The 60,948-nt window shown below is 44.2% G+C and overlaps 1 protein-coding gene and 1 pseudogene across 2 annotated transcripts; both read right to left on the reverse strand.

Annotated features, from left to right (window-relative positions):
• Positions 1–27,917: 27,917 nt before the first annotated feature.
• On the reverse strand, positions 27,918–49,244 carry LOC308160784 (annotated as a pseudogene). The gene is made up of 22 exons: positions 49,240–49,244; positions 48,201–48,314; positions 47,095–47,185; positions 46,690–46,912; positions 44,530–46,312; positions 43,841–44,014; positions 42,971–43,144; positions 42,605–42,778; positions 42,451–42,497; positions 41,730–42,241; positions 41,528–41,537; positions 41,005–41,142; positions 36,389–36,502; positions 35,404–35,517; positions 34,685–34,790; positions 34,284–34,512; positions 32,118–33,906; positions 31,207–31,380; positions 30,033–30,206; positions 29,553–29,726; positions 29,394–29,440; positions 27,918–28,444 (listed from the first exon to the last, which is right to left on the reverse strand). The product of its transcript is annotated as an uncharacterized misc_RNA (transcript).
• Positions 49,245–59,273: 10,029 nt separating this feature from the next.
• On the reverse strand, positions 59,274–60,682 carry LOC308160785 (stonustoxin subunit beta-like; the record flags this gene model as incomplete). The annotated part of the gene is made up of 2 exons (XM_080534723.1): positions 59,274–59,818; positions 60,652–60,682. 2 exons carry the CDS (start codon positions 60,680–60,682, stop codon positions 59,274–59,276), a joined length of 576 nt encoding a protein of 191 aa, XP_080390849.1.
• Between the last annotated feature and the right edge of the window lie 266 nt (positions 60,683–60,948).

A 60,948-nucleotide genomic window follows, 5' to 3' on the forward strand; every position in this document is an offset into this window, starting at 1 on the left:
GGCTAACTGTAACGTACCTTGCTCATCAGTGATAACAGGGGCCTTTTCAGAGCCCCAGATCCTCTTCCATATAAGCTGGTTTAGATGATAATTCATATTATTAATCGTCGTCTTTTAATCGTCGTTAATCGTCGTCTCTTGTTCTCCAATTGAAGTGAAACACTCTCTGTATGCTTTGCTGTGTCTCTCTGTTTTACTATAGAATAATGTGACATCTGTTATGCACACCTTGAAACTGGAAAAGCCAAATGTGGTGGAACCCCAGAGAAACAGAGACAGAGGCCAGGAGAATATATAATGATTTATTATGGATTATATAAACAAAGAAATAGGCCCTACACTAACTAGTGGAAAAATAAACATAATGTGTGATGCAGGCGATAGTTATGGGGTGTGTAATTATACTATGTGTGTGTGCGTGTATGAGGTCAAGGGTGTTGTATTATGTGCTGCGATACTACCCTAGTGAGCAAAGTCCGAGATCCTTTTCGGGCCAGGGAGAGTGATCCATGAGAGAGTAGTCCAGAGGGGAGTCCAGGGGTCGAGCTAGGGAGGGAAATCCAGATGAGAGTAGTCAGAGGGGGTCCATACAGAAAGTTATGTCCAAGCGTTGGATCTCCGTCTGTAGCAGGGTTAAGTAGGCGGCTGTCCAGGTGGTGATTGGGACAGCTGGGCTGAAACGTAATAGCCCACACCTGCTGCAAACAGAGCCAGAGATCCGGCCCACTCAATCCGGCCGGGAGGGGGCGCCAGAACGAGGCTCACGGGGGCGTGTCGGATTAGGAGGCACAACAGTACCCCCTTCCTCAGGGGAGGCACCGGACGACGGACCCAGGGCCCCGGGGTTGGCTCGGTAGAAATCCTCCAATAAGGACGGGTCGGCGAGATAGGACGCAGGCACCCAAGTCCGGTCCTCGGGCCCGTAGCCAACCCAGTCCACTAGGTATTGAAACCCGCGACCCCGGCGGCGGACCTCCAGTAGTTTGTTTACCGTCCATACCGGGTCCCCATCATCCAGGACACGGGGCGGCGGCGGAGCCGGGCTGGGGGAAGACAAAGGGCTGGCGGCCACAGGTTTAAGCTGGGAGACATGGAACACCGGGTGAATTTTGAGGGAGGGAGGAAGGGTCAAACGTACCGCCGTGGGGTTGACGATACGGTCCACGGGATAGGGACCAACGTACCGGGGGTTGAGTTTCCGGGTGGAGGTTTGGGAGGTCTGGAGGGGCAGGTCCCGGGCCAACAGCCAAACCCTCTGACCTGGCTGGTAGTCAGGGGCCGGCACCCTCCGCCGGTTCGCGCTCCGCCGGGCGCGCTCGGTGGCGCGGAGCAACGCCGCCCTGGCGGTCCTCCACACGTTGCGACACCGGCGGAGATGGGCCCTGGTGGTTGGGACCGCCACCTCCAGCTCCTGTTGGGGAAACAGAGGGGGTTGGTAACCCAGGGAACATTCGAATGGGGACATACCAGTGGCGGCGCTCTCCATAGTGTTGAGGGAGTACTCCACCCACGGCAGGTATTTCGCCCAGGAGGAGGGATTGTGGGCGGAGACACATCGGAGAGCGGCTTCCAGAGCCTGGTTGGCCCGCTCGGCCTGCCCATTGGACTGAGGGTGGTACCCGGAGGTGAGACTGGTGGTGGCCCCAATGCCTCTGCAGAAGGCCCGCCAGACCTTGGAGACGAACTGGGGGCCCCGGTCAGAAACCACATCCGAGGGGATCCCGTGGAGGCGTACGACGTGGAGAGTTAGGAGGTCCGCCGTCTCGGCCGCTGTGGGCAGTTTCGGGAGGGGAACGAAGTGGACCGCCTTGGAGAACCGGTCCACGATGGTGAGAATGGTGTCGCACCCCTGGGAGACAGGGAGCCCAGTAACAAAGTCCACGGCGATGTGCGACCACGGTCGGCTGGGCACCGGGAGAGGCTGCAGGAGACCCGCAGGAGGCCGATGGGAGGCCTTACTACGGGCGCACACCGTACAGGCGGCCACAAACTCCCTGGTGTCCCCCCTGAGATTGGGCCACCAGAACCTCCTCCCGATGAATGCCGCCGTCCGCCGCTCGCCGGGGTGGCAAGCGAAGCAGCTGGAGTGGCCCCACTCCAACACCCTGGCTCGGACAGCTGTAGGCACAAACAAACGGTTAGGGGGTCCGGTCCTAGGGTCTGGTTCGGCCCGCTGAGCCTGTCTCACCAAAGCCTCGACGGGCCAGGTTACGAACCCCACCACCCGGGACGGGGACAGGATGGTATCTCGCCCCTCAGCGACACCCGAATCCGCCTTGGGGAACTGGCGGGAGAGAGCATCAGCTTTGACGTTCTTGGAGCCGGGACGGTAGGTAAGGGTGAAGTCGAAACGACTAAAAAAAAGAGCCCAGCGGGCTTGTCGAGAGTTGAGCCTCTTGGCGGACCCAAGGTAAGTGAGGTTCCTATGGTCAGACCACACCAGGAACGGTAGTTTGGCTCCCTCCAGCCAGTGTCTCCACTCCCTCAGGGCCTCGTGAACCGCCAGCAGCTCCTTGTTGCCCACGTCGTAATTTTGGGCCGCGGGTTCGTAGCGCCGAGAGAAGTAGGCGCAAGGGTGTATCTTCTGGTCCTCCCCCGACCGTTGAGAGAGGACCCCCCCGATCCCCGTGTCCGAAGCATCTACCTCTACGATGAACTGTCTCTCGGGGTCGGGGTGGATCAGCACTGGCGCGGAGGAGAACAGGTGTTTTAGTGTGCCGAAAGCGGTCTCAGCAGCGGCGGTCCAGCAGAAGGGCCGTGAGGTGGAGGTAAGCGCAGTGAGCGGCGCTGCGACCTGGCTGAACCCTTTAATGAACCGCCTCACAAATCCCGCGAACCCCAGGAAGCGTCTAAGTTGGGTCCGGTCCGTGGGCTGAGGCCACTCCACAACGGCCTTGACCTTGGCAGGGTCCGCCCGCATCTGTCCGTCCTCCACCACATTACCCAGGTAGGTGACCGAGCTGGTGTGGAAAACGCACTTCTCCCCCTTCACGAATAAGCGGTTCTCCAGGAGCCTCTGCAGGACTAGCCGGACGTGCTGGTGGTGCTCCTCCACGGACCGAGAAAAAATAAGAATGTCGTCAAGGTACACAACAACAAAAATGTTTAACATGTCCCGAAGGACATCGTTGACCAGGGCCTGGAAAATAGCAGGGGCATTAGATAGACCAAAAGGCATGACGCGGTATTCAAAATGGCCGAGGTGGGTGTTAAACCCGGTCTTCCACTCGTCCCCCTCCCTGATGCGGACTAGATGGTAGGCGTTACGTAGGTCCAGCTTGGTGAATACCTTGGCATGGGTGAGGGGTTTGAAGGTGGAGCTAATGAGGGGAAGGGGATAACGGTTCTTTACAGAAATGTCATTCAGAGCCCGAAAATCAATGCAAGGTCTGAGCCCACCGTCCTTCTTGGATACGAAGAAGAATCCAGCCGCGAGGGGAGAGGAGGAGGGCTGGATGATACCAGAGTTGATGGACTCCGTAATGTAGTTACGCATCGCCTCCTTTTCAGGGAGTGAGAGGCTGTAAAGTCTACCTTTAGGAAGGGTGGCACCAGGCAGGAGGTCTATAGGACAGTCATACGGGCGATGGGGTGGAAGGGAGAGTGCCTCGTCCTTGCTGAACACCTGGGCTAGGTCGTGGTAGATGTGAGGAACCCCGGTGAGGTCAGGCGGAGTGATCTTAGACTTGGGGTCGCTAGAGGGAGACAGGGCGGAGCGAAGGCAGGAGGCGTAACACGTACCTCTCCAGCCTAGGATCTGGCCCGAAGCCCAGGAGATGTGAGGTTCATGTCTCTCGAGCCAGGGTCTACCCAGCACCAGGGGAGACGTGGGGATCTGAAGGACAAAGAACCGGATCTCCTCGGTATGATTCCCAGAGATCGTAAGAGATATAAGAACAAGGGTGGTTCCCCGGGTATTGGGGTTCTCCCATTAGTCGTAGATTTACGCAGAGAGGTAAATAGCCATGCTACGCAACTTACCAGTCTGCAGGCCGAGCTCCAGAAGGCCTTCCCCACGGTCCAAGGCCAGATAGCCGTACTGGAGAATACCACCCGTGCCACCGTCGGGGCTGTAAATAGTCTCGAGACGAAGATGGACGCCCTGTCCGGGTCTCTCGCCTCCATCCAGCGTTCTCTGGACCTTATCGCCGCTGGCAGCAGACCACCCCCTGACACGAGTTCCATATCTGGGCAGATGACTAATCCCCCGGTCGATCCTGTGAACCCCGTTTCGCTCTATCCTCCTGTCGCTCACTGGGAACCCAGGTTAGTCAGCCCCGCTCCATTCCATGGTGACTTTGATTGTTGTCGGGGTTTTCTGACCCAGTGCGAATTAGTATTTACGCACCAGCCTTCCAAGTACTCCTCCGACGGGGCCAAGGTAGCGTTTATCATGTCTCTACTCGCTGACAAAGCGCTCAAATGGGCCATAGCCGCTGTCGGGAGCAGTTCAAGATACTCCACGGATTACCCCCTGTTTAAAGCGGAGTTCCGGTTCGTGTTCGACCACCCCCAGGACGGGCAGGATGTAACCGGCCGCTTGTTAGCCATCTCCCAGGGTTCCCGCTCTGTAGCCGAGTACATGGTCGAGTTCCGTACTCTAGCCACGGAGACAGGCTGGAATGACGGAGCCCTCCTCAGCCTTTTCCACAAGGGGTTACATGATTCCATCAAGGACCTGTTGGTGCGCGACGATCCCGGCACCCTTAATGAGCTGATTACCCTGGCCCTTAGGATGGATGCACGCCTCCAGGTACGACGCACCGACCGCGTCCAGCTCAGCGTCACCCCCCACTCTGGATGACTGTTCCCCAGCGTCATCCCCCACTCTGGATGACTGTTCCACAGCGTCACCCCCCACTCTGGATGACTGTTCCCCAGCGTCACCCCCCACTCTGGATGACTGTTCCCCAGCGTCACCCCCCACTCTGGATGACTGTTCCCCAGCGTCATCCCCCACTCTAGAGGCCAACCTGCACGCTGCTGGCCAGGCAGCCCTTGACAGCATGGAGTGTGAGACGAAGATGACCTCCTGAGACATCTTCTGACCCTCACCACTACGTCTCCTAAAGACACCCGCTTTCCCCTCTACTGTGTCCCTAAGAACTTCTATTGCCACCCTTGTACTGTTTCTCAGTTTCTCCAGTAAAAAAAAAGAAAAAAAAAAAGGTTTTAGTAGAAGGCGATAGGGAGAAGGTTTTTCCTTCTATCAGTGGCCCCGGGCCCGAGCTAGATTACTCTTCCTGCAACGAATGGTGGATTGCTGATTCACATGCTTAGTATTCAAATGTATTGATAGGATCTCGGACTTTGCTCACTAGGGTAGTATCGCAGCACATAATACAACACCCTTGACCTCATACACGCACACACACATAGTATAATTACACACCCCATAACTATCGCCTGCATCACACATTATGTTTATTTTTCCACTAGTTAGTGTAGGGCCTATTTCTTTGTTTATATAATCCATAATAAATCATACTGTTATGCACACCTTGAAACTGGAAAAGCCAAATGTGGTGGAACCCCAGAGAAACAGAGACAGAGGCCAGGAGAATATATAATGATTTATTATGGATTATATAAACAAAGAAATAGGCCCTACACTAACTAGTGGAAAAATAAACATAATGTGTGATGCAGGCGATAGTTATGGGGTGTGTAATTATACTATGTGTGTGTGCGTGTATGAGGTCAAGGGTGTTGTATTATGTGCTGCGATACTACCCTAGTGAGCAAAGTCCGAGATCCTTTTCGGGCCAGGGAGAGTGATCCATGAGAGAGTAGTCCAGAGGGGAGTCCAGGGGTCGAGCTAGGGAGGGAAATCCAGATGAGAGTAGTCAGAGGGGGTCCATACAGAAAGTTATGTCCAAGCGTTGGATCTCGTCTGTAGCAGGGTTAAGTAGGCGGCTGTCCAGGTGGTGATTGGGACAGCTGGGCTGAAACGTAATAGCCCACACCTGCTGCAAACAGAGCCAGAGATCCGGCCCACTCAATCCGGCCGGGAGGGGGCGCCAGAACGAGGCTCACGGGGGCGTGTCGGATTAGGAGGCACAACAACATCATTTATATGCCATTATGATGTTACAATGCACAGGTCACAACATTCCTATAGGCATTTTTAATTCCATACTTAACGCTTTTTTTTTCTTTTTCTTTTTTAAAGAATAATATTAGAGTACATATTAAATGTGCCCATTGATGTGACACTCCTTCACTGTCGTTGTTATACTTTCACTGTATAACATTGTATAACTGTGCTATTCTGACAACTGTTTAAAATGTAGCCTAAAGACCTATAGCGGACTGCTTCTTGTGATTTTTTTTTAAAGTTTTTTTTTTCTTCCCTTTCCTAACACCAGGGGAGCCACCCCTACTAAATTTCGTTGTTTGGTACCTGTACTGTAGCAATGACAATAAAGTCCATTCATTCATTCATAAAGATAACAAGAAACAGCTCTCTTGATGTCCCGCTAGATGGTGCAAGTTGATAGACTATCATGACAATTCTCAGTACCGCTTTGGAGTGCGTAAATGTGTGTCTGTGAGCGCAAACGAGGGAACTGTGCCAAGTCTACCCACAATGAAAGCAGGTTGGGCAGGGGAGGGAGGTGTTGAGTAAAGCGGGATTCTGTATCATCATCATATTGTGAGATTGAGTTATCGGAGTGGCGGCGAATGGAAAATTCGACGGTCCTTGTATTGCATGCGCTCTGCCCGTCTAATGTAACCTTCTGGTAACATATTCGTGTCTAGGACACTAATTATGCACTAAACTGACATTTTTGGCGGAAAAACTGGTCCATAAAGACAGGTAAAGTGTTACCATGCTGATCAAGAGAATCTAAATTAACGTTCAATATTGTTTTGCACTAGGCTAAGTTGCGCCTCTATATAGGTTCCTTTCAGCTGCTATTCGTTTCTGTCGGACAGCCAGGATGCAGGTGTTTTTATTCGTAACGACGGTACTCTTTACGCACGAGCTTACCTGTGCCTGATGGACAGCTCCCCTTGTGCACTTGGGTTATAGCGGACCGTCCTTTCTGCAGGGCTTTCCGACTGGCTGCCTTCATGTTACACACGTTTCCATAAGTTTGCCCGTCACTTTATATCCCATTTGACACTGACAAACCCCCTTGGAGCTCCGCTTCCCCAGAGGAGTCTTACACTCCAGTCCGTCCCCGCACGGGAGGTCGTGTTTTCGGCCACAGGGCTCCCCCTCGGCCCTGGAGCAGACGAGACAGCAGTCACACCGGTCGGGCACGTACCCGCTGGGGCAGCTCGGGCTCGGGCATCTGCTCACGTCGCACCGGGAGAAGCACTTGGACCGCGGCTGATGTCTACTGTCTACTCTTTGTCTACTCAGGTCTACTCAGGTCAATGACCACACCAAGACAGGTTGTCATCACACCAAAAACAGTTCTCCTTCTGAGAACTACGATACAGAGACTTCTCCATCCATTACATTTGTAAATACAAAAATGGTCCACAAAATGTGACCTTTTTGGACAAGAGGGGCACACCAAGTCTCCACATCCACGAGCAAAAGCTTAGAAATGTACGGAATCTCATACTAAGGTGTTTGTTGTTTAATGAGGTAATGCATAATGATTCAGATGATGTCCTGTACAGTATTATGTGACTGGAAAACATATATTTTCCATTATTTCATAATAATAATAATTTCTCATAATTTCCAGCTCCCTTTAAAAAAGTGAAGAAAGGAAGATTTCCCAACCACAACTATTTGCTCATCTTCCTTTTAACACTTCCCTCTTCCTAAAAGGACACCAACAGAGACACTCCCTTCTCAGTCCTGGACACATGCTAAGGCAGCTACATACAGTAAGTACGAGGGACCAGTTGAGATATAGTCAGGAAACATAGATGTCTGAAGCCACCTATGACAAGCCAGACATGCCTGAACAGGTCAAGTATGACAGGAATGAGGTCGAGGAGAGGATTGTGGATATCTACGTCAGTGCAGACATCATCAGAGGTCATGACCCCAGCCCTAGGACAGAGGACTCCACTCCAAAGAGCCTAGCACGTGATCAGCTGTCAGGTAATACACATGTGGGCGCGTGTAAACACCCCCCCCCCCCCCCCCCCCCCCCACACACACACACACACACACACACACACACACACACACACACACACACACACACACACACACACACACACACACACACACACACACACACACACACACATTGTATCCAACTATACAGACATCCCTTCTAACATCAGGTGCTGAGAGGTCAGAGAGGAGACCCTACAGAGCTGCTGCAGTGTGTCTGGGGCTGCTCTCTGTTCTCCTGCTGGCTGGGATCATAGGCCTGTTGGTCTACTGTGAGTATCTCCTACTCATCATCTGTGATTACTGTAACATTGGTTTAGACTGTTTTAGTTGGCCATTGTTTATTATTCATATGTCATTTATCCAGTCACTGAAAAACAAAACAACCTGACTGAAGAGAGAGACAAGTTACAGACCAGCAATAACAACCTGATTAATGAGAGAGACCACCGCAAGAGGTTACTTGGTCAGTGGACCTTTCTTTCTTTCCTCATCTTATGCTTTCTAAAAAAAATAATTCCATTTTAATTTTCCATCTTAATGAACGTCTGTCGCTACAGTGTTGTATCACAACTTTCTCAGTAGTAACGCGTGATCTGCCTTGTCACTTATGTTACATAGGCTCAGAACTGTAACTACACATTTGAAATACACAACATACTAACATACTCATAATATTGTGAAATTATTGATATAATTATTATAAACACAAAATTATGATAAACACAGCATGAGACAGGATTTGTGTTTCACGTCACCTGACTGAAACACTGATATTTACTTTAAATTAGGTCTGTAAAGATGATAGCCTACAATCATTGATTAATGCTTTATTGCTAACTAGGTTTGTATCGGATTTCAGACCAAGGACAAGAAGTTAAAGATAGAGTGAGGGACATGTAACCAAGTAAAGCCACGTAAGGCTTGTTATACACAATAAGAAAGCTTTTGTCTTAATCTATAAATGGCAATCTTTGACCTGGGGGCCATCATTTTAATGTTAACATGCTCATTTCTTTAGGCACCAGTTTGATACAAAAATAATATATATAATTGCTGACCATTTAAACGGTAAAACAAGATATGCATTTCCACATGGGATTAATGTAGATTAATCAACAAAAATGTATCAACACATTACTGTAAATATACTTTGTTGTCAAACAGAGAATAGCTGTTGTGAACAATGGAAGAAGTTTAACTCCAGCTGTTACCTTCTCTCCACTGAGCGGAAAACCTGGAATGACAGCAGACAGGACTGCAGAGGCAGGAATGCAGACCTGGTGATCATAAACAGCAGAGAGGAACAGGTGAGTGAGTGAGTGAGTGAGTGAGTGAGTGAGTGAGTGAGTGAGTGAGTGAGTGAGTGAGTGAGTGAGTGAGTGAGAGAGAGAGAGAGAGAGAGAGAGAGAGAGAGAGAGAGAAATTAACCACTTTATCTTCTTTCTCATTTCTCATTTGAAGAAGCATGTCTGGATTTATTAATTATTAATTATTTATTTATTAATTGGGAGGATGGGGAATGCACACTAATGCATACAATAAATAAATGTACTCTATTCTCAATTTTCCCCCCCTAATAAAAGGACTTTCTCTTCAAATTCAAGACACGCGTCTGGATTGGTCTGACTGACAGCGATGTAGAAGGGACCTGGAAATGGGTGGATGGAACACCACTAACCACAGAGTAAGAGAACTACTCTGATAGTTTGGCTCTAATCTATATATATTTTTTAAAACATGAAACTTCCAGGTATCAGTTTTAGCATGTTGTTACCACGCATCTGACTGTATGGTTCTCTGTGTTGTTAACCCTGTAGGTACTGGTATGCACAGCCTGACAATGGTGGAGCTCAAGGACCAGAGAACTGCGCTGAGATATACATTGAGTATGACACGTTAGACCTAAATAAATCATGGAATGACTCTCCATGTAACCGTGATAACCAATGGATTTGTGAGAGAGACTATCAAAGCACCATAGTGTGACAAAGTGACACACTTAAAAATGGGATTTGTGAGAAATTGGGATTGGGAAATTGGGATTTGTGTTAATCAATAGCAACATACTTTTACAAATGCCCCCCCCCCCCCCCCCCCCCCCCTCTCACTGGGTAGTGTGTAACATTTCTTTATGATGCATTTGCCATGTAACATGTGCATACAATGTTGTAACATGTGCATACAATGTTGTAAAAGCCTAATTTGATTTATTCTCACCTGATCATTCTTGCTTTAGTCAACCGAAACTCAACAATTATTGAATATGTGTTAATAAAGTGAAATGGAGCCAATCCTTCTTAATGAAACTGCCAAGCTACAGTATGAGCTCTAGGCTACAACAAATACTCCCCGCAAAAAAAACAATATTAGGTTTGAGAACTCATGCGAGTAACTTGCACCCCTTACTAACATATTCTGCTCTAATTCTCCAGTGATATTGGATGATGTGTGTGTTCATTGATTTAGGATGGTGTATGTGGTTTTTCTGAGGGTAGAAGACTCTACAGACTGGCTGCTGTGTGTTGTAGCCTGCAGTGTGAGATTGCAGAAACTTCCTGCGATTGTAGCGTCATGTGTAGGCCTAGTCGTTATGATTCCCTCCTCTGTCAGAGAGTCTGGGAAGGATCTGGAAGCATTCATGCCTTCTTCTCTCCACATTGACTCATCATCAGTCACAGACAGACAACTACTGAAACCAAGTTGCATACATGAGGAATCAACTGTATCACAAACAAAAGAGTTTAGATCATACTTCTCAACTCCAACATCCCAGGAACAGATAAAGGGACTTAATTAATAGTAACACACTCAGCAGAGAACCCCTGGTTTAGATGGGCTAATTACACTCTGCAGAGAAACTGGAGGTCAAGGGGGAGTGCAGCAACAGGGTCTAAAAAGGTCACAAAACACCCACTGTCCAATTTGCAGTGGTTTTGCAGTGTTTTTTTTAAACATTGTTCAAAATACATAAAATGTATATTTTGGAGTATGTGACAATGCACATTTGGGGGTTTGAGATGCTAAAACACAAAGTAATCCATATTATTAGAATGTACTGACAATACATTCAAACTAACCATGTTGTATAGAATAAAATCATATATGACTTGAATTGATTAATCTATTTTTAAATGGAAATAATATACATGCCACAAAAATATGTACATCACGTCACGCCCGTTGTATATGACAAATCAACTTTGATTTGATTGGACAGTGCTGAAATCGAGCGTTCTTCTTTTTTTCTTTTTTTTTGTACATATTTAAAAAACGCTTTCTAACTGCCTCGAGACGCAAACCAAACAAGAAGACACGGAACCATACGTTGACAATGGAGGACGGAGACTTACAGTAAGTGTCTGAGCCCATAACATGGTTGAGTTACAGCCAATATAACAATATTAAAGATGAGGCGTAGGGCCTAGTCATTAAATATCTTGATGATGTGTGAGGTTTATCTATGCCCTATGGTGAAACTGAAAGGCCCTTTCCTAACCTGTGTGAACTCTCTGTCGCTAGCTCGGTGGTCAAACGTTCTGGCCACAACACCATCCCAATGTCGGCACGAGTTATCAGCTGGCAAGAAAAATGCGTTTTTAAACCATTCAGAATATCCCAAATAATTCGAAATAGTGTACATTTTACCTGTTAATTCACGTAGTGCAGAAAACTCTCGGTGTTTTCGTCTTTAAAACAATAGCGTGTTACATGTTAGCCTATGTTGACAAGCATAACGGCTTGTAGGAGCAAGCAAATCAAAACACGATATTTATAATCATAATTTTAAAAATATATTTATAACCAACAATTAGGTGATTTATTGTTTTATTTCATTACGTTTTGTAGCCTGTGCTTTGTATTGTATTTTGTATTTTGAAGAGTTTCTAAACAAGTGTGCTTTATCTGCAGTCCTATACCGTGAGACGCCCAACATCCTAAATGTGCCACTATCCTCCACTGGTCCACATGAATAGCTACATATAAGTTATTTTCTGACTTGAATCAGCATCACGTTTCCTGTGGCTTGAGTCTAAATGAAATGCCCAATACAATAGGCTACAGGAATAAATATCAGATATACAAAAGCCAGTAAAGTTGTCTTCAGCTTCTGAAAACCTCAAACTGACCCTAAACACAACCAAAACAAACCATTAACCTAACCTTAACCAAATGTTAACAAATTAAGAAATTCAAAAGCCATGTCCCATTAGTTGTTCCCATCTTTTACAAGTTAGACTAAAAAGGTTATGTTCGACAGGGGGGACGCCATCCCAGAGAGCGTAACAAGTGATCAGCTGTCAGGTAGTACATGTGTGCATGTATACACACACACACACACACACACACACACACACACACACACACAGAGAGATACAGATAAAAAAGAAAGAAAGGAAGAAATAAAGAAGATAATTATTATATTGTAATTGTAAAATTGTAATTTCACAGGGGGTGCCATCCCAGAGAGCGTAACAAGTGATCAGCTGTCAGGTAGTACATGTGTGCATGTATATACACACACACGCACGCACGCACGCACGCACACACACACACACACACACACACACACACACACACACACACACACACACACACACACACACGCACACACACGCACACACACACACAGATATACAGATAAAAAAGAAAGAAAGGAAGAAATAAAGAAGATAATTATTATATTGTAATTGTAAAATTGTAATTTCACAGGGGGTGCCATCCCAGAGAGCGTAACAAGTGATCAGCTGTCAGGTAGTACATGTGTGCATGTATATACACACACACACACACACACACACACACACACAGATAAAAAAGAAAGAAAGGAAGAAATAAAGAAGATAATTATTATATTGTAATTGTAAAATTGTAATTTCACAGGGGGTGCCATCCCAGAAAACGTACCAAGTGATCCGCTGTCAGGTAATCACACACACACACACACACACACACACACACACACACACACACACACACACACACACACACACACACACACACACACACACACACACACACACACACACACACACACACACACACACACACACACACACACACACACACACACACACACACACACACACACACACACACACACACACACACACACACACACACACACACACACACACACACACACACACACACACACACACACACACACACACACACACACACACACACACACACACACACACACACACACACACACACACACACACACACACACACACACACACACACACACACACACACACACACACACACACACACACACACACACACACACACACACACACACACACACACACACACACACACACACACACACACACACACACACACACACACACACACACACACACACACACACACACACACACACACACACACACACACACACAGACCTTTTTCCAGACCTCTGCTGGCTTTTTTGGTACATTGCAGTGTACTTTGGCTGGTGACATATTCTGCGGATGGTAGACACATTCACGTCTCCTGAAGAGCGTTTCTGATCTGTGGGACAGTTGTTGGGTTTTCTTAATTATGGTGAGCATTCTTCAGTCATACACTGTAGAAGTCATCCATGACCTTACAGGCCGTTTGTGGTTGCTGAGCTCACCAGTGCTGTCTTTCCTTGTTTAATGATCTTACAAACAGTTTTTATTTGATGAGATGCATAAGTGAAGCAGAGTTTAACATCACAAATGCCGCAGTGTTGCATTCACCATTTAATTATTTATTTATTTTTAAAGAGGGTCTCCCATAGTAGTTCTTGAGGGGGCCTAGGGAAGGAATCAAACTTTGTGTGTACAAAATGACGGACCTGAAAATAACGAACAAATTTGAGCGTGGAAGACTACATTTGGAACATAAAAAATCAAAACTAGCAAAATGATCACCATCGTAAAGGTCTTTGAAGCAATTGATACCCAATCTGCTCCACTGGGTGAAAGTTCGGTCCAGAATGGAGGGAGTAAATAAATGATTATTACTAATGGGCCCCAGAATTGATGTTGAGAAATACTTAAAGTGACGGCGGAACTGTATCCAGATCTTTAGAGTGGACAGCACCAAAGGGTTTGAGGAGTGGCGGGAGGGAGATAGGGGAAGAGAGGAGTAAACCAGTGCAGACAGTGAAGATGAATAACATGACTGTGCCTCTAAGCTACACCAAATAGTCTCTGGGGTTTTTAACCAACAGATTTTTTTTTAAATGTTTGCTGCCCAATAGTAGTGCATAAAATTAGGTAGCGCAAGGCCGCCACAGTGCCTTGGTCTCTGCAAAATAACTTTGCTGATTCTAGGGACCTTTCCCCCCAAATAAATGTAGTGATTGCCTGGTCTAAAGTGCTGAAAAAAGACTTAGGTAGAAATAGAGGAAGGCATTCAAAACTACTTTCATTTTCCTTGTGTTGACAGACACCAATAGCAGTTGACAGACATGTCTAGAATCAGTACTAGACATTGGCAGCACTCTTATGCCTGCACAATTTGACGGATCTGACTAACCAGAAACCCGTCAAGCCAATTGTCCCATTACTTTTGGTACCCTGGAATAAAAATGTCTAAATGGTGAAGCCAATAGGCACACAAATACCATAAAATAAAAACGTTGAATGTCAACTTTAATTGTTTGATTTCAAACATTTGTAGTTTTGAGCCAAAAGAAGAAAAAATGCTTCACTGTCCCATTACTTACACTGTATAAATACACATAGAGTGTGAGAGATTAAAAAATCTTGTATGCAAATTAATTTTAAGGAATCTCTTCTCTCATCAGGTGCTGAGAGGTCAGAGAGGAGACCCTACAGTGCTGCTGCAGTGTGTCTGGGGCTGCTGTCTGTTCTCCTGCTGGCTGGGATCATAGGCCTGTTGGTCTACGGTGAGTATCTCTTGTTTAATAGGGCGAGATGGCAATTAGTTCAGATCAGGGTACTTCCTAGAAAATCCTGGAACTTGAGTCAAGATTGGGGACAGCATTGTAACACTTCCATAGCAACCCTGTTAAAGGAGTTAAAAGTAACGCATTAATGTTTTAAAAAAAATAATAATATTGTAACAGGATTTCCATTCCTGTTCGAATGTCGTGCTTGATATATATTATCACTCCACTTCTTCTCTGCTCATCATCATACACCTCATGAAAAGAAAGTGTGTCTCCCAGTGGCGTAGCGCAAAATCCCGGGGCCCCCCCGCAAGGTGGCGGCGGGGGCCCTTTCGCAACGGAGTAAAAAAAAAAAAAACGTGCGTTTTTTAGAGGCCGATGCGTTATTGACGTTGCGAAATTTCGCAATATGCACTCTACATTCTAAATGCTTGACTTAGCAAAAGGTACAAACAAGTGAGAGCAATAACTAAAACCAAATGGTAGACTACATCAGTAGAATGTATTATAAGTAGAAAAGTACAAGCTTTATTTCTTTTAACAAAGTGTGGTGTGCACAGCAGCGCGATATCTGTAAACATACAAGCTGTAGACTCTCCGCTAAGGGTTGCCAGATGGGATTGAGAATTTCCAACCTAACCAATCTAAAAACTTCTAAATCCACCAAAAACCAGCCCATCTGGCAACCCTGTCTCCGCTGCATCAGAGTCTACTTGTTGCGTAAAATTGGCCAGGGTTAGTCAAATCCTTTGTTGGACATCTCGTTTCTTAAGTCCTGGTATATTGTGGCATTTCTTTAATGTTTGCCATCTGGTCTAGGAATACCCAGGGAGACGCAGACAGCAGAAGTAGAATAGAATAGTAGAATAGAAAAATAAACAGCTATATATAGCCTAACCATGCTGAATTATGTACCTGTATGATGCACTGACAGCCTGTGACTGTGAACCTGGCCGGACCCTGCCCTTCTGCCTGAGTTTGAGTATGATGCTGCCCAAATAAATGTTATTGTTTAGTGCTGTACGCTTTCGTGGTATTATATTGTGTGAATTATCATCTGTATGTTTTTCTTTCACTCGACTAACCGCCGAGATAATACTTGAGACATGTACTTCCGTAAACATTTTTTTTTTTTTTTTTTTTTTTTACAATATCGGACCGACAGTCCCACATATAGCGGCTATAATGTCCGAATAGAGAATCTACCACCACCTAAAGAATGCTTATTGTACTTTGTATTGTATTTTCGCTTGCTCATTTTCCTTGTGTCTCGCTGCCTACGTGTGACGTCAAAGTCATGTTGCTATTGGATACGGCTAACTATGTATATCTTTTTTTATATAGGCCTATATATTAAAATTAAGGTTGACACAATGAAGGTTCACTTATTTTCTTTGTTTTATATTTTTTTAAATTTTTATAAAAAATAAAAAAAATAAAAAATGATCCAATGTTAGGGGGCCCCCTAGTGGCTGGGGCCCCCCCGCGGTGCGTCGCTTGCGGGCCCGTCCGCTACGCCACTGGTGTCTCCATGATCTTTTGATGTTTACTGAAGTCGTTTTAAATCAAATAATATAAAAAATATGTTTTGATGTTGCTGCTAAATCGCTGCTGAGTACTTTCAGGGCCACGTGAAGGAATAGCGTTGTGTTGAAGTCGATTGTTGGACCAATTGACAACAGCTGTGATGGGTGGGGCTAAATGTATAACCCGGCCCACATTTAACCCCACCTCTTCCACGTTCTGCAGCGAGGACCAATTGAGATTGTTTATTATGCCATTTATACATTGAAGAATAAAAATAACTTGAGAGCAGAGGGACAGGGTGTTTTGCAGGTCCTTCAAAAGTTCTAAATTGGCCTTCTAATATATTGCATTTTCTATACAATACAGTTTTCAAAAGGTCTTAGAAAAAAATGGGTAGTAGGGAGACAACTATGGCATTTTTGCTACATTGGTTTGAGCGTGTGCATGGCAGAGGTGATGCAATGAATGGATGATTGGATGGAACAGATGGAACACAAGAGTAGCAATCTTTTACTCAGAGGTGTGTGGTGAGCACAGACCTCTGAGCAGGATCACACTCTCGTGAAAGTAACGTTACTTTTTAAAAAAAACATTTCTTTACAAAATTGCAGCAAATTGCATTCCAGGTGTCACTGAGTCTTAAAAAGTATTAGGCCTACATTTAACTTCCTGACATCTGCAGGTATCCGGGAGAGAGACTACTTTCAGAGGAAAATGTCTGGTTAGTAAGCATTTCATCTTCTGCTTCCTACAACATGTAAGCACTTTCATCTTCTGCTTCCTACAACATGAATTCTATTTCCATTTCAACCTCTTTTAGTTAAGGAGTAACAATTGTTTAACAATTACACAGTTCCGGGCCTAAAAATCACAGGGTCATGCTACAGTGCCATGCTACAGTGCCGTATTGCATTAAGCCCCAGGAAAATGAGTAATTCCCTAAAAAGAATCTGCTCTCTGGCAATTGTTTTGCTTACAGCAACTACTTTGCCAGGGCTGTAATGCAGTGTAACGTTTGTAAATGTAACCACCAGCTGGGCTCGAACCCGAGAGCTCTCCCATAGCAAGCACATCATATACCAGATGTAGCCTACACTGTTAGACCCATTGATGTATAACAGAAAGTGTTGTACATTTTGTTGTCAAACAGAGAGAACTTGTTGTGAAACATGGAGGAAGTTTGACTCCAGCTGTTACCTTGTCTCCACTGAGCGGACAACCTGGAATGAAAGCAGAGAGGACTGCAGAGGCATGGGTGCAGACCTGGTGATCATAAACAGCAGAGAGGAACAGGTGAGAGAGAGACCATTACTAGTGTGCCCTTGAGTAAGGCCCTTAGCCCTCAGTTACTCCAGGGGGAATGTCCCTGTAATTTGTAATTGTAAATCGCTTCGGATTAAAAGTGTCTGCTAAATGGCAAAATACTAATTAAAATCTAAAATTAGAACAGGTGAGAGAGAGAGATAATGAATCACCTTATCTTCTTTCTCATTTGCATTTGAAGAAGCATGTCTGGATTGGGAGGATGGGCAGTGCACACTAATGCATACAATGAATAACTGTACTCTATTCTCAAAACATTTTTCCTAATAACAGGAATTTCTCTTCACATTCAACACAAGTGCCTGGATTGGTCTGACTGACGAGGAGGAAGAAGGGAATTGGACATGGGTGGATGGAACAACACCACCCACATTGTAAGACATTGTACTCTGATAATGTGTCAAAAACATGAAACTTCCAGGTATCATTTTGAGTATGTTGTTACCACAGTGTCTGACTGTGTGGTTCTCTGTGTTGTTAACCCTGTAGGTACTGGTATTACCCACAGCCTGACAATGGTGGAGAACATAATCCACCAGAGAACTGCGCTGAGATACACATTCAGTCCCCTGACTTAAATAGATGGAATGACAAGGCATGTTGGCTATATAACCAAGGGCTTTGTGAGATCAATCAAAGCACCATACTGTAACAAAGTCAACAATTGGATATGTGATGAGTGATTAATCAATAGCAACATACTGTTACACAATACTCTCTCTCTCTCTAGGATGTAACATTTCTTTATGATATATTTGCCTTGTACAATGTTATTAAAGCATAATTTGATTTATTCTCACCTGACCATTCTTTTTCTAGTCAACCCAAACTCGACAATTATTTGCATACAATGTACACGTTAATTAAGTGAAATGCAGAAATGTATGATGCATTTGCCATGTAACAGATGCGTACAATGTTGTTAAAGCCTAATTTGATTTATTCTCACCTGATCATTCTTGCTTTAATCAACCCAAACTCAACAATTATTGTATATGTGTTAAAGTGAAATGGAGTCAGTTAGCAACACAGCTACATTTCCCAGCCAATCCTTCTTATTGAAACGGCCAAGCGACAGTATAGAGCTCTACAACAATACTGCCCAAAAACTCCCAATATCAGGTTTGAGAACTCTCAGTTACTTGTTGATTACTAACATCTTCATGTCAAGTGGTCTGCTTTATTTCAAGTCATTGGGTGAGGGACAGGCTTGTTGTTTCTATCTTTGTTACACTATCAATATGGTTTTGAAAAAAACTACCATGCTCTAATTTCTCCAGTGATATAGGATGATATGTGTTTACATTGATTTAGGATGATGTGTGTGTTCATTGATTTAGGATGATGTGTGTGGTTTTGGCCTGCAGTGTGTTCTACAAGTCACTCTCAACATCTCCCTTCTTCCCAGCATGCTCACGGACACTGGTTAGAGGCCAGTTGCAACAACCTGACTAAAGAGAGAGACCAGTTACAACACCCGGATTGAAGAGAGACCTGTTACAGACTAGTTACAACAACCTGACTAAAGAGAGAGACCAGTTACAGACCAGGTACAACAATCTGACTGAAGAGAGAGAGAGACCAGTTACAGACCAGGTACAACAATCTGACTAAAGAGAGAGACCAGTTACAACACCCGGATTGAAGAGAGACCTGTTACAGACTAGTTACAACAACCTGACTGAAGAGAGAGAGAGACCAGTTACAGACCAGGTACAACAATCTGACTGAAGAGAGAGACCAGCTACAGACCAGGTACAACAATCTGACTGAAGAGACAGAGACCAGTTACAGACCCGGCACAACAATCTGACTGAAGAGAGAGACCAGCTACAGACCAGGTACAACAATCTGACTGAAGAGAGAGACCAGCTACAGACCAGGTACAGCAATCTGACTGAAGAGAGACCAGCTACAGACCAGGTACAACAATCTGACTGAAGAGAGAGACCAGCTACAGACCAGGTACAACAATCTGACTGAAGAGACAGAGACCAGTTACAGACCCGGCACAACAATCTGACTGAAGAGAGAGACCAGCTACAGACCAGGTACAACAATCTGACTGAAGAGAGAGACCAGCTACAGACCAGGCACAACAATCTGACTGAAGAGAGAGGCCAGCTACAGACCAGGTACAACAATCTGACTGAAGAGAGAGACCAGCTACAGACCAGGTACAACAATCTGACTGAAGAGAGACCAGCTACAGACAAGGCACAACAATCTGACTGAAGAGAGAGACCAGCTACAGACCAGGCACAACAATCTGACTGGAGAGACCAGCTACAGACCAGGCACAACAATCTGACTGAAGAGAGAGACCAGCTTCAGACCAGACCCAAAAAATTGGCGAGTGACAGTGCCCAGATAAACACAACGAAAGTGTGGATTAAAGTCAGCTGTTGTCCAAAGACTCCTTTCAGCGTAAGGAACCAGAGGTTCAGTAATTGCTGAAGACTAGCAGGCTTGCAGCCCCTCTGAACTAACAATCGCTTAACGACCGGACAGGTGTACTCACTTAGTCCAAATGTCTGACACTAGTCACTAGGTACTGGCTTTAATAGCTGGAGTCCAAGACTCCTCCCAATGCAAATTAAGGGCTATTAGGCTTCAAACACAAGTGGTTTCAGTTGAAACTGGTTTGCGGGCTAACAAAAGTAGATGAAAACCCTTCTATATGCTCCTCCCCTCCAGCCTAAGCAGGGAAATCCAGGCTTATTTATTTAGTCCCACTCATATTTTTCCTTTTAATGACAGATACAGTAGAGATTATGACAGGAAGGATGCGCCCCATCCAGGCTTATTTTGATAAAGTTTTTATTTTAAAAGTCTCAACTTTATCAAAATAAGCCTGGATTTCCCATTAGCAACATTGATGGAATACCTCCCTGGTAGGCTGGAGGGGAGGAGCATATAGAAGGGTTATGCTAAGGTACCTAGGTGATGTGTATACCCTGGGGTGTCTAACCTAGTGTATATAGACAGTAGTTACCTAGGTGATGCCTGTATACCCTGGGGTGTCTAACCTAGTGTACATAGACAGTAGTAACCTAGGTGATGCCTGTATACCCTGGGGTGTCTAACCTAGTGTATATAGACAGTAGTAACCTAGGTGATGTGTATACCCTGGGGTGTCTAACCTAGTGTATATAGACAGTAGTAACCTAGGTGATGCCTGTATACCCTGGGTGTCTAACCTAGTGTACATAGACAGTAGTAACCTAGGTGATGCCTGTATACCCTGGGTGTCTAACCTAGTGTACATAGACAGTAGTAACCTAGGTGATGCCTGTATACCCTGGGGTGTCTAACCTAGTGTATATAGACAGTAGTAACCTAGGTGATGTGTATACCCTGGGGTGTCTAACCTAGTGTATATAGACAGTAGTAACCTAGGTGATGCCTGTATACCCTGGGTGTCTAACCTAGTGTACATAGACAGTAGTAACCTAGGTGATGCCTGTATACCCTGGGTGTCTAACCTAGTGTACATAGACAGTAGTAACCTAGGTGATGCCTGTATACCCTGGGGTGTCTAACCTAGTGTACATAGACAGTAGTAACCTAGGTGATGTATATACCCTGGGTGTCTAACCTAGTGTACATAGACAGTAGTTACCTAGGTGATGCCTGTATACCCTGGCGTGTCTAACCTAGTGTACATAGACAGTAGTAACCTAGGTGATGCCTGTATACCCTGGGTGTCTAACCTAGCGTATATAGACAGTAGTTACCTAGGTGATGCCTGTATACCCTGGCGTGTCTAACCTAGTGTATATAGACAGTAGTAACCTAGGTGATGCCTGTATACCCTGGGGTGTCTAACCTAGTGTATATAGACAGTAGTAACCTAGGTGATGCCTGTATACCCTGGGGTGTCTAACCTAGTGTATATACAGACAGTGGTTACCTAGGTGATGTGTATACCCTGGGGTGTCTAACCTAGTGTATATAGACAGTAGTTACCTAGGTGATGTGTATACCCTGGGTGTCTAACCTAGTGTATATATAGACAGTGGTTACCTAGGTGATGTGTATACCCTGGGGTGTCTAACCTAGTGTATATAGACTGGCACTGGCCCCAAGATTCAGGGGTTGTGGGTTCAAGACCAGCCTGTGGAGCATGTGTGGGGGAGGGGACTGGGGAAGGGGAGGAGACAGGTCTGCCGGCAAAAGGGGGGCTGACCCCCCCAACGTTTTTGTTGTTGAAAAAAAAGATTAATAATGTAACAACTGTAGGCACCTCCCCCACCCGCCTACCTACCGGGGGTAATTCCATCAACATCGCTAAGGGAAAATCCAGCCTTATTTTGAGAAGTCTCTCAAGAATAAGTTCTCGCAAGACTTAGCAAAATAAGCCTGGATTTTCCTTTACCAACGTTGATGGAATTACCCCCGGTAGGCCTCTCCACTGGTGATGATGGAGTGATGATGGAGTCTCCGGGGAACATCTTCCATTTCCAGCTCCGTTGACACCAAGCAGAAGAAAACACTGGTGAGGGAGAGGGGACAGGTTTTAGGGTTAACATGACATTAGGATAGGTACAATCTGCTGCTGCATCAATCAACTCTTAAGCCTTTTCCTGAAGTGTGCAGCTTGGTACTGTATTCTCCCACTTTAAAGGTAGGATTGCACTGGCTGGAGAGAGTTTCCACTTTATCTTACAGACAATTACTTGGAGTGGTGAATTAGGACATTTGAGCTATGGTAGCACCAGAGCCAGCTTATAATAATAATAATAATAATAATAATAATAATAATAATAATAATAATAATAATAATAATAATAATAATACATGTATCCAGTTGAGTGCATTACAAACAGAAACAGGACAGGAATAACAACAGAAAACACTACAGGAAGGCCTGTTCTAAAGAGGTGAGTTTGAGAGTGTCTGGGTCCTCTGGAAGCTCACCTCTCCTTGGCCGACACAGAGACGGCCCACCGCTGGCTTCTGTTTTCTTTTGTACACCTACAAGGGTCAAAGTTCAACATGTTGAAATGACAATGTCTCTATTTACAATGTCAAAGCTTAAGACTGTTTTGTTTATTCTTCAACAGATCACAGAGTCTGCATTATCTGCAGAACGTACTGTACAGTAGCCTAATAATAATAATAAGCCTACATTTATTAAGCGTAAAATCAATAGAAAATAGAAAATCAATCTGATCTGCACACAAATATGAACAATCATAACCAATTCAACTGCTTTTCCTTAAGGAATTGTCTGATGTGGTGTGGGCCAGTGTTTCCTCTAACATTGAATAGGCGGGGCAGCCCCACCACCAAGCACCCCCGCCCCCCCTCCCCGTTGTTGTTGTTGTTGTGAGCTCAGGTGTATCACTCACCCATACCAGAGAAGCAGGAGATCCAGCACAGGCAGGTTAGTGGAAGACACATAGGCGTCTTGTTGGAAGCAGACAAAGATGACGATGACCGAGGTCGCAGGGATGATGTAGTTACACTGTGGAAACAGAACCCGATGCATCCCTCAGTAAATCGTACTGTACCGTTTAAAACACATTCTTTAAAGTTACATTGAGCCAACGGGCCACTCACAACAAACACACATCACTCTTTCTTTCACACAGTAATTTTGAAAGCAGACGCCAGCAAATAAAAAGAAGAAAAGCGCAACAAGATCAGTAGCATGGACATTTAAAATTTCAATTTCAAAACAATTCCCTTGATGCCTAGCCACTAGGTGAAATACAATCTGAAAACCTACACAAACCTCTGCCTTGTCTATAAAACTATCCACAATTTAGCCCCACCACCACTTAACACCTTCATCTCACGACCAGGAAGTACAGCACGCACCACAAGGGGTGTCACCAGAGGGGACTGCACCATCCCATTTAGGAGGAGTGCCTTTAGTCAGTCTGCCTGGTCAGTAGAGGGCCACGTGAATGGAACCTGATTCCAGGGCACCTTAAAGAATTAGGCACCTTTAGAAAGCACCTAAAACAGTGGATGATCAACACACACACCTGACAACATTGAAATGTCCTGTCCTATACCTGTATGTCATGTGTACCGCCTGTCTGTGTACCGCCTAACATGTCTTACCTGTACAGTCTGTGTGCTTGTTTTTAGTCTGCTTACCGTGCGTATATGTTGCTTGCTTTTAGTCTGCTTACCGAATATGTACCCTCCCTTTAACCGCCTATGATTAATGTATGCTCTTTTAACCCTCTGCTTATATGTACCCTCCTTTTAACCTTTTAACCGCCTTTAACCACCTATGATTAATGTATGCTCTTTTAACCCCCTATGTTATGCCCTTAAGCTAAATGCTTGTCCTGTCTACTTTTTTGTGCCTAGGTCTACCTATATTTTATCTTTTAAATGTACTTTTTTCCTCCAGGGAGCCGTATACAACATCATGGCATAGGGACTGCGGATGAAAACTAGCTTTCGGGCTAACTCAGGCGTATTTACAATTTATTTTTGTTTTATTAATATGCACTGTCCCTTGAATAAATAAATGAATCTGAATCTGAATCATGATACATCATAGCTATAGTACCCTCTCTTCCTGGTTAATTATCAACAAGAACCATACAGTTACACAACTTTTACTGCTCAGTATCAAACCTCACACCACACAACACAACACTGTTGGCCACTGGGGGCGGCTGTGGCGCTGGAGGTAGAGCCAGCGTCTAATGATCACAAGGTCGGCGGTTTGAACCCCGGCTGACCACATGTGGATGTGTCCTTGGGCAAGACACTGAACCCCAAATTGCTCCCAATGAGCTGGCCGGCGCCTTGCATGGTAGCTTGCCACCATTGGTGTGTGAATGTGTGTGTAAATGGATGAATGAGAGGCCATTGTAAAGCGCTTTGGAATAAGGCGCTATATAAGTATATATATAAGTGTAATACGTATACTTGTATCTGTAGACCTAGTTTTATAGTATTATCTGTAGTCCTAGTTTAATCTGTAGTCTTAGTTGTATCAATAGACTTTGTTTTATCTGTCGTCCTAGTTTTATAATTGTGAATGAATGAATGAATGAATGAATGAATGGTCTTTATTGTCATTGCTACAGTACAGGTACCAAACAACGAAATTTAGGAGGGGTGGCTCCCCTGGTGTTAGGAAAGAAAAAAACGTTTAAAAAACACTTAAAAAAAACACAAGAAGGGAAGGAGCTGGTTTACATAAATAAAGGCTATATGTACACTATCCACTATACTATACTGTACAGATAGACGACTAGGGTTGTCATATTGCACATAGTGTTATTGCACATTTATTTAAAGTGTCGCAGTTTGCAGGCTTGAAATGTACATATTTGTGCCTCAGCACTACACCTGATTTTTTCAGTCCAGCAGCTGCCATCAATCCGTCCAGACTGTCCAGGGCCCAGAACCTAGGTCTTTGCTGTGTTCAGGGCCTGGACGGCCCTGGGGTAGAAGCTGTTCTTCAGTCTGTTTGTCCTTGCGGCCATGGTCCTGAACCGCCTTTTCGAGGGCAGCCGGGTAAAGTGTTCGTACCCAGGGTGGGTTGGGTCCCTGGAGATCTTGGAGGCCTTCCTGAGACAGCGTGTGTTGTACAGCTCTTCCAGAGAGGGGAGGGGGGCGCCGGTGATCTTCTGGGCTGTTCTCACGACTCTCTGTAGCGCATTTCTCTCCGCGGTTGTGCAGCTGGAGAACCAGTTGCAGATGCCGTAGGTGAGGATGCTCTCCACTGCGCCGCGGTAGAAGGTCACCAGTATCTCCTGCTTGCTGTGTTCCTTCCTGAGGACTCTCAGGATGTATAGCCGCTGTTGTGCCTTCTTGATGGTGGCTTTTGTGTTGTCCTTCCAGGTCAGGTCATCCTGCATGTGTACCCCCAGGAATCGGAGGGTTGAGACTCTCTCCACGCTCTCTCCGTCGATGAGCAGGGGCTGGATCTCGGACTTTTTCCTCCTGAAGTCTACGATGATTTCCTGGGTCTTTGACTTGTTCAGCAGCAGGTTGTTAACCTTGCACAGCTTGCTGTATTATGTAGTGCTAGTTTAAGCTGGAGTCCTAGTTTTATAATTGTATTATGAAGTGCTAATTTAATCTGTAGTCCTGGTTTAATCTGTAGTTCTACTTTTATGGTTGTATCTGCAATCCTCGTTGTTGTTGAAACCCAGCTCTCATTGTTCCCATTAGCCTTCACTCAGTCACCAATGTAGGCGGTAGGAGGTGGAGCCCCCTGTTGGCTCGGAGGAGGTTTGGCCTCTGTTCTGGCAGTTGGTTCTGATCAGTAATGTGACAGTCATGAGTAGACAGACACTTGGTCCAGACATGGCAGAGGGTCTTTACTAACTGAGACCAACATGATGAAATCTAGCACATCCCCATTCAGGAACCATTGGAGCTCCTTCATCCTTAGCTCAGTGCTCAGGGTCGTGTCTCCAACACAGAGTGATGGAAAAACACTGCATCAATAGTTCAGTTAAAATCAAGCTTTCAACAGAGCTGTTTACTGATAAAAAGGAAATGTTTCAAGTTTCACTTGTCCTCCATGCCCTGACCTTCATACAGAGAGGGTGGTAGATAGATAGATAGATAGATAGATAGAATGATACACAGTGACACAGACACACACACAGTGCTGCAAGGCCCAGCAGCTGCCTCAGGTCCCCCTCATGCTGCTTCACACAGGGGACCACACCCCTCATGCAGCTCCATGCTGGGGACCACACCCCTCATGCAGCTCCACGCTGGGGACCACACCCACTACAAAGGTTCCCAGCATAGCAACAGAAATGCTAGAATGGACATGGTTCTGCATTGAAGCTTGGTTCTACATCTGAGCATGTCCTTTCTATTCCTTCCTACTCTGAGTAGGTGTGTACGCCATATCGACTAGGATAGATTCTCTGAGCTCTAGCGCTTGTTAGCAGTGTCTGCAGTAGACACAACCATAGACACACTACTCTGCAAACGTGACTTCATAGTGAAGACATTGAATACTGCAGATATATTACCAGGTGTAACCAGGGCTTCTGGGTTTCCATCCATCTTCCTCATCGTAGATGTTTCATGTCAAGTTGTTCAAGGTCTATTTCTATGATTACTGTTCTACTGTAAAACTCCAGCTCCATGCTGGTTCGAGCCTGTCTGTCTGAAGGCTCCACTGCCTGCAGCTGTGTGATTGCTGAGTGGTTTCAGGTGGGTTGATCACGAGCTGTCCATGGTCCTGCACAGGGCTGCGTTCAGGTAGAAATACATCACATAGAACAAGACATGCCTCTCTGACATGTGTAGAGTCATTATGAAGTCACACAGTACTTTGTTTCACAAACACTTTATTGATATTGACACAGTCATCATCATCATCATCATCATATTAAAAAGAAGGAACTTGACTATAGGGCTAGTTCAGGCTAGTAGACTAGTGCTGCCACTATGGCGCCTCTGTCAGAATGAGAAGGAGGAGGCAGAAGTTGATACAGTTATTGTAATAATTACAACTAAAACACAGAGGCACCATCCTCTCTGACCACCAGCCCCAGATCTCTCTGACCACCAGCCCCAGATCTCTCTGACCACCAGCCCCAGATCTCACTGTCTGTCCATTTGGACTTCACAAGAGCTACACTGACACACACGAGAAAATATATGTATATAGAAATATATTCAAAATATGTACATTGGATAGATAGACAGGTACAGAAATACATGGAAAGTGAATTTCAGAACATTTCCACACCTCTGTTTTGTCAGTCTATTGCACTTTTTCATACTTTTACACAATGAGCAAATAACCAACTGGTTGTCATCAACTTCTGTAGACAGGATCTGAGGCAGGACTATAAACCTACACTGACACAGTCCTGAAGACTTTCCAGTCAGAGACTCCTCCGTCTCACAGGACCTGTACTGCTGCCCTCTAGTGGTCAGAGTGGGACTGACACTACACACTACACCCTAAACACTACACACTACACACTATACCCTAAGCACATAACACCCTACACACTGCACACAGAGGCACATAGTTTGAGTGTATGAAGCTTGATGTGTGTAATACGACATCATGACATCATGTTATGATCCAACATCTTTGAGCCTTAGGTGTTCAGTGTGATCTCCTTAGACTAGTTTACACAGGCTCACTGAGCTATCACCCTCAACCCTAAACCCTGGGTAGAGGGGCTCAGTGAATGTGGAGTGGAATGTGTGCAGGAGGGTCAGTGTGTCAGAGGAGACCCTGTAGAAGGACAGAGTGCCGGCCGGCCAGTCCAGATACACTCCTACTCTGTGGGAGCCAGAGGAGGGCACAGGTATGTGAGTTGTCTTTTTATTGTGCCTGGCAGAGTAACTGTCAGAGCAGTACAGACTCCAGGACTTGTCATTGTCTCCCAACCCACAGTCACCACCCGTCCCTCTCCTGCTGATTCCTTTATATGTCACTGCTATATTAGCATCTCCCCTCCACTCTACCTCCCAGTAGCAGCGCCCAGTCAGACCCTCTCTACACAGCACCTGTTTGTAGTACTCAAATCTCTCTGGGTGATCAGGATACGGCTGCCGTCTCCCCCCTGTCACCTTCCTGTTCTTCTTAGACAGAGAGAGGTATCTGTATGCTGTGTTTGGGTCCAGTGTGAGCTCACAGGCATCTGAATGAGAGGGCCAAAATAATCATCAAATCAATACAATTGGATAAATTACAATATTCACATTGAGATCTTGTTAAGTCCAGTTCACATCTATGCAACGTGACGGGTCAGTTTTAGAACGTTTAAACCGTTGTTAGAAAAAACTTGGCAACTACTTGCGACTTATTATTACTTGCAACATTATCTAGCTAGCTAACTTGCCTTCCATTTAAAACGCAAATGCATTAGCTGTCAAGGCTAACACGCACACACACACACACACACACTAGATGAAAACTTAAAAACACACCGCTGCACTCATAATATTCAGATCCCATTGTCATGACAGACCTAAAAGTTTAGTAAAGCCAGCTCCCTAAGGGACTATCTATTGGCTATGGAGGGGTCAGTTTCATGTCACTCACAAAGATGTACCCCTTTCTAGGTGAGAGTTTCAAGAGTCTTGTCTACCTGTCTACAAATGTCTAGCTAACTTTTCATCTTTCTCAGCAAAAGCATGTAATAGCTCAACATAGTTGCCATGATTAGAAGAGTTTGCACTCTCATTGTTGTTAATAAGGTCCACTCCACTTCTTGGCAGTAGATGACGCTGGTCTGTGCTATTTTCTGATTGTCTGAAGAGAAATATCAGACGTTCCATAAAATCTGGACGTTCTGCTGAGACTGTGACATGTCAAATCACTGGCGATTCCTTGCGACTGCGAGTTCCGTCGCGTTCCGTTGCATAGCGTTGCATAGATGTGAACTGGGCTTTATATGGTAGCATTCATTTTTTTCACAAAATATTACTCATTAATTTAAAATGTTTTACTAGGGATACAACTAATTCATATTTACTAATATTTTAGATTTACATATGAATACAATACTGGTGCTCTTTTTGAACTCTGCTGTACCCTGATTCTTGAGTAATATCACAGTCCTGTTCTCTACAGCGTTAGTGACTTACATTTGATCAGCCCAGGTTTGAACCAGCACCCTTCACCAGGGTCCACACTATATCAACCACACAAGAACATACAGTGGTTGGATGACACTCACAATCATGTGGGAAATAGATACTGTGCATTAATGTCATTAATGCGTCCAGCCACATATTCAGCTTTACCTGAGTGTCTGTAGTTTACAGAGTGGATCTTTCTGTACAGCAGAGAGCAGCGCCAGTCCTGAGTCTCCTGGGTGATTGTAGCTGAGGTCCAGCTCTCTCAGGTGGGAGGGGTTAGACCTCAGAGCTGAAGCCAGAGAAGCACAGCCTTCCTCTGGGACTCCACAGAATGACAACCTGGGGAAATAGTGTCACTCCATCTGATATCAAGAATCTGATTGTTCCTTTCTAATGTACATATTTACAGCTATAAATCCTCTTAATTCAGCAGTTGAAAGGCTAGACACATTGTATTTAAGTGAAGAACATTCAAACTAGTACATTATAATGGCCCTAGATACAATGCTTCTACACCCCAAAAGACCTCACCTCAGTGTCTGTAGTTTACAGTGTGGAGCCTTTCTGTGCAAGAATAATTAATTCTATAGAATGATAATGTAACAGACACTTAGGAATGCCAACAAGAATAGTCTTAGACCTCACCTCAGTGTCTGTAGTTGACAGTGTGGACTCCCCAGTCCAGCAGAGAGCAGCTTCACCCCCCCGTCACGTAGATCATTATGACTGAGGTCCAGCTCTCTCAGGTGGCAGGAGTCTGAGCTGAGAGCTGAGGCCAATGCTTCACAGCATCTCTCTGTGAGGTCACATCCAATCAGTCTGAATGAGGAATACAAATAAATACATGCAGCCAAACGATCACTGTGGTGCAAGAATTCATGAGTGAGAGTTGTAGTTGCTCTCAACAGGGGAGCAAGCAACCATGGATACATTTGTAGTCACTGGATTTCTACATCTGGTATAATGTATTTGGTAGCTACTAGGTTGTTAACCAAAACAAGCAGAAGAGCTCATATAACTCCTATTTTAGAGACTCTACACTGGCATCCTGTTAAGTTTAGAATAGATTTCAAGATCCTTCTGTTTCTTTATAATGCTCTCACTGGCACAGCACCAGAATATCTGAAAGACCTTTTGTTAGCATATCAGCGTAATAGAGCTCTCAGGTCTTCTGACGCTGGCTTTCTCTGTGTACCACATGTACAAAAGAAGAGATTTTTTTATTCAACCAAATTGTGGAATGCACTGCCAGTTTACATTAGGGATTCAACCTCAGCAAATATTTTCAAGTCACGACTAATAAACCCATCTATTTAATATTGCCTTTAAATGACTAAATGATGATTATATAATGATACTAACCCTAAGCACTTTGAGCTGCAATGTTTGCAGGAAGAGTGCTACACAAATAAAGGTTATTATTATTATTGTTATTGTTATAATTATAATTATTATTATTATTATTATTATTATTATTGTGTAGCCACATGAGCTTGATCTAAGGCCAGGTGGGTCAGGATTTGAGGAGGGCAAACATATTCAGAGAGTGCAGACAGAGCAGCCCCCCCTGCCACCACACACACACACACACACACACACACACACACACACACACACACACACACACACACACACACACACACACACACACACACACACACACACAATATATACTGTATGTATATATATAATTGATTGGAAGATAATGTACATTGTCTGTCTCAATCATTCAGCCTTTCTCTACAAGTATCATTAATTCTATAGCATGATAATGTAACAGACATTTAGGAATGACAACAAGAATAGTCTTAGACCTCACCTCAGTGTCTGTAGTTGACAGTGTGGACTCCCCAGTCCAGCAGAGAGCAGCTTCACCCCCCCGTCACGTAGATCATTATGACTGAGGTCCAGCTCTCTCAGGTGGCAGGAGTCTGAGCTGAGAGCTGAGGCCAACGCTTCACAGCGTCTCTCTGTGAGTTGACATTCATTCAGCCTGAATGAGGAATGAATACAAGTCATTGAGAAAAAATGTCACCGCACCTAATTAGGATAAAATGACATTTTCCTCAAAAACCCTTATATGGGCTGTTTTAGGATTTTAACATTTCACTATACCAATATGTTTTCTAGTCATTTCACTTAGTTTTAAAGGCGAAATCATAATGTTTACATACGTTTCCTGCCTTAAAAGATGAATTGAGCTTTCAGTTTGAGATGAGTGGCCTGCTCCTTCCAACTGCACCAACTGTAAACTCACTGGCCAGCTAACTTCTCATCTCTACACTTTAGATAAAATAAAGCTGACAAACTCATTAGCTGAACTGTGAACACAGCTAACCAGCTAGCTATGTTTTACTTAATGTCAGACAAAAAGTCACCATTTGATCTGCGGTGTGATTATCCGGGGTACCGCAACTGGAATGCAATTTCTTCTGTTTAATCCGTAAATAATAATAAGTGATCAGCATAAAGTCACTTTGCCTCTTGCATGAATTAGTATTGTTTGCTTTGTGTACAATTATATAAATAATGCATTTTTGTGTGTCAACTAAGTATGAATGAAAAGGAGGCAATCAAGGAATGTGTTGTTACTTTTGCTTGTGATGAAGAGGTTTTCTTTGTATTTTTCATCAAGCAGCGTACTCACTAATTACTATTCTACTATGCATTTTCATAAGCCTGATCGTCTTAATTTACGTTTAATTAGAGTAATTTTGTCCATCTACTTACCGTGCCGTCTTAGAGGCTGTGAGCACTGGCAGCAGCCTCAGAAGACCCTCCTCTGATCTGGAGTATTTCTTCAGGTCAAACACATCCAGCTCCTCTTCTGAAGTCAGCAACACAAAGACCAGAGCTGACCACTGTGCAGGTGAGAGTTGGGCTTCTGAGAGACGTCCTGAGCTCAGGTAGCTTTGGATCTCCTCCACTAGAGAATGGTCATTCATCTCATTCAGACAGTGGAACAGATTGATGCACCTCTCTGGAGAGGGATTCTCCCTGATCTTCTTCTTGATGTACTTGACTGTTTCCTTATTGGTCTGTGAGCTGCTTCCTGTCTGTGTCAGAAGGCCTCGTAGGAGATTCTGATTGGACTCCAGTGAGAGGCCCAGGAGGAAGCGCAGGAACAAGTCCAGGTGTCCATTCTCACTCTGTAAGGCCATGTCCACTGCACTCTTGTGTAAGTCGACTAGAGGCTTGCGTGTAAGTGATGACCATAGCTTCCAGTGTGAGGATTTCTGTTTAACCAGTGGATTCTCATTGCTGTTGTTGAATGTGAGGAACACATATAAAGCAGCTAGAAACTCCTGGATGCTCAGATGCACAAAGCTGAACACGTTGTGCAGCCCACACTCCTCTCTGAAGATCTGAGTGCACACTCCCGAGTACACTGAGGCTTCTCTGACGTCAATGCCACACTCTTTCAGGTCTTCCTCATAGAAAATCAGATTGCCCTTTTCCAGCTGTTTGAAGGCCAGTTTTCCCAGTGACAGAATTAGCTCTTTATCCCAGTGTGGATCTCTGTCATGGACTCCAAGGTACTTCACATTCCTCTGTTTGGTCTGAAACACCAGGAAGTGTGTGTACATCTGTGTCAGAGTCTTGGGCATCTCTCCTCTCTCTGATCCACCCAACAGTCTCTCCAGAACATCAGCTGAGAGCCAACAGAACACTGGTATGTGGCACATGATGTGGAGGCTCCTTGATGACTTCATGTGTGTGTTGATTCTGCTGGCCAGGTTCTCATCACTGATTCTCTTCCTGAAGTACTCCTCCTTCTGTGGGTCGTTGAACCCTCGTACCTCCGTCACCCGGTCAACACACTCAGGAGGGATCTGATTGGCTGCTGCAGGACGGGAGGTTATCCAGATGAGAGCAGAGGGAAGCAGATTCCCCTTGATGAGGTTTGTCAGCAGCACGTCCACTGAGGTTGACTCTGTGGCATCACAACATGTCTCGTTGTTCTGGAAGTCTAGCGGAAGTCGACACTCATCCAGACCATCAAAGATGAACAGAACTTTATACTTGTCAAAGTTGGTGATTCCTGATTCTTTTATTTCAATGAAGAAATGACCAAGAAGTTCATTCAAACTGCGTTTCTTCTCTTTCATTAAATTCAGCTCACGAAAAGGAAGTGGAAATATGAACTGGACATCCTGATTGGTTTCTCCTTCAGCCCATCCTGTAATGACCTTCTGAGTAGAGACTGTTTTTCCAATACCAGCGACTCCCTTTGTCAGCACACTTCTGTTTGATTTGTCTTGTCCAGGTAAAGGCTTGAAGATGTCGGTGCATTTGATTGGTGTCTCCTGCATTGCTGGTCTCCTGGATGCTGTCTCAATCTGTCTGACCTCATGTTCATTATTGACCTCTCCACTTCCTCCCTCTGTGATGTAGACCTCTGTGTAGACCTTATCGAGAAGTATTGGCTTGCCTTGCTCAGCTATTCCCTCAAACACACACTGAAACTTCTTCTTCAGGGTGGACTTGAGTTCATGTTGGCACACCACAGCGAGCTCATCTGAATGACAAAACAATTAACAAAATATTTGTGGCACACTTTACATTAAGTTTTACCAATACCTGCAGTAACTGTTATTACATTGTTTTAATACATTGTTTTTTATAAACAAGTTGTTATGTAGTAATTATTTACATAGTATGTAGTGTAGTTGAATGATATAGGAAACTGTCCAACCCCGTAACTATGCAATTATACACAAACACTTTTGTTACTGCTGTAATTACAGAGATACTAAGTTATAGAGGCAACACAATATAAAGAGTGACCAAATAGGGATATACAGTACATAGTAATTACAGTTAGTGGTGTTTATATTTCCAATAATATTTCAGCCCAGTGAAAACTTCTCTGTGAAAACATATGAGGTCTCTTACATTTCTCCAGTGTGTCAGCGAGCTCCTTCTGGTTCATGTTCCTCAGGACGTGCAGTGTGATCTTCAGAGCCCCCTCTCTGGCACTGCTCTCCTGCTTCTCTTCTTCTACATCTTCCTCTTCCTCTTCCTCCCCCTGACTCTCAAAGCACTCTGGGTAGTCTTGAGAAATAAGCGTCTTGAACCTCTTCAGCTGATTTCTTACTAAGGTGATGACATTGTCTTCAAGCAACTGAAACATTTAGATAAAAAATATGTGAGAGAGTTAATAATAGGTAAAACTTTACACCCAGTAGAGAGACCAAATTAATCACATCACTTGACTTTGGCATGCAATTGAAACAAGAAAAAAAAAACTTTTATATGGGGATTACTTCCCATGTCATACTTTCTCTTTAGCTCACCTTGAATATGGAGGCCAGTTCACTTTGACCCATTTTTCCCATAGAGTGGTCACTCTTCATGGACAAACAGCTGGGTACAGGTGAGGCTGGTCTCTCCTGCTGGACCCTGTCAAAACCACGACATCAGATCATCATGATTACTTCCATAGTCACTCTGTAGATATGAAAAGCCTTTTGGACAGTCATTAAAGGGGCATGATTCAGATTAATGTATACTGACTGAGATATGATTAAAAACCCATTGTTGTTTTAGGCCATTGTAACTAGTCTAGAGGTTTGAGTGGCCGGCCAGCAATCAGAAGTTTGCTGGTTCGATCCCCACCTCAGGAGGGAGCTTGCATGTGTCCTTGAGCAAGGCACTTAACCCTTAATTGCTTCAGGGGTGCTGAATATGGCCGACCCTGTGCCTAGAGCAAATAATACCAAATTCTAACAATTGACTGACAAGCTGATTGCATGGCAATAAATCAGTAAAATATATATATATTAGCTAACATTTGAAATTCTGCCTTTAATGATAAATATTTGCTGAGCTCCTAGAGCTGAAGATGATGTGATTATAAGCTGTACAATAAATGATTGTTGCATTGTGGGCCTTACTCCCATGCTCCCTCCTTGATAGTAGAACCTGAGTTCATTATAGTTACCTGAGGACCTCATGAAACAAACAGGTGGCCTAGTCTCACAGTTAGTTCATCACATCCCCATGTTACACCTACCCTTGTTTAGTAGTGACGGTCCCTTGTCTGAAGTCTATTGGAAGTCCCATAGACCTGTCACTCTTCATGGACACGCAGCTGGGTACAGGTGAGGCTGGTCTCTTCTGCTGGACCCTGTCAAACACAAAGACACCAACATTCCCACATGTTTAACAGAAGATAATGAATGTCATGTGTTCATATGAGTGTGTGTCTGTGTGTCGTCAGGATATTAACAACAAGGAATAAACATCAAATTAACCTTTGACCAGAATGAGGAAGTCTTTCTCTGAAGTCTATTGGATGTCCCATAGAGTCATCACTCTTCATGGGCACACAGCTGGGTACAGGTGAGGCTGGTCTCTCCTGCTGGACTCTGTCAAAACCACAACATCAGATCATCATGATTACTTCTGTAGCCACTCTGTAGATATGAAAAGCCTTTTGGACAGTCATTAAAGGGGTATTGACAAGTTTCAGACTATATACTGACTGAGATATGATTAAAAACTGATTGTTGTTTTAGGCCATTGTAACTAGTCTAGAGGTTTGAGTGGCCGGCTAGCAATCAGAAGTTCGCTGGTTTGATCCCCACCTCAGGAGGGAGCTTGCATGTGTCCTTGAGCAAGGCACTTAACCCCTAATTGCTTCAGGGGTGCTGAATATGGCCGACCATGTGCCTAGAGCAAATAATACCAAATTCTAACAATTGAATGACAAGTTGATTGCATGGCAATAAATCAGTAAAAAAATAATATATATACTGTACTGTATATTAGCTAACATTTGAAATTCTGCCTTTAATGATAAATATTTGCTGAGCTCCTAGAGCTGAAGATTATGTGTTTATAAGCTGTACAATAAATGATTGTTGCATTGTGGGCCTTACTCCCATGCTCCCTCCTTGATAGTAGAACCTGAGTTCATTATAGTTACCTGAGGACCTCATGAAACAAACAGGTGGCCTAGTCTCAGTTAGTTCATCACATCCCCATGTTACACCTACCCTTGTTTAGTAGTGACGGTCCCTTGTCTGAAGTCTATTGGATGTCCCATAGACCCGTCACTCTTCATGGACACGCAGCTGGGTACAGGTGAGGCTGGTCTCTTCTGCTGGACCCTGTCAAACACAAAGACACCAACATTCCCACATGTTTAACAGAAGATAATGAATGTCATGTGTTCATATGAGTGTGTGTCTGTGTGTCGTCAGGATATTAACAACAAGGAATAAACATCAAATTAACCTTTGACCAGAATGAGGAAGTCTTTCTCTGAAGTCTATTGGATGTCCCATAGAGTGGTCACTCTTCATGGACACACAGCTGGGTACAGGTGAGGCTGGTCTCTCCTGCTGGACTCTGTCAAAACCACAACATCAGATCATCATGATTACTTCTGTAGCCACTCTGTAGATATGAGAAGCCTTTTGCACAGTCATTAAAGGGACACGTTTCAGACTGTATACTGACTGAGATATGATTAAAAACCCATTGTTGTTTTAGGCCATTGTAACTAGTCTAGAGATTTGAGTGAACAGCTAACAATCAGACGGTCGCTGGTTCGATCACCTCCTCAGGAGGGAGCTTGCATGTGTCCTTGAGCAAGGCACTTAACCCCTAATTGCTCCAAGGGCACCGAATATGGCCGACCCTGTGCCTCGTGCAAAAAATACAAAATTCTAACAATTGACTGACAAGTTGATTGCATGGCAATAAATCAGTAAAACTCATTTTTTAAAGTTAAACATAGTTCCTGGGTCAGATGAATATATATTTTTTATTACTTTGATGTAGATGATGAATATATCTGTAGTATAAGTAGCTTTTAGGTTTTTAGTGGCCATCTCCCTCCAGGATCCACTCTCCTCCTCTGTGGACAAGCCTTCTAGTGAGAGTTGCAACACTGTCTGTTGCTACAGTACGCATTGAACTACAGTATATCTACATTACTAAGTCTGACATTAATCTGGTTATGAATGAAGTATCTATCTATCTATCATCATCATCATCAATGCCCTCCAGAGACTCTTCTCTTACCCCATGGCTTCAACATCCCCAGAGAGACTAATTTTAGAGGCAGTGGTCCCCTCCTCTCTCTCCCCAGAGAGACTAATTTTAGAGGCAGTGGTCCCCTCCTCTCTCTCCCCAGAGAGACTAATTTTAGAGGCAGTGGTCCCCTCCTCTCTCTCCCCAGAGAGACTCATTCTAGCAGCAGTGGTCCCCTCCTCTCTCTCCCCAGAGAGACTCATTCTAGCAGCAGTGGTCCCCGCATCTCTCTTCTCTCCTCAAATGACCTCTTGCTATAAACAAAGGAGACAAAAGTTAAAAACAGTGAAGTGAGAAACCACAGTATGGGGCTTAACAGAGGGAGGAAAGGGACATGAATGCTGCTGACACTGTATACAGTATCTCTCTCTCTCCTGAAGCTAACAAGGGATACTTACAATGTCTCTGTCTGTCTGTCTGCCTGTCTGTCTGACGCTCTTCTTCTTTGTATGAACCTGTTTGTCTACTGATGCACCTCCTACTTCTGTCAAGCATCTGTGCAGTTCAGACACTCTCTTTCCTGACGAACCAATTTCTCTCTCTCTCTCTCTCTCTCTCTCTCTCTCTCTCTCTCTCTCTCTCGCTCTCTCTCTCGCTCTCTCTCTCTCTCTCTCTCTCTCTCTCTCTGGTTTGATTTCCCTGTAAGATAAGAAGCCAGATTGTATCACCCACATCAGTGTAGCATTGCTGTGTCCAACACTGTTCTGAGAAGAAGGCTCTACTAAAATGTGGTGATTGTAAAATAGTAAAAAAAAAAATTGGATCTTCACTTACAGATTGAATAAATGTTAAATTAAATCAAAGATAAAAGTCATTAACTTTCATTACACAACCCAATCTTTATGTAAAACACATAAAACATACAGTAAACCAACAAATTGACCCTTCATAGGGGAGTGTATTCAACACTCACAGTCTTTCTGTCAGTCTTACAGCTCTGCTGATTGGTCAATAGTGACCTGTGTAAAGACTGTTGACTAGTCTAGACACACAGTGGGCATCGCCCTATTGTAACTGTTGGTTATTCAGCCCTGTTCTGTTTTCATGAAAAATGGCCATGACTTCCTCAAATATTGGTAACTTTTGCTTTTTGGCAGGCACCTGGAGGACCCCAGTCAACACCAATTCTGGAGCCAAAATTCCAGAAGGGGGCGCTAGAGCCGCACGTTGAATTCTTCAACATTGTGAGGCTGTAACTTTTGAACGGTTTGTCCGAGAGACACCAAATCAACGCTGACCTGCCTCCTCAAGACAAACATAAAACGCTGTAAAACTGAAAAGACACGTCCTAAAAAAAAAAAATCTGCTATTTTGAATTTTGTGAAAAGCACAAACAAATCTTCTTCAAATATACCGTAATTCCAATCGACATGAAACTTTGTATCTACCAAGTATGTCAGAAAATTACCACGCTACATGGTAAATAATCAGCACCTTAATTCAGGAAAATTGAAAATGAATGTGAAACTTGGTGAGCGTCAAGACAGCAGTATGACAGATGTGTACCACATTCCAACATGATCGGATGAAAAACATGACACTCAACATTCTGCATTTACAGCCATTTTGAAATTATAACATCTTTAACATTTAACTTTTTTTTTCATGAAACGCAAATATGACTGGAAAAAACCCCTGAATTTGTTACATAGTATGCTTGTACCAGTCCCTGCAAAGGTTGCGGACAAGTTCATACTTGATAATACAAAATACACAGCATCATGTAAATTAATATGTACCATAAATGATGACATATGCAAATAGGGCTGTGTCAGTCATTGTTAGTCTAATCAATCTCAGTGTGCTTTGAGACAGTGCCATGTGTAGCAAATGTGAGGATAACCCTTACGCCCTTAATTGCTTGAGGCTATATTTCTTATCTATTATTATGTAGGGCCTCATGTAGTTGAACCTACTAGATCACAGTCATATGGACAAAACCAGGTTGAGGCTTCATTCACAAGCTGGTCACAGAATGCTGGCTAGCGTAATATGTTTGGGCTACATCATTCTGTGAGATGACACAAAGACATGTGAGTTCATCCTAATCTTACTGGACAGTGTAAAACAATGAAAGACAGCAACTTACGGTTGTGGTCTGTCTCCCACCTCAGTGCTCAGCTCTGCTCTCTGTCTCTGTCTTCCTCACTGATGCAGCTCTTCCCTGTATGAACTAGTTAGTCCATATTGTATCACCTCATCACCTGGGGCACTGATGCACCTCCCACTTCTATCAACTTCTCTACAGTTGGTATTTGTTGATGACAATCAAACATATTTCAGACACTCTTCTTCCCTGTATGAACCTGTTTGTCCACATTGTATCACCTTATGATGCACATACAGTATAGGGCACTGATTCACCAGTCTCTGGGGGAGTGATGTTATACTGAATATCAGCACGGCTGTGATTCGGTCGTAGGTACGAGGTACGAGGCCGCACAGAACAGAAAAATTAATATTCACCAACAGTTCTAACAGTTCATGTAACTGACTTGGTCAAGGCCTCCCATTGGCTGTACAACGTGAAGTAGAGAGCTGCGTGTATAGAGGAGGCCCTCTCCTCTTTCCCCTGTGATGGGCCGAGCTTGTCCTTCCTACTCTGAGTAGGTGCGTACGCCATATCAGCTAGGATAGATTCTCTGAGCTCTTGTGCTTGTTAGCAGTGTCTTCAGTAGACACAACCATAGACACACTACTCTGCACGTGTGACATCATAGTGAAGACATTCCATACTGCAGATATTTTCATATCTGACACACATCAATCAGGATACCTACCACGTGTAACCAGGGCTTCTGGGTCTCCATCCATCTTCCTCATCGTAGATGTTTCATGTCAAGTTGTTCAAGGTCTATTTCTATGATAACTGTACTACTGTAAAACTCCAGCTCCATGCTGGTTCTAGCCTGTCTGTCTGAAGGCTCCACTGCCTGCAGCTGTGTGATTGCTGAGTGGTTTCAGGTGGGCTGATCACGAGCTGTCCATGGTCCTGCACAGGGCTGCGTTCAGATAGAAATACATCACATAGAACAAGACATGCCTCTCTGACATGTGTAGAGTCATCATGAAGTCACACAGTACTTTGTTTCACAAACACTTTATTGATATTGACACAGTCATCATCATCATCATCATCATCATCATCATATTAAAAATGAGGAACTTGACTATAGGGCTAGTTCAGGCTAGTAGACTAGTGCTGCCACTATGGTGCCTCTGTCAGAATGAGAAGGAGGAGGCAGAAGGTGATACAGTTATTGTAATAATTACAACTAAAACACAGAGGCACCATCCTCACTGACCACCAGACCCAGATCTCTCTGACCACCAGCCCCAGATCTCTCTGACCACCAGCCCCAGATCTCACTGTCTGTCCATTTGGACATCACAAGAGCTACACTGACACACACGAGAAAATATATGTTTATAGAAATATATTCAAAATATGTACATTGGATAGATAGACAGGTACAGAAATACATGGAAAGTGAATTTCAGAACATTTCCACACCTCTGTTTTGTCAGTCTATTGCACTTTTTCATACTTTTACACAATGAGCAAATAACCAACTGGTTGTCATCAACTTCTGCAGACAGGATCTGAGGCAGGACTATAAACCTACACTGACACAGTCCTGAAGACTTGACAGTCAGAGACTCCTCCATCTCACAGGACCTGTACTGCTGCCCTCTAGTGGTCAGTGTGGGACTGACACGACACACAGAGGACACATAGCTACGTAATACAGCATCATAGCTCAAATACCCAATGTGACTAACTCTTATGTACATACACTGCTGCCCTCTAGTGGTCAGAGTGGGACTGATGTAACCAGCAGGGCTCAAACTGGGGACCTCTGCCCTGGATGACCCAAGATTCTGCCATTAACCCAAGAGGACGTCCTTGTGGTCCCAGGAAGACATTTGGGCAGACAGGTCTCAGGCAGGGCTACTCATCACAAGAGCTACACTGATACACTGATACACTGATACTACACCCTACACACTACACACTGCACCCTAGACACTACACACTGCACAATACACCCTACACCCTAAACACTACACCCTAAGCACTGCACATAACACCCTACACACTGCACACTAGACACAGGGGAGAACATCTGTACATCCAACATCTCAGGTAAAAAACACACCACCGTCCAAGTGCATGTGTGTAGGATTGATCTTAGTGGAAAATCACAACCTTTGAGTTTGAGTGTATGAAGCTTGATGTGTTTAAGACATCATGTTTGAGCCTTAGGTGTCAGTGTGATCTCCCTTAGACTAGTTTACACAGGGTCACTGAGCCATAGACCCTAAACCCTGGGTAGAGGGGCTCAGTGAATGTGGAGTGGAATGTGTGCAGGAGGGTCAGTGTGTCAGAGGAGACCCTGTAGAAGGACAGAGTGCCGGCCGGCCAGTCCAGATACACTCCTACTCTGTGGGAGCCAGAGTAGGGGACAGGTATGAAAGTTGTCTTATTATTGTGCCTGGCAGAGTAACTGTCAGAGCTGTCAGAGCACCACAGACACCAGGACTTGTCATTGTATCCCAACCCACAGTCATTACCCTTCCCTCTCCTGCTGATTCCTTTATATGTCACTCCTATATCAGCCCTATACTGCCCCCTCCACTCTACCTCCCAGTCAGACCCTGTCGACACAGCACCTGTGGCCAGTACTTAAATCTCTCTGGGTGATCAGGATACGGCTGCTCCTCTCTCCCCTGTGTCAGCTTTCTGTTCTCCTCAGACAGAGAGAGGTTTCTGTGTGCTGTGTTTGGGTCCAGTGTGAGCTCACAGGCATCTGATTGAGAGGGCCAAAATAATAATCAAATCAATACAATTGGATGAATTACAATATTCACAATGTGATACAAGGGATACAATAAAATCACATTAACTAATATTTTTGGTTTACATATGAATACAATACTGATGCTCTGTTTGAACTCTGCTGTATCCTGATTCTTGAGTAATATCACAGTCCTGTTCTCTACAGCGTTGATGACTTACATTTGATCAGCCCAGGTTTGAGCCTGCACTCCCCACCATGGTCCACACTATATCAACCACAGAAGAACATACAGTGGATGACACACTCACAATCATGTGGGAAATACTGTGCATTAATCTCATTGATACGTCCAACCACATATTCAGCCTTTACCTGAGTGTCTGTAGTTTACAGAGTGGATCTTTCTGTACAGCAGAGAGCAGCGCCAGTCCTGAGTCTCCTGGGTGATTGTAACTGAGGTCCAGGTCTCTCAGGTGAGAGGGGTTAGACCTCAGAGCTGAAGCCAGAGAAGCACAGCCTTCCTCTGGGACTCCACAGCCTGACAACCTGGGGAAATAGTGTCACTCCATCTGATGTAAAGAATCTGATTGTTCCTCTCTTATATACATCTTTACAGCTTTAAATCCACTTAATTTAGCAGTTGAAAGGCTAGACAAATTGTATTTATGTGAAGAACATTCAAACTAGTACATTATAATGGCCCTAGATACAATGCTTCTACACCCCAAAAGACCTCACCTCAGTGTCTGTAGTTTACAGTGTGGACTCCCCAGTCCAGCAGAGAGCAGCTTCACCCCCCCGTCACGTAGATCATTATTACTGAGATCCAGCTCTCTCAGGTGGCAGGAGTCTGAGCTGAGAGCTGAGGCCAACGCTTCACAGCATCTCTCTGTGAGGTGACATCCATTCAGCCTGAATGAGGAATACAAATAAATACATGTAGCCAAACGATCACTGTGGTGCAAGAATTCATGAGTGAGAGTTATACATGGTGAGCAAGCAACTATGGATACATTTTTAGTCACTGGATTTCTACGTCTGGTATAAGGTATTTGGTAGCTATTGGGTTAGTTGTTTTAACCAAAACAAGCAGAAGAGATTTTGTTAGCATATCAGCCCAATAGAGCTCTCAGGTCTTCTGATGCTGGCTTTCTCTGTGTACCACATGTACAAAATAAGAGATTTGGTGAGGCTGCATTCTCATTTTATGCAACCAAATTGTGGAATGCACTGCCAGTTTACATTAGGGAGGCAACCTCAGCAAATACTTTCAAGTCAAGACTAGAAAAACATATTTTTAATATTGCCTTTAAATGACTCAATTAGGATTATATAATTATACTAACCCTAAGCACTTTGAGCTGCAATGTTTGCAGGACAACTGCTACACAAATAAAGGTTAATTATTATGCCACACACACACACACACACACACACACACACACACACACACAATAGTAATTGGAAGATAATGTACATTGTCTGTCTCAATCATTGAACCTTTCTGTATCATCAATTCAAGTATCATTAATTCTATATACGGTAATGATAAAGTAACAGAAACTTTGGAATTACGTGTCTGAAAACAAGAATAGTCTGAGACCTCACCTCAGTGTCTGTAGTTTACAGTGTGGACTCCCCAGTCCAGCAGAGAGCAGCTTCAACTGCCCGTCATGTAGATCATTATGACTGAGGTCCAGCTCTCTCAGGTGGCAGGAGTCTGAGCTGAGAGCTGAGGTCAATGCTTCACAGAATCTCTCTGTGAGGTGACATCCATTCAGCCTGAATGAGGAATATATACAAGTAAAAGTCAGTTTCATTTTAAAAGTTTTGTCTCAGAGAAAGATTATGTGATGTGTTCTATCATTTCCAGTTGCATGTCAGGATATAATGACATTTTCATAAAAAACCCTTACTTGGGCTGTTTTAGGATTGTAACATTTCACTATACCAATATCTTTTCTAGTCATTTCACTTCGTTTTAAATGCGAAATCATAATGTTTACATAAGTTTCATGCCTTAAAAGATGGATTGAGCTTTCAGTTTGAGATGAGTGGCGTGCTCCTTCCAATTGCACCAACTGTAAACTCACTGGCCAGCTAACTTCTCATCTCCACACTTTATGAAAAGGAGGCAATCAAGGAATGTGTTGCTACTTTTACTTGTGATGAAGAGGTTTTCTTTGTCTTTTTCATCAAGCAGCCTTAACTCACTAATTACTATTCTACAATGCATTTTCATAACCCTGATCGTCCTAATTTACGTTTAATTAGAGTAATTTTGTCCATCTACTTACAGTGCCGTCTTAGAGGCTGTGACCACTGGAAGCAGCCTCAGAAGACCCTCCTCTGATCTGGAGTATTTCTTCAGGTCAAACACATCCAGCTCCTCTTCTGAAGTCAGCAACACAAAGACCAGAGCTGACCACTGTGCAGGTGAGAGTGAGTCTTCTGAGAGACGTCCTGAGCTCAGGTAGCTTTGGATCTCCTCCACTAGAGAATGGTCATTCATCTCATTCAGACAGTGGAACAGATTGATGCACCTCTCTGGAGAGGGATTCTCCCTGATCTTCTTCTTGATGTACTTGACTGTTTCCTCATTGGTCTGTGAGCTGCTTCCTGTCTGTGTCAGAAGGCCTCGTAGGAGATTCTGATTGGACTCCAGTGAGAGGCCCAGGAGGAAGCGCAGGAACAGGTCCAGGTGTCCATTCTCACTCTGTAAGGCCAAGTCCACTGCACTCTTGTGTAAGTGAACAAGAGGTTTGAGTGATGACCATAGCTTTAAGAGTGAGGATTTCTGTTTGACCAGTGGATTCTCATTGCTGTTGTTGAATGTGAGGAACACATATAAAGCAGCTAGAAACTCCTGGATGCTCAGATGCACAAAGCTGAACACGTTGTGCAGCCCAAACTCCTCTCTGAAGATCTGAGTGCACACTCCCGAGTACACTGAGGCTTCTGTGACATCAATGCCACACTCTCTCAGGTCTTCCTCATAAAAGATCAGATTGCCCTTTTCCAGCTGTTTGAAGGCCAGTTTTCCTAGTGACAGAATTAGCTCTTTATCCCAGTGTGGATCTCTGTCATGGTCTCCAAGGTACTTCACATTCCTCTGTTTGGTCTGAAATACCAGGAAATGTGTGTACATCTGTGTCAGAGTCGTTGGCATCTCTCTTCTCTCTGCTCCACCCAACAGTCTCTCCAGAACATCAGCTGAGAGCCATCAGAACACTGGTATGTGGCACATGATGTGGAGGCTCCTTGATGACTTCATGTGTGTGTTGATTCTGCTGGCCAGGTTCTCATCACTGATTCTCTTCTTGAAGTACTCCTCCTTCTGTGGGTCATTGAACCCTCGTACCTCTGTCACTTGGTCAACACACTCGGGAGGGATCTGATTGGCTGCTGCAGGTCGGGAGGTTATCCAGATGAGAGCAGAGGGAAGCAGATTCCCCTTGATGAGGTTTGTCAGCAGCACGTCCACTGAGGCTGACTCTGTGGCATCACAACATGTCTCGTTGTTCTGGAAGTCTAGAGGAAGTCGACACTCATCCAGACCATCAAAGATGAACAGAACTTTATACTTGTCAAAGTTGGAGATTCCTGATTCTTTTATTTCAATGAAGAAATGACCAAGAAGTTCATTCAAACTGCGTTTCTTCTCTTTCATTAAATTCAGCTCCCGAAAAGGAAGTGGAAATATGAAATGGACATCCTGATTGGCTTCTCCTTCAGCCCAGGCCGTAATGAACTTCTGAGTAGAGACTGTTTTTCCAATGCCAGCGACTCCCTTTGTCAGCACATTTCTGATTGGTTTGTCTTGTCCAGGTAAAGGCTTGAAGATGTCGGTGCATTTGATTGGTGTCTCCTGTGTTGCTGGTCTCCTGGATGCTGTCTCAATCTGTCTGACCTCATGTTCATTACTGACCTCTCCACTTCCTCCCTCTGTGATGTAGACCTCTGTGTAGACCTTATCGAGAAGTATTGGCTTGCCTTGCTCAGCTATTCCCTCAAACACACACTGAAACTTCTTCTTCAGGGTGGACTTGAGTTCATGTTGGCACACCACAGCAAGCTCATCTGATTTACAAAACAATTAACAAAATATTTGTGGCACACTTAACATTAAGTTGACCCAATACCTGCAGTAATTGTAATTACATTTTGTATTAATTAACAAGTTGTTATAGTAATTAATAATATAGTATGTAGTGTAGTTGAATGATATATTGCTGATAGGAAAGAACAGTCCGCATCCCATTTGTGTTACTATGCAATTATACACAAACAACCAACCATGTTACTGGAGAAATTAAAGAGATACTAAGCTATAGAGGTAACATAATATAAAGAATGACCAAATAGGGATATAAATAGTAATTACGGGTGATGTTTATATTTTCAATCATATTTCAGCACAGTAACACTTCTCTGTGAAAACATATGAGGTCTCTTACGGTTCTCCAGTGTGTCAGCGAGCTCCTTCTGGTTCATGTTCCTCAGGACGTGCAGTGTGATCTTCAAAGCCCCCTCTCTGGCACTGCTCTCCTGCTTCTCTTCTTCGACATCTTCCTCTTCCTCCCCCTCACTCTCAATGCACTCTGGGTAGTCTTGAGAAATGAGCCTCTTGAACCTCTTCAGCTGATTTCTTACTAAAGTGATGACATTGTCTTCAAGCAACTGAAACATGTAGATAAAAAAGGAGGAGCGAGATAGTTAATAATAGGTAAACCTTCACACCCAGTAGAGAGACTGAATACAAACATCACTTGACTTTGGCATGTAATTGAAACAGGAAAAAAATTACTCTTGCATGGGGATTACTTAGTCATGTTCCATATCATACTTTCTCTTTAGCTCACCTTGAATATGGAGGCCAGTTCACTTTGACGGTGGAGAGACTGACCACTGGGAATTTCTGACTCTGGTCTCTTCACCTGGTCACTGGGGATTCTGGGTAAAAACAAGAAATAAGCAGATGTATTTATCCAGAGAAGTGTGAATGAGGCCCAGTTTCCCAAACAGAATAACTTAAGAGTGTATACCACTACTGAATGTTATTGGCAGCCTCATAGACCACTATGAGGATTAAACCTCAAACTAACCTTTGACCAGAAGGAGGAGGTCTTCCTCTGAAGTGTATTGGAAGTCTCATAGAGTTGTCACATGGGTGTCATGTGTTCATATGAGTGTGTCTGTGTGCCGTCAGGATATTGAAAAAAAGGAATAAACATCAAACAAACCTTTGACTATAAGGAGGACTTTCTCTGAACCGTATTGGATGATCCATAGAGTGGTCACTCTCCCTGGACACACAGCTGGGTACAGGTGAGGCTGGTCTCTCCTGCTGGACTCTGTCAAAACCACAACATCAGCTTTACTTCTGTAGCCACTCTGTAGATAGGAAAAGTCTTTTGGACAGTCATTAAAGGTGTATTGACAAGTTTCAGATTACTGTTTACTGATTGAGGTGTGAATAAAAACCCATTGTTGTTTTAGGACATTGTAACTAAGTTATTAAAGTTAAACATAGTTTCTGGGTCAGATAAATATTATTTTAAAAAAACTAACATTGGTGGACGGTGTGGTCAGCTCAGTTCATATTTATATATCTGTATTATAAGTAGCTTTTAGGTGTTTAGTGGCCATCTCCCTCCAGGATCCACTCTCCTCCTCCGTGGACAAGCCTTCAAGTGAGAGTTGCAACACTGTCTGTTGCTACAGTATGCATTGAACTACAGCATATCTACATTACTAAGTCTAACATTTGAAATTCTCTGAGCTCCTAGAGCTGAAGATGATGTGATTATAAGCTGGACAATAAATGATTGTTGCATTGTGGGCCTTACTCCCATGCTCCCTCCTTGATAGTAGAACCTGAGTTCATTATAGTTACCTGAGGACCTCATGAAACAAACAGGTGGCCTAGTCTCACAGTTAGTTCATCACATCCCCATGTTACACCTACCCTTGTTTAGTAGTGACGGTTCCTTGTCTGAATTCTATTGGACCGTCCATAGACCAGTCACTCTTCATGGACACACAGCTGGGTACAGGTGAGGCTGGTCTCTCCTGCTGGACTCTGTCAAACACAAAGACACCAACATTCTCACATGTTAAACAGAAAATTATCTATGTCATGTGTTTATATGAATTTGTGTCTGTAAGTCGTCAGGATATTGACTACAAGGAATAAACATCAAACAAACCTTTGACCAGAATGTGGAGGTTTTTCTCTGATGTTATATGGACGTCCCATAGACCGGTCACTCTTCATGGACACACAGCTGGGTACAGGTGAGGCTGGTCTCTCCTGCTGGACTCTGTCAAAACCAGGACATCAGATCATCATGATTACTTTCATAGTCACTCTGTAGATATGAGAAGCCTTTTGCACAGTCATTAAAGGGGCAAGTTTCAGACTGTATACTGACTGAGATATACCCATTGTTGTTTTAGGCCATTGTAACTAGTCTAGAGATTTGAGTGGCCGGCTAGCAATCAGAAGGTCGCTGGTTCGATCACCTCCTCGGGAGGGAGCTTGCATGTGTCCTTGAGCAAGGCACTTAACCCCTAATTGCTCCAAGGGCGCCGAATATGGCCGACCCTGTGCCTTGTGCAAAAAATACAAAATTCTAACAATTGACTGACAAGTTAAATTGCTTGGCAATAAATCAGTAAAAAAATGTTATTAAAGTTAAACATAGTTCCTGGGTCAGATAAATATATATTTTAAATTACGTTGATGTAGATGATGAATATATCTGTATTGTAAGTAGCTTTTAGGTTTTTAGTGGCCATCTCCCTCCAGGATCCACTCTCCTCCTCCATGGACAAGCCTTCTAGTGAGAGTTGAAACACTGTCTGGTGCTACAGTATGCATTGAACTACAGCATATCTACATTACTAAGTCTAACATTAATCTGGTTATAAATGAAGTATCTATAATCATCATCATCAATATCATCATCTTCATGATAAATTCCCTCCAGAGACACTTCTCTTACCCCATGGCTTCAACATCCCCAGAGAGACTCATTTTAGAGGCAGTGGTCCCCTCCTCTCTCTCCCCAGAGAGATTCATTTTAGAGGCAGTTGTCACATTTCCAGCAGAGCACCCTCTTCCTGGTTAATTACCAACAAGAACAATAAACAGTCATATGATTTCTACTGCTCAGTATCACGACAACATTCAGAGTGAACATTTCCATCAGAGTTCAATCATGTTAAATATGATGATTAATCAACAAGAGAGTTTACTCACATTTCTGTTCTTCTGGCTTGGTTGTGGATACAAGTTGGAGCTCATCCCTTAGCTGTTACAGAGGAGAATGTCCATGCTCCATGATTCCCAGTCACCCCTTACAGACTCGATACTCGACTCCTCAGTCTCCAACACCAGCCATCGTCTCCAGAGTAAAGAGAAAACAGAGCTTTGCTGCTGATCGATTTGGTAGTTTTAGATTGGTGGTCTGTACTTCTCTACTGTCTGTCAGTCAGGACTAAAGACAGTCTGATGGCTTCTGTCTGACAGAGAGGTTAGTCTGAGACTGACCTTCTCTACTGATGACATGGAGGACAGATCAGGTGAGTTACCTGTTAATGTGTGACCATGGGAGGGGTGGGGCAAGATATTTCTCATCCAAATAAATTATACCGTGTCTGAACAATTCTGAGGAGGTGTCAGGTTGCAGAAGGCAGGGAAACTGGCAGTAGCTCAAATCTCTTATGTGATCTAGATGTAGCCACACCCACCCACAGTTCTACTTCCTTATCACCCATCATGTAGCTGGGAGCACCAAGGAATCAGTTCTTAAAGTGGATAAAAGTAAAACTATGGTTTAGCTAAAGAGGCTTGAATGTTATAAGTACAGGAAATGATCAGTACAATTACAGAGTTAGATACACATCCCCTCATCCTCTGACCACCAGCCCCAGATCTCTGTCTCTGTGCTGACCCCTGACCCTGACCATAACCCTGACCCCTGACCCCTGACCCCCCTCCTCCCCCCAGCTTCATTCTCTTATGTGAGCAAGGCATAGCCACACACAGCCTCAGTGTTATCTATAGTTCCTACTTGTATCTGTAGCCCTAGTTTTATAGTATTATCTGTAGTCATAGTTTAATCTGTAGTCTTAGTTGTATCAATAGACTTAGTTTTATCCGTAGTCCTAGTTTTATAATTGTATTAAATGTAATCTGTAGTCCTGGTTTAATTTGTTGTTCTACTTTTATGGTTGTATCTGCAAGTCCTAGTTGTTGTTGTTGAAACCCAGCTCTCATTGTTCCCATTATCCATGGGAGCTCCTTCATCCTTTAGCTCTGTGCTCAGGGTCATGTCTCCAACACAGAGTGATGGAAAAACACTGCATCAATAGTTCAGTTATAATCAAGCTTTCAACAGAGCTGTTTACTGATATGACTGTAGAAAATAAAAAGGAAATGTTTCAAGTTTCACTTGTCCTCCATGCCCTGACCTTCAGACAGAGAGGGTGGTAGATAGATAGATAGACAGATAGATAGATAGATAGATAGATAGATAGATAGATAGATAGATAGATAGATAGATAGATAGATACACACAGACACACACAGTGCTGCAAGGCCCAGAAGCTGTCTCAGGTCCCCCTCATGCTGCTTCACACAGGGGACCAAACCCCTCATGCAGCTCCACACTGGGGACCACACCCCTCATGCAGCTCCACGCTGGGGACCACACCCCTCATGCAGCTCCTCGCTGGGGACCACACCCACTACAAAGGTTCCCACCATAGCAACAGAATTGCTAGAATGGACATGGTTCTGCATTGAAGCTTGGTTCTACATCTGAGCATGTCCTTTCTATTCCTTCCTACTCTGAGTAGGTGTGTACGCCATATCGACTAGGATAGATTCTCTGAGCTCTAGCGCTTGTTTGTGTTGCTTATTTCTCTTGTTAGTTATGAATCAAAGAACAGTTATTGAGTTTTAAGACGATTTAATCAGAGTTACAAAAACAGGGTATACGTATACCAACACTGGAGCCTTGTCTCTGTCCTCCTCTCCTGGGATCCGCTGGTAAAGAGAGCCCCCCTTGGGTCTCAACCCTATCCATCCACAATATGCAAATACAGTCACAGGTCATAGCCTATCACCTTATCCAGATGGCCATGAGGGCCGTCCCCTGTGATGTCACCACGGCCCCAAGTCCGAGGGGCTGGTCAGATTACAAGAGCCATTGCACAACACTAGAAAATAGGATATATATAGTAGAAAATATACGACACATCCCCCCTCGGACCACCCAGAGGGTGTTCCGAAACTAAACGACCACAAAACAAAAACAAAAACACAAAACCCCACATAAAAAAAATAAAAAAAATATATATATATTTTTTTTTTTTTTTTAAATAAACAACAACAAACAGAAAAACTACACCAACACACATCACAAGAAGCACAATAACACAGACCAACCCAGCACCAGTACCAGCAACCAAATACAAAACAATCAACAATAAAAAAGAATCCTAAAAATAACAATCACAATTAAACTAAACACAGTTCATCATGCACAAATCAATACAGAAACTTCCAACGACCGATGTTTTCTTTGTCCTTGAAGCGTCAGGGTCAGAGGTTGCTAGCACTTGTACCCAGTTGGAGAACAGCCTTTACCGCTGTCTCAGATTGATAACACTTTCATAGTCAGGAGCTTCCATTTTCTTCGTTGCGTTAGGAACAGAACCTCTTTCCTATCTTTGCATAACCACTACATCACTTCTCAACTGACATCAATCACATACGATATAGAAATAAACAAACAATACACAAATAATGACATTCAGTTATCATAACACATAATTCCCCAACAGTAAGCACAGGACAAAGGGAATGCATTAATGCATAGATCTTCACCTCAGGTGAGGACTAGTCTTCTGAAAAGTTCATTAACGTGGACTGAGTGACTGATTTTCCAAAAACAGTTAATGAGGCCCTGCCTCCTAAGAAAGTCAAAAATCATGTCTGCTATAATAGGTGCTCCTATCTTAGCAAAATAAGTTTCCCATGCCCCTAAGACCGTTTCCAGCCATGCTATCATCTGCTGTCCATTCCCGTCGTTCCCTTTGATCTGCTGCTTCACTACCCTATTCATAGTCTTTAATCTTTTCCTAACTGGTCGTCGTCCGTCAGTGTCATTGAGGTTCAGTCAGCCGCCTGGTCCCCTCCCACGCTGATCAAGGTCTGGGGAGTCGCCCTCAGCATCATCTGAAGCATGATGCAGGCACTCGCCAGCATCCCCAGTAGCACAGGTGTCCAGGCTTTGGACACCCCCAGGCTGGACCTCCAGACTGTCAACACTCTCTGCTTCGTTGGTTTCTGGTTCATTGGCATCTGGACAGCTTTCCACTGTCCCCTCGGTTTCAGGCACTGCCGGTAATGTCACTGGCTGTAACGCTGGCATTGCCACTGGCTCAGGCAACACCACAGCATCTCGTCGTAGCTCCTCCTTCTCAGGTTCTCTGGGGACCTCGGCACCTGTTGGCACAACATCCTGCCTACTCTGTACATCCACCCCCCTGTCCACCACCCGTGGCCCTATTGGGGTAGGGATATGCCCAGACACCACTGGTGTACCCACTCTGATGTTGTTTCTCCAACAGACCCCACATTGACCTAAAGCATGGTCAATCTGTTCCATCAAATATGGACTCCAAAACCCATATTCCTTGGTGATCTTGCGTCTTACCTCCCCCCTAGCCACATGTGCTAATCCATGAGCTTCCCGTATTAACATGCCTATTAAATCTGAGGGTGCTACAACCAACCCCTCATGATTCCTCCATAGACCTGTGTCATCCTGACTTGCCCCCCTTGCTAGCCAAACGTTCTTGTCTAACGTAGTTACTCTACTCTGTAACATCAATAAATCCTCAAGTGCGACCATGCCCTGTAATTGCTTTTCATGTGTGACCAGAAGACCTTTACCTGCCTTGTCTGCTCCTGTAATGGCTTTGGCTGCATCCTCTGCAGCCCTGTTACCTTGTGTGACATGTGATGAGTCAGACCTGTGTGTGGCACACTTCACTATGGCTAATTCCTTTGGCTTCATCATGGCTTGTAACAGCTTCATGATCTGTGCGTGATGCTGTATAGGCGTACCATCAGTTCTCTTAAAACCCCGCCCCCTCCATACAGCTCCATTAAAATGACAAACATTATGTGCATAGGCAGAGTCGGTGTACACTGTCACTCTCCGTCCGGTTCCCAAGTTGCATGCTTCCGTGAGGGCAATCAACTCAGCCAACTGAGCCGAGCAAGGCTGAGGAACTGCCTCAGCCTGTTCTACAATAAACTTTGAATTCTGTGCTTTAACTAAGGAATACCCAGCGCACAAAGTTTCTCCTACCCCGTAACAAGACCCATCAACCCAATATTCTATATCAGCTCCCTTTAAAGGCAAAGCTTGTAGGTCTGTTCTATGCTTAATCACTCTGGCTGTCGATGGAATCTGAACACCGGATGGCATCGTCACCTGACAGCCGTCAGGTGTGCATTTTACTGTACAGTTCAATTGGCATAGAGCATCTCTCCCTAGCAGCCCTGTTGGCGTGTGTTCTGGCACAAATGTTGACAGAGTTGCTCTCTGTCCCTTGTACTCTAAGTCTACAAGCTCAGTTGTAGGAATCAGCTGTTTAATTCCCTCAAATCCGATTGTCTTGACATATTCTCCAGACATAGGAAGGTGCGTGGCGTCTTCAGGCTTCTTTGTCACCACCAGCTGGCACCTCCCACTCGGATCTTCCGGGCACCCCTATAGGCCAGCTGCTGGGCCTCCGTAAGGGTTCATCACTCCTGGAGCAGGTGTAGTAGGAGGCCAATATCCTCCTCCTTGGCTCCCCCCTGCGCCCCCCTGGGGCCTGTAGCAGCAGGTACAGGCTAGATGTCCATTCTGGTCGCATTGGCAACATGGTTCTAGCATCTCCTTCCCTGCTGCTGTCCATCCCCCTGGTGGTGGTCCTTGGCCAGGCTGTGTGTACATCTGGTATGGAACCGCTTGCACCCCTGGTGGCCCTTGTGGGTATGGATACCCCCCTTGTGGCCCCTGTGGGTAGGACTGGTAAGTAGCAGGATACCCCCCTTGTGGCCCCTGTGAGTAGGACTGGTAAGTAGCAGTCTGCACTCCAGGTGGCTGTTGCTGTGGGGCTAAAGCCTGCACTCCCTCTATGTTCCTCTCGCTTTCAGTCAATTGCAAATGAGTCAATATTCTGAGGGATTCTTCGTCTCGTGCCTTCTGTATCTGAATGTTCTTTCGATATAACTCAACTTGATGAGCTACGTGGTCTATATAAACAGCTTTGTTCATGTGTCGTAGCCCCACCACTTCTGCTAGCTTATCCTTAACTGGGGTAGGAAGCCCTTCTTGTATTTTTTCCCTGATTATGGATTTTTCTAAGGGGTTATCTTCAGCGTCTTTCCCTGTCACACTTCTCCATTGAGAGTGCACACGGGCAACATAACCCCTGGGATTCTCATCCCCCCCCAGTGGCTTCACAATGATATTGTCTGGGTGAATGTGAGTAGGGTAGATCTCCCTGATTGCTTTCCACAGTTTGCCTCTGTTTGCTGCGAAGAGCTCTGGATCATAAACTGATGTATTGATATATCTATGAAGTCCTGCCTTCATCAATATTTCCTGCATTGTATCCAATCCTGCAATAAAAGCTAAGAGTCTTTTCAGGTCTCCCATTGCGGCCTGCGTTCCTGTCAGTATCACGTCGACCTCTCGCGTCCACGAATGTCCTCCCTCTTGAAGAACGGGGAGCTTCTCCATCACTTCAGACAGATCTGTATGATGCCACGGATGATATTCCATCTTGTTACCCCGAATCAGCACTGGACAGTTCTTTAATGTATTTGATGACATTCGGTGACAATCTTCCTCTCTTTCCGCTTTCTCCGGGCGTCTTCTCCCACCTTTCCTTTCGGCTGTGGCTATCATCTTCCTGACCTGCGCGTTGTAGCCTCCATCTGCATTGTCGTCATCACTTGAGTCTTCACTGCCATCTTCGCTGTCATCTTCCTCGTCACTCCTGTCGTCCCCTTTTCCCCTTGGCTCCTTCTTCTTCTTCTTCTGGGAATGGTCCTTCATTGCCTTAGCATATGGAGGGGGACTGGAGGCAGGACACAGGTCTGGGGATGAAATGTTCAATTTCTGATCCAGTGTTCTGGCCAATTCTTTTTTCTTTTCCGGTTCCATCTGAGCTATTTTCTGTCCCTCTACCTTAAAGAGGTCTAAGATGTCTAATTCTAACTTGCGTTTCTCTGACCTATCTTTCCCTTTCTGATTTGCCTTGTGTACATTGATAAGTATCTCCAATGTTGCAATTAATTGTAAATTAAGGCTGCCCTCTTTCGGCCACGGCTGTTCAATGTATGCCCAACGGCTATTCCATTTCGTTGACATTTTGCTAATTTCCCTAACAAGAGGATTCATTTTTTCCACTATAGCCATAGGGGATAACGTAGCCAACATTCCACGATGTTCACTAATATCTTTTAACAGCTTCGTTGAATTCGACCCCATTCTACTTTGCTCAATATGCTGACAATATTCTATATTAGATAAGGTGTACGCTTCTTACAACCCACCTTATTTTGTCTTGTTTGCTAAACAAATGCTAGTCCAATATAACTGTATTAACCATCCCCACAAAAACCCTGCAACTTCAGAATAACAGACTTGCCTCTTGTGTATGTCAGTGCAGTATTAACTTAAATCTAATAGCTGTGTAAGTACTTTATACTTAAATGTGTTTCCTAATTGTTTATGAATATGTGTCACTTAATTACTCATTCAATACTAATTACAGTTCTGGTCAACACAATTATTAAATCACAAAGGCTGGTCACACCTAAGTATTCACCGATCCACAAAAACCCTTTTACTGCTCAACTATCAAATATGTACTATTCTGCTATTCCTTAATCAAACACTGTGGAAATGACCTAACTAAAATAAAATATGTAAATTACAAATATTAATTACAACCTGTAAATAAATCAACTGTTAAATGAAAGGAATGAATGATTAGTTATTAATTACAACCTGTTAAAGAAATCGACTTGTTATTTGGAAAAGAATGAATGATTAGTTAGAATTATTCATTGACACTTCATTGATGTAAACCTGTGAAGTCAATTAGCTATTATCAACATATCATTAGATTGTCACAAAACAATTGATCAAAGTTTTGTGAAAACAGAGAAATAAAATGATCTGAATAATTAATTCAATCAATTTGTAATTAATTAAATTAATTAAAGTAATGTAATACATTACAATCATTTATAACCATCTATTTATTAATGTATCGGACTGTTTCATCGACCTCAGCTGTATCTCCCTGAGGATTTAGTGTTTTAAAATGTCTTGTCGTATTTTGTCCAGCAGGCGGCGCCAAGCAACCGACTTGCGTATCGATTGCGCATGCGCCAACTCTTCCGTGTAAAATGGAGTAGGGGAAGGAGGGGCTAGTCTTTGTCCTTCTCCTGTGAGGGGAAACCCGCTGTGGACTCCCAGATCAATCTTTACAACATAACATTGCTTTTCCACAATAATGCCATCTTCCACGACACAACAACTTCACGATTATCTTTCAATCCAGTTAGACTATTATTTATCTCATTCAAATATTCTACAATGTATTCACGTTTCCCACACAGAGATGGCCTCTGTGTGTGTCCTTCCACAAGGACAAAGAAAATGGCGTCTAAGAATGGATTCTCTGACACAGTTCTGAAGAATCGATTTCTTAGTCTATAACAATAATGCTCTTTTCAATGCAATTTAACTATTAGTTACCAAACTAATTCTCATTCAACAATTTATATGCTTTTACACAGACACGCACGATATTCCAATACCATACAACCAAATCACATACCTTACCATCAAACACTATATTTTACAAAAAACGGGCTTCAAAGTCCGGCTCTCACCACCCACTTATTAAAGATTATGAAAAGTTTGTTTCTATTCCAACAAGATTACCGTTACACAAAGATTCTTTTGACTATAACTTATCTGAGATTTACAGTCTATTTTGAACACACCAATCGACTAGAGAGAGAGGTCTCTGTAGAAACCCTACCTTCTTCGTTAGATTGAAGTTTGCAAAATACTGTAAATTAAGCTATATTATCTCCGTTGCTTGCTCGCCATGTGTTGCTTATTTCTCTTGTTAGTTATGAATCAAAGAACAGTTATTGAGTTTTAAGACGATTTAATCAGAGTTACAAAAACAGGGTATACGTATACCAACACTGGAGCCTTGTCTCTGTCCTCCTCTCCTGGGATCCGCTGGTAAAGAGAGCCCCCCTTGGGTCTCAACCCTATCCATCCACAATATGCAAATACAGTCACAGGTCATAGCCTATCACCTTATCCAGATGGCCATGAGGGCCGTCCCCTGTGATGTCACCACGGCCCCAAGTCCGAGGGGCTGGTCAGATTACAAGAGCCATTGCACAACACTAGAAAATAGGATATATATAGTAGAAAATATACGACATTAGCAGTGTCTGCAGTAGACACAACCATAGACACACTACTCTGCAAACGTGACTTCATAGTGAAGACATTCCATACTGCAGATATATTACCAGGTGTAACCAGGGCTTCTGGGTTTCCATCCATCTTCCTCATCGTAGATGTTTCATGTCAAGTTGTTCAAGGTCGATTTCTATGATTACTGTTCTACTGTAAAACTCCAGCTCCATGCTGGTTCTAGCCTGTCTGTCTGAAGGCTCCACTGCCTGCAGCTGTGTGATTGCTGAGTGGTTTCAGGTGGGCTGATCAGGAGCTGTCCATGTTCCTGCACAGGGCTGCGTTCAGATAGAAATACATCACATAGAACAAGACATGCCTCTCTGACATGTGTAGAGTCATCATGAGGTCACACAGTTCTTTGTTTCACAAACACTTTATTGATATTGATGCAGTCGTCATCATCATCATCATCATCATCATCATAATATTAAAATGAAGGAACGTGACTATAGGGCTAGTTCAGGCTAGTAGACTAGTGCTGCCACTATGGCGCCTCTGTCAGAATGAGAAGGAGGAGGCAGAAGGTGATAAAGTTATTGTAATAATTACAACTAAAACACAGAGGCACCATCCTCTCTGACCACCAGACCCAGATCTCTCTGACCACCAGCCCCAGATCTCTCTGACCACCTGCCCCAAATCTCTCTGTCTGTCCATTTGGACTTGCAAGGCTTCACAAGAGCTACACTGACACACAAGAAAATATATGGATATAGAAATATATGCAAAATATGTACATTGGATAGATAGGCAGGCACAGAAATACATGGAAAGTGAATTCCAGAACATGTACATGTTGTATTGACAGAGGAGGAGAGCTGTCTTCACATCCACTCCCTGCTATCTTACACACAGCTCCATAATACAGCATCTGAACTCAAACACACAACTTTACCAACTCTTATACACATCCACTCTCTCTCCTCAGGGTCAGAGACTCTGGGTCTCAGAGTTCATCACCAGTCTGATTGATAATATAATAATTCATCTGGATTATTTCACAATCAGTTGCATTTCCAGAAATAAAATAATAATAATAAAAGGTGATAAAATAATATACAGAAAAATGTCACGCCTCTGTTTTGTCAGCCTATTGCACTTTTTCACATATTTCACAATGAGCAAATAATCAACTGGTTTTCATCAACTGCTGCAGATAGGATCTGAGGCAGGAGTATAAACCTACACTGACACAATCCTGAAGACTTTCCAGTCAGAGACTCCTCCATCTCACAGGACCTGTACTGCTGCCCTCTAGTGGTCTGAGTGGGACTGACACTACACACTACACCCTAAACACTACACACTATACCCTCACATAACACCCTACACACTGCACACAGAGGCACACAGTTTGAGTGTATGAAGCTTGATGTGTGTAAAACTACATCATGACATCATGTTATGATCCAACATCTTTGAGCCTTAGGTGTTCAGTGTGATCTCCCTTAGACTAGTTTACACAGGGTCACTGAAGATCCATCCTTCCAAAACCCAAACCCTGGGTAGAGGGGCTCAGTGAATGTGGAGTGGAATGTGTGCAGGAGGGTCAGTGTGTCAGAGGAGACCCTGTAGAAGGACAGAGTGCCGGCCGGCCAGTCCAGATACACTCCTACTCTGTGGGAGCCAGAGGAGGGCACAGGTATGTGAGTTGTCTTACTATTGTGCCTGGCATAGTAACTGTCAGAGCTGTCAGAGCACCACAGACTCCAGGACTTGTCATTGTCTCCCAACCCACAGTCATCACCCCCTCCTCTCCTGCTGATTCCTTTATATGTCACTGCTATATAAGGCCCACACCCCCTCCACTCTACCTCCCAGTAACAGCACCCAGTCAGACCCTCTCTACACAGCACCTGTCCCAAGTCCTTAAATCTCTCTGGGTGATCAGGATACGACTGCTCCTCTCTCCCCCATGTCGCCTTCCTGTTCTCCTCAGACAGAGAGAGTGTGCTGTGTGCTGTGTTTGGGTCCAGTGTGAGCTCACAGGCATCTGAATGAGAGGGCCAAAATAATCATCAAATCAATACAATTGGATAAATTACAATATTCACATTGTGATCTTGTTAAGCCCAGTTCACATCTATGCAACGCAACGTGACGGGTCAGTTTTAGAACGTTTAGACCGTCGTTAGAAAAAACTCGGCAACTACTTGAGACCGACGGGTGGTGAGACAGATGAGACAGATGGGAGGTGAGACAGATGGGTGGTGAGACAGATGAGACAGATGGGTGGTGAGACAGATGAGACAGATGGGTGGTGAGACAGATGAGACAGATGGGTGGTGAGACAGATGAGACCGACGGGTGGTGAGACAGATGAGACAGATGGGTGGTGAGACAGATGGGGGGTGAGACAGATGAGACAGATGGATGGTGAGACAGATGAGACAGATGGGTGGTGAGATAGATGAGACAGATGAGACAGATGGATGGTGAGACAGATGAGACAGATGGGTGATGAGATAGATGAGACAGATGGGTGGTGAGACAGATGAGACAGATGGGTGGTGAGACAGGTGAGACAGATGGATGGTGAGACAGATGGGTGGTGTGACAGGTGAGACAGATGGGTGGTGAGACAGGTGAGACAGATGGGTGGTGAGACAGATGGGTGATGAGACAGGTGAGACAGATGATTGGTGAGACAGGTGAGACAGATGGGTGGTGAGACAGATGGGTGGTGAGACAGATGGGTGTTGAGACAGATGGGTGGTGAGACAGGTGAGACAGATGGGTGGTGAGACAGATTGGTGGTGAGACAGATGGGTGATGAGACGCAACGAGACACAGACGACCGTTTCCATAACAACGACTTGTGTTTACCCTGCAAGATGGCTGACAGCAACAGTGACATGCTGGCAGTAGCACTGATCAATAAACGGCGAAGACGCTGAGCTAGGAAATATGGAGCCGTTGTTGACTTGAGTATCTAGGCTATCTAGCTAGCTAACTTGCCTCCCATTTGCAACACAAATCCATTAGCTGTCAAGGCTAACGCGCACATACACACACTCTAGACAAAAACATAAAAACACACCGCTGCACTCATAATATTCAGATCCCATTGTCATGACAGACCTAAAAGTTGAGTAAAGCCAGCTCCCTATACAGTATAACAAC

This window comes from Nansenia antarctica, assembly GCF_963989245.1.
Source record: "Nansenia antarctica genome assembly, chromosome: 6".
NCBI lineage: Eukaryota > Metazoa > Chordata > Actinopteri > Argentiniformes > Microstomatidae > Nansenia > Nansenia antarctica.